The sequence below is a fragment of the Sminthopsis crassicaudata genome, chromosome 3 (assembly GCF_048593235.1).
Source record: "Sminthopsis crassicaudata isolate SCR6 chromosome 3, ASM4859323v1, whole genome shotgun sequence".
Taxonomy (NCBI): Eukaryota; Metazoa; Chordata; class Mammalia; order Dasyuromorphia; family Dasyuridae; genus Sminthopsis; species Sminthopsis crassicaudata.
The window spans coordinates 656223008-656295096 of NC_133619.1; the positions used below are offsets into that span (position 1 = coordinate 656223008).

General features: G+C 38.9%; 2 pseudogenes; both read left to right on the top strand.

Annotated features, from left to right (window-relative positions):
• Nucleotides 1-5308: 5308 nt before the first annotated feature.
• LOC141562684 (transcription elongation factor A protein 1 pseudogene) lies at nucleotides 5309-6197 on the top strand (annotated as a pseudogene).
• Nucleotides 6198-43926: 37729 nt separating this feature from the next.
• LOC141562685 (transcription elongation factor A protein 1 pseudogene) lies at nucleotides 43927-44815 on the top strand (annotated as a pseudogene).
• Nucleotides 44816-72089: the final 27274 nt, after the last annotated feature.

A 72089-nucleotide genomic window follows, 5' to 3' on the forward strand; every position in this document is an offset into this window, starting at 1 on the left:
TAGGACTATTATGACTATTTACTTCTTCCTCTGTTAATCTGGGCAAGTTGTATTTTTGAAGGTATTCTGCCATTTCATTTAAGTTATCGAATTTATTGGCAGAAAATTGGGCAAAGTAACTCCTAATTATTGTTATAATTTCCTCTTCATTATTGGCGAATTCTCCCTTTTCATTTTTAAGACTCACAATTTGTATTTCCTCTTTCCTTTTTTCATCAGATTTCCTAAGGGTTTGTCTATTTTGTTGGTTTTCTCATAGAACCAACTCAGGTTTATTAATTAATTCAATAGTTTTTTTTTTAACTTTCCATTTTATTAATCTCTCCTTTTATTTTTTAGAATTTGAAGTTTTGTGTTTGTCTGGGGGTTTTAAATTTGTTCCTTTTCTAGCATTTTTAGTTGTAAGCCCAATTCATTTACCTTCTCTTTCTCTGTTTGATGCAGGTAGGCCTGTAGAGATATAAAATTTCCCCTTATTACTGCTTTGGCTGTACCCCATACATTTTGGAACGATGTCTCATTATTGTCATTTTCTTGGGTGAAGTTATTAATTATGTCTATGATTTGCTGTTTCACCCAATCATTCTTTGGTATGAGATGATTTCGTTTCCCATTATTTTTTGTTCTATTTTCCCCTGGCTTTTTATTGAATGTAATTTTGATTGCATCGTGGTCTCCAAAGGATGCATTTACTATTTCTGCCTTATTGCTTTTGATTTTGAGGTTTTTATGTCCTAATATATGGTCAGTTTTTGTATAGGTTCCATGAACTGCTGAGAAGAAAGTGTAGTCCTTTCTGTCTCCATTTAGTTTTGCTTTTTTCTGTCTCCATTTCAGTTTGCTTGCTTTCTTGCCTATCTGCCCCTTCACTTGCTATCTATATTTCCCTTCTACTTTTTTCATCTCTTTTGTCTTCATTCACTTTTTGGTTGTCTCCCTTATCTGTGTGCCATTTGCAGATGCCTCTTTATAAGATTGCAGAGGCATTTCATTTTCAAACTGCTGGCAGAACTCATTGTTAGGAAGGCAGAGTTTGAAAGAGAGCCCAGCCCTGGAGTATTGCCTACTCCTTTAAGCCTTTAAGAAGAAAGAGGGATTAGAAATAATTCAGAGTTTTAGCAAAGTTGCAGGATACAAAATGAATCCACATAAATCCTCAGCATTTTTATACATTACCAACACAATCCAACAGCAAGAGATACAAAGAGAAATTCCATTCCAAATAATGGTCAATGGTATAAAATATTTGGGAATATATCTACCACATGAGAGTCAGGAATTATATGAGCAAAATTAGGAAAAAGCATTTCAATAAAATCTATTTTTTCAAATATTATTCTCTGAGGTTACTGCTTCAGCAGTATTTCTGACAGTATGCTAAATAGGCAGTCAATCCATGTTAATTTGGAAGTAATTCCAAATTATTGATACCATATTAACATTTCCTTCATTTGTGCATATAGCTTTTACTTACATGATTGTGATCCCATGTTGAGACCAGTTGACCATTCTCACATGGAGAATGAGAGTAGGACTAAGAGTCAAGGAAAGACTATCCTGAAACAGAGTTTACAAGTTTTATTTAACCCAATTTAGGTATGTCAGTGTTACACTCTGGAGGTTTGCTGCCACTTACTTCACTGAGATTAAGAAAGCATTCTTCAGGATGTGAGACATTTGCCAGTTCTGTGACCCTGGGGCATTCCCATGACTGTTTTCTGCCTTTCTCTGGTATAATTTTGAAGTCTACCTCCAAAGTTTTGTTTGTTTGTTTGTTTTTCCATCAAATACGTTAATACCGTTGAATGCTTAGCACAATGGAAGGCACTGGTAACTATTACTTTTTGCTTAATTAATGCTTCCTTCTTTCCTTTATTCTTTATTGCTAGATTTCCTCCCACATTCCCTCCTACCTTTCTTGTCAGAGTAAAATCAGGAATTACTTATTCAAAGGAAAAATCATTATTCGATTTCCCCCCAAATCTAGCCTATTTTGATAAAGAACCGTGTTGTTTTCATGCATAGTTTAAAATTTCAGCTCCTGACAATCCTAGAAAACTTGTGTGGACTCCAAATTTGACTGGAATTTCCAAGTGTAATTTCCAGTTTGGGGGGAAGTACGTTTTTATTAATCCATGCGAAAAATATTGTTTGTCTATGTGGATTATTTAAAAACTCATTATTTCAACCAATCGAATGACGGTTTCATTGCTGGTGCATTGGAAATCCTTATTACATACAATTCCAGGGGCTTCAAAGGGAACAGCATCTATTTAAGTTCTCCTTCTTTTGGACAATTTAAAATTTCTTCCTAAATCTCTTAGGGTTCTGTGTTTTGTTCTTAGCCCATAAATTAATGGTATCTAGGGCTCTTTCAATTTCCACATGAAAATATCCATCAAAAGAAATCACGATGTAAGGGGAGGGAGTAGGACTCCAATCAGCACATCTTGCCCCTCTCATGAACTTCAGAAAAGTAAAGGAGAATCAGGAGGAGCTATGTCTTGTAGGCCAGCACGGTAGGCCAGGGGAGATCCCCATTTTGTGGAGATCCGGCCGGCCAATCACAGCTACGGTGATCATAGCGAGGCTGTCTCCATTGTCTGCAGTGGTGAGTATGGGGGGAGCGGCGGGAGAACTGGAGGAGGCCTCCAAAGCTGGGGAAGTTTCGGGGAGGGAGGGAAGGGTTCAATGGGTGGGCTCTTTTTCAACTTTGGGGAAGTCATTGCCCAGGATCCCCAGGGACGTGGCCTTCATTTGCTTGGAAAAGACGATGGTCGCCCCGGGGGTTTGTTCCCCTCTTGAGATCTCAGCCTGTAAATCTGCTCACCTGCTTCATCCCCCCTTTTTCTCTTTCCCAGGCCAAGGGCAAGAACGGAGAATGCCCCTGGTGGCTGCCGCCTTCACAGGAGGCGTAGGATGCGGAGACACAGCGGCCACCTAGGTGCGGAGCCGAGGGAGCTGGGAGGGCAGCGGGAGTGGGAAGGGAGACCCGAAGGCCGAGACCCGCGAGCGTTCTTCCCCGGCTCCGAACTCGAAGACGGGGAGGCCGCGGCAGGATCCGGTCAAGTACAAAGCAGGGCCGCTGAAGGGCTTTCGTAGGGAGGAGTCCTTGCGCCTCCTTCCTCCCCCCGGTTCGTCCCAGCACAATGGCAAGATTTGGAATCGGCCTTTCGACGTCCCGAGCTCGCAGCCGAGCGCCAGAGGTGCCACAGGAGGCCTTGCCTCGGGGCTGTACGGGAGGAGCTGGAGCTGTGGCCCAGCTGCTCTTCCGATCCGGACCTTGGCCGGAGCTGGGGAAGGCCCGGCTCCACTTCCCGATGCCTGGGGCATTGCCCAGCCTGCCAATGAACGCACGGATTCTAGAGGCTTACAGACCTCCAAGGGCAGGGGGCAAGATGCTGAGGAAAACCGTCGTGCCCGCACAAGGCAGAAGGGAAGGCGGCCCTGCCCGGGAACTTGGCAGAAGGGCAAAGGCCTTGGCGATGGGCTTTTGCGAGTTGCCTTGAGAGCGGAGCCACATTTTCGGACTTTTCCCTTCCCCTTTCAGGCTTTGCTTTGCTTGCCATAAAAAGCCATTGTTTATCTGAGATGCCTCTGGGAGGGGAGAGGAGGGGGCACGGGTGGGGGAATGCTGGCAGAAATTGTGCTACACTTCAATAAAATGTCCTTGCAAAAACTCTCCTGGCTTTGTTCGTGTTTCTCTTTCGCGTATTCTTGGTTTCATTCTGGCTAGGGATGACATCTGTGTCACTTCCACATACTACAATGGGACAGCAGGTGGCACTGGCAACCAAGGGAAGACTATCCCGGGGAGGGGGGAGGTAGGATTTTTGAGTAGCTCCTGTCCCACGTGCCAGGCCCCAACTCCATGGAGATTTCAGAGCTTCGCAAAAAAGACAATGCATTCAGGGAGGACCCAGCCTTGACTGACCTCTTAACTGCCGTGCACCTCACTTTCCTCATCTGGCCAGTGCCGGGAAAGTAGCCCCTGCCTCAGAAGCTTGCTTTGAAGAGCAAATGGAACAATGGCAATCAGTAAGCCTCAGACTCTGGCAGCTGAGAAGGTGGTGCTTAGTGTTCCCAGATTTCCTCTGTTCTTTCCTCCCTCCCTCTCAGGGTCTCTCTCTGCCTCTCTTGGTGGCCCTCTTTGTCTCTCTTTCTGTCTCTGTTTAAGCGGAGGGCTGTGTGTCTAGTTTCCCAAAACAGGAGCCTACTCTAGGCCACAGGAAAAGTGACTGGGAAGGATATAGGACACAAGATGATTGGAATGGGCCAGAACTCTGGAGAAGTGTACTTGAAACAAAGATTCTTACAAAAGGAGTTAACATTCAGAAGAAGATGGGTATCTAGTTTAGCATGGTGATAAATAGTTCTCTGGTTCAGTATGATTGAATTAATCTTATAACATATAATGGTTTCCTGGTGATATGATAGGCTTATACTCAGTATGATGAATGGATTAAATTGTAATAGAGTATTTAAGAGGTCAGACAATGCAGTGGCCTCTCAGTCAGAGAGGTCAAAGAACAACTGCCTCTCAGTCTCCTTGTATCATCCTCTCACAAGAGATGTATTCCAGCAGCCACTGTCAGGTGACTCCAGTGTATTCCAACAAATGATGACTTGTGATTTATTTATTTTCCATGATTAGCAAGGTATGCATAAATGACTGACAGATTCACGAGCAACTATCCTTTCTTGATACCATGTTAGCCCATAAATTCAAAAGAATAATAAAATGAAAGAAATGTTTTGGGGCTACTTCCAAATCAGGATTCATCTATGTTGACTTTCCTTTTGCCCTTTAACTGATCCCAATCAAATCCCATAATACCCACAAAACTCTTCCATTGTTTATCAAAATTGAGGGCAACTCCTGATGCCCTCTACCCTTTACCTCACAGTCTAGTGGGCCTTCCCAGAGAGAAGACATCACCAGTATGGTTGATTCTAGAGAAAGACATGCAGGCTGGGGGCAGCAACCTCAGTCCCTTTCCAGGAAGGGAAGCAAGAAGACAGTACCTTCAAGTATACTTCTCCAAAGTCCAGCCCGCTCCATCCGCTGTCTGTGCCTGGGAGGAGCAGTCCCCCGCGCCTGAGAGGAGCAGTCCCCAAGCCCGGTCTTTATTTGTGGCTGAGAGGGCCCTGGGCCTTGGTTCTCGGTGGGTGTCTCTTCTTGACATTCTGGGACTGCTGCACCTCTCCCACGCTTTCTCTTTTGACATCACCCTCTTGCTCCCGCTTGTCCCGTGTCCCATCTCCTCGGGGTGTGGGCGAGAGTGGGGTTGGAAAAAGCACCCGAGCCATGGAGGTGGAGATCCTTCCCACAGCCAAGAAGATAGATAAGATGGTGCAGAACAAGAACACGGCCGGGTCACTGGATTTACTAAAGGAACTTCAAGACGTTCCCATGACTCTGGAATTATTGAGGTCCACAAAAATTGGAATATCGGTAAATACTGTGCGCAAGCAGAGCACAGATGAACAAGTCACATCATTAGCCAAGTCTCTGGTCTCACGCTGGAAGAAGTCGGTCTCTGGGCCCTCCAAGACTGAAGAAACCAAAAAAGGGACCTGCTCACTCTTCCCAATGCAGGCCTGAGGCAAAACCAGAAAGGAGCTGCAGGAGCAAAGCAAAGGAAGAGACAAAGGCTTCTGATTCCTTCATTAAAGCTTTCCCCCGGGCACCAAGCACTTCAGATTCGGTTCCCATCAAGTGCCGAGAGTTGCTTGCTGCAGCCCTCAGAACTGGAGGTGACTACTTCGCTATTGGCGCCGATGTAGAAGAACTGGGCGCTCAGATTGAGGAAGCTGTATATCAGGAGATACGGAACAGGGACATGAAGTATCAAAACAGGATACGAAGGAGAACACCAAATCTCAAGGATGCAAAGAAGCCAAACTTAAGGAAAAACGGACTGTGTGGGAACATACCTCCAGATTCCTTTGCTAGAATGACTGCAGTAGAAATGGCTAGTGAGGAACTTAAAGAGATGCGCAGAAACCTGACCAAAGAAGCTATTAGAATACATCAAATGGCCCGGACGGGTGGGACCCAAACGGAACTATTTCGATGTGGCAAATGTACCAAGAAGAACGGTACCTAGACCCAGTTTCACACCCTAAGTCCTTATGAACCTATGACAACACATGTTTTCTGTAACGAATGTGGAAATAGATGGAAGTTGGTTTAGAAGAAGAAATTCGCCAGATACCTGGACACTTACAAAGGAAGATTTTGAATTAGCTTTAAAAACTAAGTCAAGAATCTAGTTTCCCTGCAACTGAGATTTTGTAAAGCAGAAAAAATCCTCGGGGTTAGTTATTGTTTTTGTTTTTGTATTCTCTAGAGAGTCAGTGTTAGGTCAGATAGTGTATGGTGTATGTTTAATCCTTTTTTTTCCCATTTTAATAACGAAGTCAACATTAAAGTTTTATCAATTTCAACTGTTGGTAACATTTCTTTTTCTTCCAAATGGGAAATGAACTTTAACTTTTTTTTTTTTTAATCTGAAACATACACAAAAACTCTGTTCATGTGAAAGTGGAATTTGCATTTGTTTCTGTACTGACATGTTCCTACTTTATTAAAGGAGAAGAAAGATTAGTGTAATTTTGGGATTGCCAAATGTAGTGTGGTAAAGAAATCCTATTTGGACAGCTGATCTAGTTTGTAGATACCATTTTCAATGAGTCTCTCCCATTGATCATTAGGACTGTTAATAAGCCTTAGTGATTAGATATCCTTTTGCATCTGTGACTAGCTGTGACCAATTGCAATTCTTGTACTTCTTAACTCTAAATTGGTGCTCTTAATAGATCTTCCATGGGGGAAATTGATTTTAAATAAATTGTTGTTAAAAGTGATCAATTGTCCTTTTTTCTTTGTTTGGTAGCAGATTTTAAATTCAAATTTTAAATTTAAATTAAAAAATTTAAATTTAAACTTCAAAAATCCTTAATCTTGTTTTCTGTGTGATTTTGGGCAAGTCAATTAATTTCTCTTAGCTACAATTTTTTGAACAGTGAAAGGAAGAATAATAACGGCACTTACCTCCCAACATACTTCTAAAGGTCAAATGCTGTATTTTAAAGCTCTTAGAACACGTATAGCACATAGTCAGCACAAAATAAAAGTATGGTTTCTTCCCTTTATCTTGTTTGATTTTGGACATGTTTTCTTTAAAAAAGGGGGTACAAGTTGTCACAGACTCTTATCTGTGGGAATCTGTAGAGCTCCAGTAGTGTCCCTATCTGGACAGAAAGAGCAGACATGGCTCCTCCAATAATAGCTATTACCTTGTCCTGCCTCTCACAGCTAAAATTTGGAGTGGAGGTCAGGCCCTGACCTGACAGCCACTGCAGGGAGCTCTCCAATGTCCTGGAATCCTTATAGTAGGTGTTGTAGATGTGAAACAACTGGGTAATGTTAGGGAACAGCCGAGGGTCTCTGTAGATCTACTCCACACCAAACAACAGGGCCAGAACCTGCAGATAATTTTTGTACAGCCACCTGCAGGAGTGGGGAGCAGATCAGAAGCTAGCAACAAGTTCCATATAACTCATGAACTTCAAAGAGACTCATTCTAAGATTAGATTATAGGGTCCAGAGCTCAGGCAGCCTGATATGTATCACAAACACCTCCTTTTTACATCAATTACCCCCTCCATTATTAACACTCTTGAATGTTTGAGTGTAGATAAGTGGTGGGGGAATTCTTGGCAATGTCTCTGGCAGGTACTAAGTACATAACAAATGCTTATTGACTGACTGATCGCCTGGGAGATCTGAGGAACTGACCCAGAAATCAGCATGAGTAACAAGGAAACTTTCTTAAAGAGCTCAATTAGAATTTCAGCACAATGAGGCCCATTTTTAGAAAACAGTCTTCTGTTTCTGTTCAAGGAAACTGTTTAGAGAGCATTGACAAGGTTATGAAAAGCTTGTGATTTTAGGAGATCACTGAACTTTTAAAAACTGTGCAGGTCATATGTCCTTGTTTTTCTCTGGAAAAAGAACTGGATCTAGAGGAATGGGAATTAATAGGGAGAGGAATTAAGTGAACACTACAATTCCAAACCAAACTTAATTTCCAAAGATACACTTCATACCTACAATTTCATCCAAGTGCTTTAGTAATGTTAGATGAAAGAAAAAGAAGATGAGACTATTGTAGGATTTTAAAACTTGCAGGAATTTATTGGATTTCTGGCACATGAACTAATGGACAATGGGCTTATGGACATGTATAAATTCTCAATTGATGATTATTTCATCATGTTATTTGTTACATCACTTCTAGCATGTGTCATAATACTATGCCTTCATGTAATTTCTGTAATTATAGGTAATACCTCCCATATTGATGGATTTAGGTTTCAAAGTCATGACCACCCTATGCTCTAAATCAAAAGAAAAGGGGAGATGTTAGGTCCTTAGTAGGAGCTAAGTCAGTCCTTAACAATTCTCTAGCTCAGGGTTCACATCTTTAGTTCACACCTTGAAAAGGAGTTTACACCTTTAGTTTACACCTTTAGTCTCTCAGCCCTTAAATTCCCAATTCATAGCAACATCACCATGCTAAGTAATGAGGATATGTAAAGTAGAGAACTAATATCTCATCAATTCCACTAAATAAACATCTTGTTGTAAGTATCCTTATTTCAAGCCTCCTTCTCTAGAGTTGTGGCTCTACAGGTAGACTCCCAAATATTTTATATTTTCCACAATTATTTCAAATGAAATTTCTCTTTATATTTCTTGCTGCTGGATTTTGTTTGTTGGTAATATATTAAAATGCTGATGTTGGGTCATGCAATTTGGTTAAAATTGTGAATTATTACTAGTAGTTTTTAGTTGATTTTCTAAGTATATCTTCATATCATCTGCAAAGAGTGATAATTTGGTTTCCTCCTCACCTATTCTAATTCCTTTAATCTCTTTTTTTCTCTTATTGCAAAAACTAACATTTCTAATACAGTACTGAATAACTTTATTGCCAGTACAAATCTCACCTCTGTGTCTTTTTATTTCAAGTGAATCTTAAGAAAAAAACTTGTTGTCAGAATTTCTGTGGCAATTCAATCTGCTATACCCATTTAATGGGTGACTTCATTCAATTCACATCTACACTTATGATTATAAATGGTGTATTCCATTCCATCCCATTCTCTTCTATTATCTTTTTCCATTTTTTAATCTTACTCCTTACCTCAAAATCTGTTCCCTTTCTGATCACTGCCTCCCTTAATTTACCTTCTTTCTCAGTATTTCCCCCTTTCTCTTCTACCCTTCTTTTATGTTTCTGTTAGGCAGTATAATGCTTGTTCTTGGCTTCAGATAGATACTACTTATTAGTTTAAGAAAAGGTTCATTTTTCTTGTGCTTCCTAATAGTTTTAATAGAAATTGGTGTTGTATCTTGCAAGGACTTTTTTTTTGTCTATTTAGATAAATTACAAATTGTGTTGATTTGGTTAATGATGTGCTCAATTATATTTGTACAATTTTAAAAATATTGAAATAGCCTTGAATTTTTGTATAAAATACACTTTGTCATGATGTACGATCTTTGTGATATGTTGTAGTGACTTCCTTGCTAATATTTTCCTTTAAAATTTTGCATTAATATTGGTTGTGTCCAGACTAAAGGACCTTGGTACCAGCCTGAGGCTTTTTCATAAAAAAGAAGTAATGAGGCGAGACTCACGTGGATAGTCAAACATGAAGTCCGTTTATTCCAAATTCTTTCACCCATGTATACCCTAATACCCTTATATAAGCAAAGCAACACTGCATGTGCTAAGTATATACTGCTGAAATGGAACCATATAAACAATATTGTATATAGATGACTCTTCACCTCCTGGTATCATTCTGCTTCAATCACAACACAGGTTGTCATTGCCCCATGACTTCCCAGGAAGGCCAAGATCCCTTAGGGGAGATAGGGAGCCAAACCAGTTGTTGTCAGCAGGAGCCCTCTGGGCTTATACCTCACTCAGAGTTCAGAGTTTCCACTCAGGAAATAAAAGATACATAAAACCTTAACAATCACGAGTAGCAGAATTTAACTTTTTTTAAGAAAAGAAAGTAATCGTTGATTTCAAATAAAGTCAAAGCTAAAATAGTCTTAATTAAAAGAAAATAATAGGGAAAACACATTATAGGTCTGCTTTATTAATCAATATTGTTATAGACTATTTAAAAAACTAGAAAGATTAGGTTGGCATATTATTGTGGTAGAGGCGATGATGAATTGGTAGAATTAGAAAGACATGGAAAGACTTGTTCTTAGGAAACATGATGTTACCCACCTTCAGAAAAACAGAGAACAAACATGCATAGTATAATCTTACAGAAATGCATAGGAATGTATGATTCTAGATATCTATAAGTATATGTATATAGACATAGATATCTGTGCTTAATTGTAGTTTTCTTCAGGGAGTTGGAGGAGGAAGGAAAGAGAACAAAGTAAAAAGTACACAGCAGAAAACAAAAGGAAAGGTACAAGGAAGCAAACATGGACAGGTCTGAGCCCAGTGTGTAGAATTTATTATTTAGACTCTTGAAATGGAAATGGATGTCTCACATTTTGAATCCTCTTATGTTCCACTATGTACATAGCAACCTTTTCTTTTTCTTCTTAAAGTTTTTTTTTTTTTTTTTTTAAATTCAAAAGATTGTTAGCTCCTTGACGACAGGGCTATCTTTATTTTTCACATTTGTATCTCTAATACTTAGAACAGTACCTGGTACATTGTAGGGGTTTAATAAATGTTTATTGACTGACTGGCCCAAACCATTTATACTTTTTTATATGACCCTTAATGACATCATATTTCTGAGATTTTATTTGTTTTATCTCATCCTATTAACATATAAATCATGCTTCTCCAAATATGTCCTTCCTATTAAATAAATTTGTCTTTGCATCTTTCTTTTGATGTCTGTTTCTTATACAGAAATTTTTCTGATCATTATACTCACATAGTCTGATAAATCTTAAATTGACTTTTGTATATTTTCCATATCAGTTGTTTTTTATATTTCTTAAATTTTATTTTTTTTCTTTTTTCATTTTGTTTGGATATTTCTTGTTATCTTATCAAATTGCTATTCTCGGACCCATTCTAGCTATCAAGGCATTGAGTGAGGTTTTCCATGGTCAGTTATAAATTATCTGTTTTCCTTGCCACTTTTACCTTTCTAGACTTTTCATCCTGTATCTTATTTCATTTCCTTTATTTCATGTTACTAAAGTCCCTGCAATAGTTTTTTACTCTAAAGCTTGGAGAAAAGGCTTTATTTCTCTTGGACTTACTGTGATGTCACTATCCTCTTAAGGACTTTGGCTCCTGAACTTCTCCCAAAACAAAATATTTCCATGATGGCATTAAGAGATTTCTTTGGTTTGCCCAGCAGAAACTTTCTACGTTACATTGAGCTCTTCAGATCAATAGTGTGGGCAAGACTTTCTTGGATCTCAGTAGAATGGTCCAGATGTGATTCTTCTTTCAAGGGCTTATGGAACTGCTTTGATGTCAGTGCTTAGACCACCTTCTTGTCACAGGGCTCTAGGAACTCTCCATTCCATAGATTCTGCTTGGGTTCCCCTCACCTTGTTGCTGAGCTCATGGAATACTTCCAAACTAACCCGGACAAAACTCGTTCTTGCTTTTTGGGTAGTGAACTCTGTAGGATACAGAGTGTACATGGGGCACACTCAAAGCAGTTCTCAGGGCAAGTTTTATGTCTCTAAATAGCTATATGAATAAAATACAGGAAGAGTGCATCGATGAACAATGCATGCAATCAAAAAACTCGAAAAAGAACAAATTAAAAACCACAAGTTAAATACCAAATTAGAAATTCTGAAACTCAAGGAGAGGTTGATGAAATTGAAACTAAGTAAACTATTGAACTAATAACCAAAGCGGGTGGTTTTATGGAAAAAAAAACTAACAAAATGGATAAACCTCTTATTTTAAATTTCCTGAGATAAAGGAAATAAGAAAACCAAAGCACTAGCATCAAAAATGTAAAAGGTGAATTTACTACCAATGAAAACGAAATTAAAGCACTAATTAGGAGCTATTTTGCCCACCTGTATGGCAGAAAGTCTTACAATTGAGACTAAATGGATGAATATTTGCAAAAACATAAATTCCCCAGGTTAGCAGAAAGGAAATAAAGCATTTAAATAGCCTCGTTTTAGAATAAGAAATTGAACAAGTCATTAATGAAAAAGTCTCCAGAGCCAGATGGATTTACAAGTTAATTCTACCAAACATTTAAAGCCCAATTAATCCCAATACTATGTTAATTGGAAAAATAGGTAAAGAAAAAGGACTTCCAAATTACTTCTGTGATGCAAATATGCCTCTGATACCTAAATCAGGAAGGGTCAAAAGAGAGAAAGAAAATTACAGACCACTCTCCCTAATGAATAAGGATGCAAAAAATTTAAAGGCAACATTAGCAAAGTGATTACAGCAACTTATCACCAGAAGAATACACTATGACCAACTGGGGCTTTTACCAGGAATGTAGGGATGGTTCAATATCAGGAATATTAATACCATAATTGACTATAATCCATAACAACACCAAAAGAAATCATATTATTACTTCAATAGATAAAAAGTAAGCTTTAGACAAAAGACAGCATCATTGCTATTAAAGCACTACAGAATATAGGGATAAAGGAAGATTTCCTTAAAATAATAAGCAGTATCCTTCTAAAATCTACAGCAACAAATATTTGAAATGGAGAGAAGTCTGGCTGTTTTCCAATAAGATCACAAGTGAAACAAAGATGCCTATTATCATTACTATTATTCAGCACTGTACTACAAATCGCAGTTTTAGCAATAAGGAAAGAAAAAGAAATGCAAAAATTAAAATAGGCAATGAGGAAATAAATTGAGCACTGTGCAAATGATTATGATATTCTTAAAGAATCTTGTAAAACAATCCAGCAATCTTCTTGGAACGTTTAACAGCTTTAGCAAAGTTGCAGGACATAAAAAAAACCTACCCAAATTATCAGCATTTCTATATATTACTGACAAAGCCCACCAGCAAGAGATAAAAGGAGACATTGCATTTAAAATTACTACAGACAAAATAAAATACTTGGGCGTCTACCTGCCAAGATAAATCCAAGAACTTTATGAACACAACTACAAAACAATTCTCAAACAAATAATTGGAAAATATTAATTGTTCATAGCTAGGCTAAGCTAATATAATAAAATTGACAATTCCACCGAAATTTGTCTACTTGTTCAGAGCCATACCAATCAAACAGTCATAACACTAATTTATGGAACTTGTAAAAGATGACAAAATTCATCTGAAGAACAAAAGCTCAAAAACATTAAAAAAAATGAATGTGAAAACAAAAACAAAAGATGGTGGCTTATCAGTACCAAACCTAAATTTACATTATAAAACACTAGTCATCAAAACCATTGGGTACTAGCTAAGAAATAGAGTGGTAGTTCAGTGGAATAGATTAGATGCACATGACAGAAAAATCAAGGCCTATGGCAATATAATATTTGATAAATCCCCACAATCTCGCTTCTGTAATAAGAATTCAGTATTTGCTAAGGCTAGCATTTCTAATATAATAGGAACATTGGGAATTGAATGTAAACTGTTGACACTACTATCTAGCTAACCAGGTTGCTTATACCTTCGTAATCCAATACTTAACGTTTAACAAGAAAATTGGATTTACACACATATATTGTATCTAGGATATACTGTAACACATGTAAAAGGTATGGTTTTGCCTGTCATCTAGGAGACAGAATGGAGGGAGGGAGGGGAAACTTTGGAAAAATGAATGCAAGGGATAATGTTAATTAAAAAAATTACTCATGTATACATACTGTCAAAAATTTATAATTATAAAATTAATTTAAAAAAGAATTCAGTATTTGACAAAAAATGCTGGAAAGCAATATGTTAGAGCATCAACATAAATCCGCATCTTACACTCCATGCAGAAAAAGTCAAAATGGAGACATGATTTGGTTATAAAGGATGATACCATAAAATAATAGAATAACAAGGGATTGTTTACCTATTAAATCTTTGGAGAAGGGAGTAATTTATGACCAAAGAAGGACTAGAGAATATGATGAAAAGCAAAAATGGACAACTTTGATTACATTAAATTAAAAAGGTTGTGTATACACAAAAGCAATGGAAACAAAATTAAAAGGAAAATACAAAACTGGAGATAATCTTTATAGCCAATATTTCTTATAAATGTCTCATTTCTAAAATATATGAAGAACTGTGCCAAGTTTATAATAATACAAATCATTCCCCAGTTGATAAATGGTCAAAGAATATCAATAGACCCTTTTCAGATGACAAAATTGAAGCCATTTATACTCATATAAAAATGCTGAAAACCAATATTGATCAGAAAAATGTAAATTAAAACAATTCTGGGTGCCACCTCGCACCTGTCAGATTGGCTAAAATTACATGAAAAGATAGTAATAATACTAATATTTTATAGTATCATCCTCAATATTGTACCTCTCATGTACCCATTTTATTCTAATTGTGGTGTGATGTTAGGATTACTAAGTGAGAACTGAGGTTGTCTGGATAGTTACAAGGTGAGAACTCAGGTTGACTTGATAAGAGGGGGCAAGCTCATTGGCTGAGGTGGTTCTTCCCAGAAGCCCTTGCATTATCCCACGCCCATTCTCTGGGAGAATAAAAGAGAGGACAGCACTGGGCGCAGAGCAGATCGGCCTGGAGAAGGATAAGAGCTGGAGGAGATTCAGAGCCAGGATTCAAGAGAAAGACTCTGCATTGCATCAGGCTTGACGGGGCTCTCTGCAGGAAGGGAAGTCACTTCTTTGGACAAGAGTTAACAGCAACTACCTGGAGACAACGGTTCACTACAGGAAGAAGAATCTGTCTTAAAGATTTGAGTAGACACAGCAGATCTCTTCCCAGAGAGCGATCCAGCAGCTTCTAGAGACGACAGCTCGCTACAGTGTGAGGTGTGATATATGTTTATGTTGAGTTTCTGGCATATTATTTTCAAGTTTGCCCAGCAATTTTTTAAAATAGTAAGTTCTTCCAGAAGCTGAAGTGTGGTGGTTTATGAAATACCAGATTACTGTAGGCCTTGATGATTATGTTGGATGTTTTTAATTTATTCCACTGATCCACCACTCTGTTTCTTAGCCAGTATTAAATGGCTTTGAGGATGGCTGCTTTTTAATGTACTTTTGGTTTTGGTACTGCTAAGTAACATTCCCTTTATGTTTTTGGCATTTTGTCTTTCAGATTAATTTTGTTATTTTTTCCAGTTTTATAAAATATTTTTGGCAACTTGATTAGTATGGCATTGTATAAGTCGATCAATTTAGACAGAATTGTCATTTTTATTGAATTACCTTGGCCAAACCATGAACAATTGATATATTTTTCTTTTTTTTCTTGCCTAGCCTTCTTTTAGTATGAATTTTATAAATGTAACATTTTTTGAAAGTACATATGCATAGGTAATTTTTTTTACAACATTATCCCTTGCACTCCCTTCTGTTCCCAATTTTCCCCGCCTTCCCACCACCCCCTCAACTAGATGGCAGGCATTCCCATACATATTAAATATGTTATAGCATATTCTAGATACAATATATGTATGTGGAACTGAATTTTTTGTTGTTGTTACAATGGAAGAATTGGATTCAGAAAGTAAAAATAACCTAGGAAGAAAAACAAATATGCAAACAGTTTACACTCATTTCCCAGTGTTCCTTCTCTGGGTGTAGCTGATTCTGTCCATCATTGATCAATCATATCTGAGTTAAATCTTCTCTTTATTGAAAATATCCCTTTTCATCAGAATATATCCTCATGCAGTATTGTTGTTGAAGTGTATAATGATCTCCTGGTTCTGCTCATTTCACTCAGCATCAGTTCATGTAAGTCTCTCCAAGCCTCTCTGTATTCATCCTGCTGGTCATTTCTTACAGAACAATAATATTCCATAACATTCACATATCATAATTTACCCAACCATTCTCCAATTGATGGGCATCCATTCATTTTCCAATTTCTATCCACTACAAAAAGGGCTGCCACAAACATTTTAGCACATATGGGTCCCTTTCCCCTCTTTAGTATTTCTTTGGAATATAAGCCCTGTAGTAGCACTGCTGGATCAAAGGGTATGCACAGGTTGATAACTTTTGGGGCATAATTCCAGATTGCTCTCCAGAATGTTTCACATCTCCACCAACAACACATCAGTGTCCCAGTTTTCCCACATCCCTTCTAACATTCATCATTATTTTTTTCTGTCATCTTGGCCAATCTGACAGGTATGTAGTGGTATCTCAGAGTTGTTTTAATTTGCATTTCTCTGATCAGTAGTGATTTGAATCTTTCATATGAGTGGAAATAGTTTCAATTTCATCATCTGAAAATTGTCTGTTCATATCCTTTGACTATTTATTAATTGGAGAATGGCTAGATTTCTTATAGAGTCAATTCTCCGTATATGAGGCCTTTATCAGAATCTTTAACTCTAAAAAGGTTTTCCCAGTTTGTTACTTCCCTTTTTATCTTGTTTGCATTAGCTTTGTTTGCGCAAAAGCTTTTTAACTTGATGTAATCAAAATTTTCTATTTTGTGATCAGTAATGATCTCTAGTTCTCTTTTGGTCAGAATTTCCTTCCTCCTCCACAAGTCTTTGAGGTTAATTATCCTATATTCCTTCAATTTATTTAGGATCTCATTCTTTATGCCTAAATCATGGACCCATTTTGATCTTATCTTAGTATATGGTGTTAAGTGTGAGTCCATGCTTAGTTTCTGCCATACTAATTTCCAGTTTTCCCAGCAGTTTTTGTCAAATAGTGAATTCTTATCCCAAAAGTGAGGATTTGGGGGTTTGTCAAACACTTGATTGCTATATTTATTCACTATTTTGTCCAGTAAACCTCACCTATTCCACTGATCAACTAGCCAATACCAAATGGTTTTAGTGACTGCTGCTTTATAATATAGTTTTAGATTCCGTACAGCTAGGCCATCCTCATTTGATTTTTTTTTTTCATTAATTCCCTTGAAATTCTCAACCTCTTGTTCTTCCATATGAATTTTGCTGTTATATTTTCTAGGTCATTAAAATAGTTTCTTGGGAGTCTGATTGGTATAGCACTAAATAAATAGATTAGTTAGGGAATATTGTCATCTTTATTATATTCACTCAGCCTATCCAAGAGCACTTCATATTTTTCCAATTATTTAATTCTGACTTTATTTTTGTGGCAAGTGTTTTGTAATTTTGCCCATATAATTCCTGACTTTCCTTTGGTAGAAAGATTCCCAAATATTTTATATTATCGACCGTTATTTTGAATGGAATTTCTCTTTGTATCTCTTGCTGTTGGATTTTGTTGGTAATGCATAAAAATGCTGAGGATTTTTATGGATTTATTTTGTGTCCTGCCACTTTGCTAAAGTTATGAATTATTTCTAATAGCTTTTTAGCCAAATCTTTGGGGTTCTCTAAGGATACCATCATATCATTTGCAAAGAGTGATAGTTTGGTTTCCTCATTACTTACTCTACTTCCTTTAATCTCTTTCTCGACTCTTATTGCCCAGGCTAGAGTTTTTAATACAATATTGAATAGCAATGGTGATAGTGGGCAACCTTATTCCACTTTTGATCTTACTGGGAAACATTCCATTTTATCACCATTACTTATGCTGTTTACTGCCAGTTTTAAATATATGCTCCTGATTATTTTGAGGAACAGTCCATTTATTCTTATACTCTCAGGTGTTTTTAGTAGGAATGGATGTTGGATTTTATCAGATGTTTTTTCTGCATCTATTAAGATGATCATATGGTTTTTGTTAATTTGATTATTGATATAGTCAATTATGCTAATATTTTTCCTAATATTGAACCAGCCCTTAATTCCTGGTATAAGTCCGACTTGGTCATCGTGTATTATCCTAGCGATGATTTTCTGTAGTCTTTTGGCTAATATTTTATTTAAGATTTTAGCATCAATATTCATTAGGGAGATTGGTCTCTATTTTTCTTTCTCTGTTTTCAACCTCCCTGGTTTAGGGATCAGTACCATGTCTGTGTCACAAAAGGAATTTCGTAGGACTCCTTCAATCCCTATTTTTTCAAATAGTTTATATAGTGATGGAGTTAATTGTTCTTTAAATGTTTGCTAGAATTCACACGTAAATCCATCTGGTCCTGGGGATTTTTTCTGAGAGCTGTTAATAGCTTGTTCTATTTCTTTTTCTGAAATAGGACTATTAAGACTATTTACTTCTTCCTCTGTTAATCTGGGCAAGTTGTATTTTTGAAGGTATTCTGCCTTTTCATTTAAGTTATCAAATTTATTGGCAGACAATCGGGCAAAGTAACTCCTAATTATTGTTATAATTTCCTCTTCATTCGTGGCAAATTCTCCCCTTTCATTTTTAAGTCTAACAATTTGTTTTTCCTCTTTCCTTTTTTTATTCAGATTTCCTAAGGGTTTGTCTATTTTGTTGGTTTTCTCATAGAACCAACTCAGTTTTATTAATTAATTCAATAGTTTTTTTTAATTTTCCATTTTATTAATCTCTCCTTTTATTTTTAGAATTTGAAGTTTTGTGTTTGTCTGGGGGGGGGTATAATTTGTGCCTTTTCTAGCATTTTTAGTTGTAAGCCCAATTCATTTACCTTCTCTTTCTCTATTTGATGCAGGTAGGCCTCTAGAGATATGAAATTTCCCCTTATTACTGCTTTGGCTGTACCCCATACATTTTGGAATGATGTCTCATTATTGTCATATTCTTGGGTGAAGTTATTAATTATGTCCATGATTTGCTGTTTCACCCATTCATTCTTTAGTATGAGATGATTTCTTTTCCCATTATTTTTGGTCTATTTTCCCCTGGCTTTTTATTGAATGTAATTTTGATTGCATCGTGGTCTCCAAAGGATGCATTTACTATTTCTGCCTTACTGCATTTGATTTTGAGGTTTTTATGTCCTAATATATGGTCAGTTTTTGTATAGGTTCCATGAACTGCTGAGAAGAAAGTGTACTCCTTTCTGTCTCCATTTAGTTTTGCTTTTTTCTGTCTCCATTTTAGTTTGCTTGCTTTCTTGCCTATTTGCCCTTTCACTTGCTATCTATATTTCCCTTCTACTTTTTTCATCTCTTTTGTCTTCATGCACTTTTTGGTTGCCTTACTTATCTATGTGCCATTTTCAAATGACCCTTCATAAGATTCCAGAGGCATTTCATTTTCAAACTGCTGGCAGAACTCATTGTAAGGAAGGCAGAGTTTGAAAGAGAGCCCAGCTCTGAGTATTACCTAGGTTATATTAAAACCAAGCCTTTAAGAAGAAAGAGGGATTAGAAATAATTCAGAGTTTTAGCAAAGTTGCAGGATACAAAATGAATCCACATAAATCCTCAGCATTTTTATACATTAGGAACACAATCCAACAGCAAGAGATACAAAGAGAAATTCTATTCAAAATAACGGTTGATAGTACAAAATATTTGGGAATATATCTACCAAAGGAGAGTCAGGAATTATTTGAGCAAAATTACGAAACACTTGACACAAAAATAAAGTCAGATTTAAATAATTGGAAAGACATTCAGTGCTCTAGGATAGGCGGAGCAAATATAATAAAGGTGAGAATACTCCCTAAACTAACTTATTTATTTAATGCTATAACAATCAGACTCCCAAGAAACTATTTTAATGACCTAGAAAAAATAACAACAGAATTCATATGGAACAACAAAAGGTCGAGAATTTTAAGGGAAGTAATGGGAAAAAAATTAAATGAAGGTGGTCTAGCTGTACCTGATCTAGAACTATATTATAAAGCAACAGTCACCAAAACCATTTGGTATTGGCTAAGAAATATACCAGTTGATCAGTGGAATAGTTTAGGTTCACAGGGCAAGATAGTGAATAAAAACAGCAATCTAGTGTTTGATAAACCCAAACATCCCAACTTTTGGGATAAGAATTCATTATTTGACAAAAACTGCTGGGAAAACTGGAAATTAGTATGGCAGACACTAGGCATGGACCCACATTTAACACCACATACTAAGATAAGATCAAAATGGGTCCAAGATTTAGGCATAAAGAACGAAATCATAAATAAATTGGAGGAACATGGGATAGTCTACCTGTCAGACTTGTGTATTAGGAAGGAGTTTGTGTCCAAGGGAGAACTAGAGACCATTATTGATCATAAAATAGAACATTTTGATTACACCAAATTAAAAAGTTTCTGCACAAGCAAAACTAATGCAAACAAGATTAGAAGAGAAGTAACAAATTGGGAAAACATTTTTACAGGTAAAGGTTCTGATAAAGGCCTCATCTCCAAAATATACAGAGAATCGACTTTAATTTATAAGAAATCAAGCCATTCTCCAATTGATAAATGGTCAAAGGATATGAACAGACAATTTTCAGATGATGAAATTGAAACTATTTCCACTCATATGAAAGAGTGTTCAAAATCACTATTGATCAGAGAAATGCAAATTAAGACAACTCTGAGATATCATTACACACCTGTCAGATTGGCTAAGATGACAGGGAAAAATAATGATGAATGTTGGAGGGGATGTGGGAAAACTCGGACACTAATACATTGTTAGTGGAGTTGTGAAAGAATCCAACCATTCTGGAGGGCAATCTGGAATTATGCCCCAAAAGTTATCAACCTGTGCATACCCTTTGACCCAGCAGTGCTACTCCTGGGCTTATATCCCAAGGAAATACTAAAGAAGGGAAAGGGACCTGTATGTGCCAAAATGTTTGTGGCAGCCCTTTTTGTAGTGGCTAGAAACTGGAAAATGAATGGATGTCCATCCATTGGAGAATGGTTGGGTAAATTATGTTATATGAATGTTATGGAATATTATTGTTCTGTAAGAAATGACCAAGAGGAGGAATACAGAGAGGCTTGGAGAGACTTACATCAACTGATGCTGAGTGAAACGAGCAGAACCAGAAGATCATTATACACTTCAACAATGATACTGTATGAAGATGTATTCTGATGGAAGTGGATTTCTTCAACATAGAGAAGAGCTAATCCAATTCCAATTGATCAATGATGGACAGAATCAGCTACACCCAAAAAAGGGACACTGGGAAATGATTGTAAACTGAGAGCATTGTTTTGTTTTGTTTTGTTTTGTTTTGTTTTCCTTCCCAGATTATTTTTAGCTTCTGAATACCATTCTTCCTTTGCAACAACAACAACAAAATTCGGTTCTGCACATATATAGGATATATTATAAGATATTTAATATGTATGGGAATGCCTGCCATCTAGGGGAGGGGGTGGAGGGAAAGAGGGGAAAAATCCGGAACAGAAGGGAGTACAAGCGATAATGTAAAAAAAAAAAAATTACCTATGAATATGTACTGTCAAAGAAAATGTTATAATTATAAAAATTAAAAAAAAAAAAAAGAAAAAAGAAAGAAAGAAAGAGAAGGACTCGCCATCCCTGGCTGCAGATGGTCCAGCCCGCCCCTCCAGCCCCAGCTCAGCCACAGGTGCCGCCGCCAGGTCTGAGTCAAGGCGTGAAGAAATGAGAGCCAGGGGACAGAATGCGGAGGAAGAATTCCGTTCACTTCCTTCGGCTCCCGGTTTGTGGGGGGACATTTGAAAGACGTGGGAGATGCCCCTTGTGCCCGGAACGCCTACCCACCCCCCAAACCCAGGAGAAGAAAGGCAATGGCAGTGACCACGCGGATGCGGCCAGTTCTGAGCACAGCGACGGCCGGCACCCCAGCAGCGGGGATCCCAGGGCCGATCGCAGCCACGGGGATGGCAGCGAGGCTGTCTCCAGTGTTGTCCATGATGAGGATCGGGCGGGAGCGGCGGGAGAACTGCAGGAGGCCTCCAAAGCTGGGGAAGTTTCGGGGCTCTTTTTCAACTTTGGGAAAGTCATTCCCCAGGATCCACAGGGACGTGGCCTTCTTTGCTTTGAAAAGACGATGGTCGCCCCGGGGGGTTGTTCCCTTCTTGAGATCGCCAGCTTGTAAGTCTGCTCACCTGCTTAATCCCCCTCTTTTTCTCTTTCATAGACCAATCGCAAGAACGGAGAATGCCCCCTGGTGGCTGCCACCCTCACATTTTGGGGGAATACAGCGGCCAACTAGGTGCGGACCAGAGGGAGCTGGGAGGAAAGCGGGAGAGGGAAGTGAGACCCGAAGGCCGAGATCCGCGAGCATTCTTTCCCGGCTCCGAACTGGCAGACTGGGTGGCCGGGGCAGGATCCGGTCCGGCACGTAGCAGGGGCGCTGAAGGGCTTTCCGAGGGAGCGGTCCTTGCGCCTCCTTCCTCTCGGCGCTCTGTCCCAGCTCGCAGATCGCAAGATGGGGAAGCTGCCCTTCGACGTCCCGAGCTCGCAGCCGAGCGCCAGAGGTGCCACGGGAGCGGTTGCCGCAGGGCTGCATGGGAGGAGCGAGAGCGGGGTCCCAGCTGCTCTTCCTATCCGGACCTTGGCCCGTGTGACTGGAGCTGGGGAAGGCCCGGGGCCACTTCCCGATGCCGGGAGCATTGCCCAAGGTGCCGTGCTGGGCAGAGATCCTAGAGCCTGCCAGACATCCAAGAACATGGGGCAAAATGCTGCACAAAACCGTCGTGCCCATCCAAGGCAGAAGGGAAGACGAGCCAACCGCGGAACTTGGCAGAAGTGCAGAGTCCTTGTGAATGGGATTTTGCCAGTTGCCTTGAGAGCTGGACCATATTTTCAGGCTTTTCCCTTCCCCTTTCATGCTTTGCTTTGCTTGTCACAAGAAGCCATTGCTCATCAGAGATGCCTCTGGGAGGGGAGGGGAGGAGAAAGAAGGGGAGTAAAAGGCGGAATGCTAGGGGAAATTATGCTCATGGACAAAAGCTAAACTTCAATAAAATTTCCTTGCAAAAACCTTCCTCGCTTTGTTTCTTGTACTCTTTTGCGAATTCTTGGTTTTATTCTGGCTAGGGATGGCCTTTGCCATCTGTGTCACTTCCACATACTAGAATGGGAGGGCGGGTGGCATGGGCAACCAAGGGATGAGTATCCTGAAAGGATGGGGGAAGATAGGATTTTTGAGTAACTCTTTTCCCACGTGCCTGGCACAGGGAGTTCAGAGCTTCCCCAAAAGGACAATGCATTCAGTGAGGATCCAGCATTGACTGACCTCTTAACACAGTCCACCTACTTTCCTCATCTAGCCAGTGCTGAGAAAGTTGCCGCTACCTCAGAAGGTTGCTTTGAAAAGCAATTAAAGCAGGTCTGAACCTTCTCTACAACATCGACGTTTATAATTCCCTAGAGTCCTGTGAGTGAAGTGATTTACCTAAAGGAATGTTACCAGTCCAGTGAGCAGGCCGTGGACTCACTCTCCTGATCCCTTCTCGCTGGCTGGCCATATTCCCTGAAGACAACTGGATACTTCTCCACTGAGGGGTAATCATGGGAGATTGCACATGTCTTTAAATGGGATTGCTCATTAGTCCTCACCAGGTGTCTCACAACTCTGAATTATTACTTGATAGCAATTAGCCCCTTAAAGTTCATTGATATTTAAAATAGTTATTTAATGACATTTCTTAATAAGAATAGTTGGTACCAACATTCCTCCTGTGAGCTAATAACAACAAGCTCTAACATTAAAAGAGTTCATGTTTAAATTCTCTTAACATCAGTTTTTGTTTTCTTTCAATTTAGACACTCCAGTTTACATTATTTGCGAAAATTCTACCATGTATAATAAGTAAATGACTAAATCTGTTTCATAAGTACAGTCTTTTTGCCAATCTCTTGGTGTTATGATGCATAAAAAGACTTTAATTTTTGCAAGGACATCCCAGCAGAGATCAAGTTAAAAGACATGACCTAGGAAGAAGAGAACGAAGTGGACCAAAATGTTGGCCATCAAAGGAGGAATTTTCTTGACCATAATAACTTCTAAGCACCAGTGTCAGTGTAAACTTACACTGCCAGCCATTGGAGGATGGATTTCATTATTTTCTTGTCTCAGAATTTTGGACTCAAATAAGAAAGTTCTCAATTCAAATCCTCTTGGATTATGTAATAGCTATGTGCATCTAGTTGCACAATGGATAGACTTTTGGGCCTAGAGACATCAAAAAAACAAACAATAAAAACTCTAAATCTTATTTTCTGTGTGATCTTGGGCAAGTCAATTAATTTCTCTCAGCTACAATTTCTTAAATAGTAAAAGGAAGATTAATAACAACAATAAATCTCTCAACATACTTCTAAAGGTCAAATGCTGTATTTTAGAGTTCTTAGAACACGTGTGGCACATAGTAAGCACAAAAAAAAGTATCCTTTCTTCCCTTAATCTTGTTTGATTTTGAACATCAGTTTACTTTCAAAAAAGGGGTACGAGATGTCCAAGACTCCATACCTATGGGAATCTGAAGAGCTCTAGTAGTGTTCTTATCTGGACAGAAAGAGCAGACATGGCTCCTCTATTAACAGTTATTGCCTTGTCCTGCCTCTTACAGCTAAAATTTGGAGAGGAGATCAGGCCCTGACCTGACAGCTACTGCAGGGAGCTCTCCAATGTCCTGGAATCCTTACAGTAGGTGTTGTAGATGTGAAATAACAGAGTAGTGTTAGGGAACAGTCGAAGGTCTCTGTTGATTTCCTCCATGGCAAACATCAAGGCCGGAACCTGCTGGTAATTTTTAGGCAGCTACCTGCAAGAGTGGGGAGCAGATCAGAAGCTAGCAACAAGTGCCATAGAACTCATGGACTTTAAAGAGACTCATTCTAAGATGAGATTATAGGATCCAGAGGTCAGGCAGCCTGATATGTATCACATTGCCCCCCTTCATTATTAACCCTACTGAAAGTTTGAGTGTAGATAAGTGGTGGGGTAATTCTTGGCAATGTCCCTGGCATGTAGTGAGCACATAACAAATGCTTATTGACTGACTCATCTCCTGTAAGATCTGAGGAACTGACCCAGAAATCAGCATGAGTAACAAGGAGACTTTCTTAAAGAGCTCAAGTAGAATTTCAGCACAATGGGGCCCATTTTTAGAAAACAGCCTTCTGTTTCTGTTCAAGGAAACTGTTTAGAGAGCATTGACAAGGTTATGAAAAGCTTGTGATTTTAGGAGATCACTGAACTTTTAAAAACTGTGCAGGTCATATGTCCTTGTTTTTCTCTGGAAAAAGAATTGGATCTAGAGGAATGGGAATTAGTAGGGAGAGGAATTAAGTGAACACTACAATTCCAAACCAAACTTAATTTCCAAAGATACACTTCATACCTACAATTTCATCCAAGTGCTTTAGTAATGTTAGATGGAAGAAAAAGAAGATGAGACTATTGTAGGATTTTAAAACTTGCAGGAATTTATTGGATTTCTGGCACATGAACTAATGAACAATGGGCTTATGGACATGTATAAATTCTCAATTGATGATTATTTCATCATGTTATTTGTTACATCACTTCTAGCATGTGTCATAATACTATGCCTTCATGTAATTTCTGAAATTATAGGTAATACCTCCCATATTGATGGATTTAGGTTTCAAAGTCATGATCACCCTATGCTCTAAATCAAAAGAAAAGGGGAGATGTTAGGTCCTTAGTAGGAGCTAAGTCGGTCCTTAACAATTCTCTAGCTCAGGGTTCACATCTTTAGTTCACACCTTGAAAAGGAGTTTACACCTTTAGACTTGTGAAAAGGAGTTTAGCCCTTTAAAAGGAGCAAGCTCATTGGTTGTAGGAGTTCCCACAGGCCCCTGGGAGTACCCACAATCCCATTCTCTGGGAGGATAAAAGGAGAAGGCAGTTGGTAAGGAAGCAGTCTGGAGTGGGTTAAGGACAAGACTTCCCAGGAGAACTTCAGGGAAGCTCGAGGAGATTCAGAGCCAGGATTGAGGAAGAAGAGGATTCCAGATTCAAGCTCTGCTCTGGCTGGAGGCTCCAGAAGAAGCCTGCTCGGGGAGAAAAGGATTTCAAGAAAAGAAACCTCCTCCCAGAGAAGGATTTTAATTGACAGACAAGAGAACACTACAGACCGGCCCTAAGGAGGACGTGGCCAGTCCAGCAGCGATGCTCACTCCCTCAGCCCCTCTAGGCCCTCAGGCGGCCATGCCCTTGGCCGAGAAGGCCCCAGGCCCCAGTGCCGCCGGACAGGACCGCCCCTCCCGGGGGCCCCACAGGGAAGGCGTCGGAACTGAGAACCAGCCCCCGATGGGCTGTGCTCCTGACGCCCCGCAGGGCGCGGATCCCGACCCTTCTCCTGTCTGGGCCCATCCCTCCTCGCCAAAGCAGCCCTCGGCGGCGGGGCACCAGCAGCCTCCCCTGGAGAACTGCGGCGCCGCTTGCTCCGGAACGCTCCAGGTCGTCCTCTGCAACCATTCCCTGTGGCTCACGTTCCATCGGCAGCAGACCGAAATGCGCCTCAGCAGGCCGGGCCGGGCCATGTTCCCCTTCCTGGCTTACCACATCCGGGGCATGGAGCCCCGGGCCCGCTACCGCGTCTTTGTGGACATGGTGCGCGTCGACCAGCATCACTGGCGCTATGAGGAGGCCGGTTGGGCTCCGAGTGGAGTCGAAGAGAGCCACGTTCCCGGGAACCAGGTGTATGCGCACCCAGACTCCCCCAACACGGGCGCGCACTGGATGGGGCGCGAGATCGCCTTTAAAATGCTCAAGCTCAGCAACGAGGAGCCCGCTGGCCGGAGCGCGCCGCGCGCCCTCCGGCTCCGGTCTCAGCACCGGTACCGGCCCCGGCTCCACGTGGAAGAAGTCGCCTGTGGAGACCAGGGAGCGCCGGGCGCCCCCTCCCGGAGCCACGTCTTCAGCTTCCCCGAGACCGAGTTCATTGCCGTGACTGCTTATCGCAACCGGGAGCTCATCCGCCTCAAAATCGAGCACAATCCCTATGCCAGGGCCTTCCGCACAGACGCGCCCTCGGCAGGAGCCTTGAGCGCCGGGCAGCCGCCGGGACCAGCCGCCGCCGCCCCCTCCTCAGAGGCGGCTCCGGACCCCGCCGGCCAACGGCCAGTGCCCCAAGAGCGCCGGGCCCGGGACCGGGAAATCTGGCCTGGCGGCACCCTGACGGACTCGGAAGCTGCAGCCCCGGGGGAAAGGGCCCCCAAGAAGAGGCGTCTGTCTCCTGGGCCTTCAGGCAGCCCCGCCATGTCCTCAGCGAGGCCCCAGCGAGCAGCCCAGGCCCAGCGGCTGCCGGCTCCAGAAGCCGGCGCCAAAGCCTCCCCAGCAGCAGCTGCTGAGCGCCCTGGCGGCCTGCTGGGAACAGAAGAGGCCGCTGTGCAGGGGGGGAACAGCGCGATCCCCGCGGCCTGCTGGGCCATGCAGCAGCCCCAGCAGCCCCTGCACTGGGTCTTGGACTGCACTCCCAGCAGCCTGCAGACCTCCACTGCTCCACTTGCCGCGTCTTATGGCTTCGGTCTAGAGGGTCTGCTCGACCTCCTGCAGGAGCCCACATTGCCGGCAGAACCCTCCCAGGACAGCGGTGGGGACAGCCGCCCATCTCTACCTCTGCACCCTGTCCCTGGAGCCCACGGAGAGCCAAGTGTTGAAGAGCAAATCTGGCTCCTTCTGAGGCAAATAGAGCTGGAAGAGGCAGCCCTGGCTGAGGGAGCTCCCAAGAGGAGACGTTTATCTCCTGCTCCTTCAGGCAGCCAGGCAACGGATTCAGGGAGGTCCGATGGAGAAGCCCAGCACCCGCTTCTTACAGCTGCAGCGTGCAGCCCCTACACCTTCTCAGAAGCAGCTTCTGAGGGCCCTGGCCACCTGCTGGGTGTGCAAGAGGCTCCTATCCTGGAAAACAGGAGCGGGATCCCTGTCCTCTGGAGTGCCCCCCAGCAGCCCCAGCCATCCTTGCATTCTTTCTTTTACTCCCCTCCCAGCAGCAGCCACAGCAGGAGTCTGCCAAGCTTGGAAGATGTGGCCATGGGGCCCCCCACTTCTCCACTTGCCATGCCTCATGAGCCCAGTCCTGAGGAGGCTCTCTTCTCCCTACTGGAGGCATCCGGCTGCCTCTCAGAAAACTCCCAGGGGACCAGGAGCGACTGTCTCCCCTCTGGGCCCTCCCAGCCAATGCATCCTGCCCCTGGAGCCCAAGAAGCCCAAAGTCTGCAACAGGAAATCTGGATGTCTCTCACAGAGACAGTCTCGGAAGATTCGCCCCAGGATCCAAGAATTTTGGAGAAGACACCTTTGTCTCCCAAGAATGACAGTGGCCAGGACCCCTCTTTCCTCATCCCAGACTTTTCCTGGGATTCCCTCTTCTTGGAATGAGCAGCCCCTTGGAGACCTAGAACATTGAGAAGCTCACAGAAGCACACACAGACACATGCTGCCATGCATCCATGCTCAGACGCACACCCACTCACACTCACCCACTCACAGACACAAGGAGACACTCACACATGTCAAGGGCAGCCAGCAAAGAAGCATTCCTTTGGACTCCAACTGCAGGGGATGAGGGAGAGTGAGGAGGGCTTACCCAGTGCAATGGACAGTAGAGCAGATGGGCAAGTTCGGACTCAATCCGCCTTGGCTAATGATGTTCTGCTCTGAGGAGAGGACCATCTAGGGTCTAAAAGAATCTCTTTTCTCTTATTGGTCCTGCCTGTCAATGTTATGCTTTGGTCTGGTGGATAGGAGGCCCACAATGCCTCTATGCACAGACAATTTTGCCACACGAACCCTTGCAAAACCTTGTGTTTCAATTTCTTCCCTTTCCCCTCACTCCCTCCACATATGACCAGTTAAGCAATATATATGAAACATATTGTGAAATGGATGTTAAATCCAAGATATGCACACATATGCATTAAATCATCTCACTGCCCAAAAGAAATCAAATCAAAACCAACCAAACTGAGAAAGAAAATAAAATGCCACCATGCAACCACAAAAAGAAAGAAAATGCTATGCTGTGATCCACGATCATTTCTTACAGAATGACAATATCATATAATAATAGGATATAACATATATTATATGATATTTAACAATAATTTTATATAACATAATATATAATCTATCATAGAATTTCTTATACAATGATGATATTACATTTAATAAAATAGAATAATAGAATACAAATTAAAACAAAATAATGTCATGTAATATAATGTAACATAATATAACATAACTTATAACTTAACAGTATAATACAATATATTGCAATATAATATAACATGTCATAGGATGATAGGAAAATAAAATGCTAGCATGCAACCACAAAAAGAATGAAAATGCTATGCTGTGATCCACGATCATTTCTTACAGAATGGCAATATATCATATAATAATATATTATATCATATAATATTATATAACAATATAATTTTATATAACATAATATATCATATATCATATGATTTCTTATACAATGATGAAATAACATATAATAAAATAGAATAATAGAATATAAAATGACACAAAATAATGTAATGTAATGTTACCTAACATAACATAACATATAACATAGCAATATAATATAATATAATATGTCATAGGATGATAATATATCACATTCCTTTTTCCTACCTCAGATACCTCAATATATATTAAACAAAATTAACTGAAGAGATATATACTATCTTTTCATCAGGAGATTTTTCAAAATCCTAATTCAGGAAAAAATATTACACGCAAATAAATAAAAGTATAAATTTAACTTGCCCAGATGTCAATGCAAATCATTGAAACAATCCAACAACAATAAAGTGTGGATAAGACATGAAAAAAACCTAATGTTTTGTCTATATGAAACATACTTAAATAGCAAAGACATGAACAAAATGGAAATACGAGACGAGAAGAAAAATTGACCACAGATCAGTTGATTTTCCCAAAGTTGGAATTGAAAGTTAGCTATCAGACAGATCAAAAAATAATTATTCACACCATAAGAAGAAGGAAACAATTGCACTGTGCATAAAGGGAATAATAAACGACAAATAGATATCTATATAAAACATATACACTGAATTTAAAAAGAAAAATAGCTAAATTAAAACATGTAGATAGTATCTCAACAATAAGAAGGAACCTTAAGGTCCCTCTCTAAGTTCCAGATAAAATCAATACAAAATCAAGCAAAAGCAAAAAAGATTATTGAAAACATTGCTGGAGCAAGTGGAACCAAAAGACTTTTTGAAATCCTAACAACTTATACTGCCACAAAATATACCAACTCCTCACAACCACGTACAACTTTTATAAAAATTGGCAATGCATAAGAGCCTAAGATATGTTGCAAATAAAGGAAATAAATGCAAGAGTAGTAAACATTTCTTTTACTGCCCATAATTCAATAAAAATGGGAATCATTGTACAGAGCATAAATAAAAGCTGCAGATTGAAATAATGATTTACAATAAAATCCAAAATAAAGACTGTCTCAAAGAAATAAAGACATAAAAGAATAGCATTTTATAATAATATGAAATTTATGGAATGCACCTAAAGCAATCTTCAGGAAGCAAAAAAAAAAAAGCACAAATTATAACACACAAACACACAATAACAAAATAGAAAAAGGAAAGAGTGATAAAGCAGATATGAATTTCCTAAAAATTAAAAAAATACAAACCAACTTATAATAAGAATAATATGTGAGATGTTTTAAAATAGAGGAGAAATAGATAAGCTAAAAAACAAAAAATTTTGGAAAAGATACAAATCTAAGATGTTTCAAAAGATTAACAAAATAAATAAACATTTAGCCAAACTGGTAAAAGAGGACAGGAGAGGATTCAGGGAAGATTACAGATTATGTCAGAAAAATTTAACCTCTCCACACTTGCTCCTTAAGCAAGACATAATTGCATCTCAGGGAAAACATGGACCCATTAAAAAATAAATATGAGTTGGAATAGAACAGTAGTCTTCCAGAGACTAAGAGGGACTTCTGGCTCTTGAAAAGTATAAACTTCTCCAAGCTAACACCACTGAAAGAGCAAGAAGTGGGCCTTAGGGCTAGCTGGGTTAGAAGATAACATCAACCCAAGTACAGAAACTTTCACCTAGACAGTATGCAGAGTTGGACTTCTGAGTTGGGGAACATTAAGGAAATCTCAGCTGATAAGGGACACCAGGCCCAGCTGTGCTTCCTCCTTGCAGCCCTGCATGAGAAGGAGCTAGCACATTCCTGATCAATACAGAAGCAGTGGGGAGGGATTCTAGCTACACTCATTCACAGAAGAGTGAAGTTCTTGTTTTCAGGTTCCAGGTCAGAGGGGAGAACTGAGGGAGCACCTGAGGCCAGACACCCCATGTCCCATACTTCAGGATTAGGGGGGATTCCAGTACTACAAGCATCTCACACCATGTGCCAAAAGAAGGTCAAAATGGGTAAATAATTTAGACAAAGCATAACACCATGAACAAATTAGAAAAGCATGGGAAAAGGAAGAATTTATTACCAAACAAAGGATAGAGAAAATTATGAATGGTAAAAGAGATAATATTGATTTCATGGAATTAATTTTTTTTCCCCAAACAACATCAATGTATCCAAAATTAAAAGGGAAATAAGAAACTGGAGAAAACATTTTAGGGTAAATTTCTCTAATAAAGCCCTTATGTTTCCCAATTATTTAGGGAATTTAACTAAATTTATTAAGATAAGGGTCATTCCCTAATTGGGAAGTGCTTGAAGTTTATGAACAGGCAGTTTTTAGAATGAAAAATCAAAACTATTCATGATCATATAAAATGCTCTAAATTGCATATTTAGAGAAATGTAAATTAAAACAACTCTGAGGCATCACCTCCAAGGGGCATATGTGTAAATGGATGTATTTAGGCCCAACTCTGCCAAAAATAATCATTATATATAATAATAAACACAAGAGTAAAGAAAGGTACTTGTTCTCCCAAGTGAGGGAATTAGGACCTTGAATTGTTAACTGTAGAATTTGACACCTACTCACACTGACTCCATCTTATCACTCAATTGTGTAGCTAGCTTGGTTTCTATTCGATTATGAATACAATTTCTATCAAAACAAAAAAAAAATTTTTCATTGGTTGAATTCAGCCCTTCATGGCTAAGGAACTAGACCATCTATTCATTCTACTTAGAGGTTCTTACCCAATAACCTTGGTTACATTGACCTGAAATTGAGTCAGATTCAAAGACTGATACAAGAAATTTTCTCACAGTGGTGCACCTCAAGTAATCTGTTTTATGTGAAAACTGGCCCTGGACTAATCAATCAGTTTTCACATTTCATTTCCATGTTCCATTGATTCTTTTCAGACATTTTGGGCAAGGGAGCATCTCATTTTCTGAATTCAAGGAACTATTCCTGTTCACTCTACCTTTCTCAACTTGGAAAATGCCTAGCCTTTAATACTACTGGAATTCAGATTACCTGATGTTTTATTCTTTCTTTTTAATTAACATTTTAAATATTTAAAAACTTCTATCTCCCCTTGTATTCATGGTGAAGGCCTAAGCTAAGCAGATCTGATTTCAGTTTGTTAGACAATTGGAATACATTGGTTAATGAATCTCAGAAGATCAAATCAATGTTTTCTCAATCATCTATATTATGCTTTTGTAATTTCATGAAATCAAAATTATCACATAAATTTTTAAATAATTTACTAGAGCAGAGCTATTATTTAGTTAAACTCAAAAGTGTAAAGATAGATTTAATGCATTTACATAATGCTATCGTAAAAGTAGTCATGGTAAAGACATAAACAGAGGAAGTATATTATTCTTAAAATCATCATAAATACTTATAATCCTGAAAATTGTTTTCAGAGCCTCATCTAAGTGCTAATATTTTGCCTCATAATCATTTTCCTTAATGAAATTTTCTGCCACTCTTCTATGCTCCAGTCTTTTCAAATTGTGTTAGTCTTCAAGTGCTTTTTTATTCTGTCTTCAAGAATCTTTGTTCAATGTTCTTTTGATTACACTGTGAGAAATTTTAGGTTTGATATTTCTGTTTTCCAGTCCTTTGTGTGTAGAGGGGATTGTTTGTTATAAATCTGCCATATACAGTTAAGTGTGTAGATATCTTTATATTGCCATTCATTTATTTCCAAAGAGCTAGTATCTCTAATTTTCCTAAAGTTTTATTCAAATCATTATTTATAATTTTGTTAGACTTGTCTGGGTCTAAAAGTTGAGATTGAAGTCCCTAACTCTTACAATTCTCCATATATTTCTCCTTCCAATCTGATTATTTTCTCCTTTCCTCCAGTACTGGGGTAAGAATGGAAAATTGATATAGTGAATAAGATTATTTCAATCAAAGATTTTGAATTAAATAAGTAAACCTCTTTTAAGTGTCATTGACAATTACCATTTCAGTTGAACTTAGAGCAAGAGAGACCTGGAGAAGTGACTGGGACTGATTGGTGGGATGAAGAATTGCAGTACTCAAAACAACTCACAACTTGTGCTTAGGGTGAGGATATAATTTCTCCTGATTCTCTTCTCTTGGAATGAATGAGGAAAAGACTATATGGCATCATTTGTTCCAGTGACTTTTGAGTGTCCGTAAGCATGCAGCAGTTTTTAGAAAGCAATGTTAGGGGTTTCTAGGAACAGAAACTCAAATCCTGACCAAGTCAAAGCAAGTTGAGGGTCCTCTGGTCTCAAGGATTTTCCATACCAGGCTCCTTTCAAGCTCAGTCAAATGTGAGTAGCTCTGAAGCCCTCTGCTGGGTACTGGGAGCTTCTTTTACATTCTGACAAGAGGTTTCTGAATTTCATCTGACCCAGTATCAAATGGAGTTGCCAGTGTGGTTGTATGTCACCGATACTGGAGTAGTGAGCTTCACATCCACCTGGTCCTGTGGTCAGCCAGGGTAGGTCATAAACTTGTTTTGCCACAACACTGTGGTATGCTTGAGAGTCATGACCCTCCCAATAGGTAATCATCTGCCCAGGCTCCCACATCTGTGCTTTTGTGATTACACCTATCCTTCCTCCCAAGCCTTTCCTTTGCATAAAATAAAACAACTTGCTTAAAACCTCAATTGAATAATGAGAAAAAGATATAAAAAAGTGAGTATAGAAAATAATTCCTTAAACATCAGAATTGAACAAATGGAATTGAATGACTCGAGGAAACACCAAGAATCAGTCAAGCAAAACCAAAAAATTGAAACAATGGAAAAAAATATAAAATATCATCTTGGGAAAACAACGGACATAGAAAATAGATCTAGGAGAGAAAATCTGAGAATTATTGGACTTCATGAAAAATATGATGAAAAAAAGAGACTGGACATCAGGTTTTATCAAAGAGAACTGCCCAGATGTTATAGAAACAGAGGCTAAAAATATAAATTCAAAGAGTTCATCAATCACCTACTGAAAGGGACCCTAAAATCAAAACACCAAAAAATAATCGTGGCCAAATTCCAGAACCATCAGATGAAGGAAAAATTCTGCAAATTGCTAGGAAAAAAATCAATTACTGGGTCACCCAGGAGCTAGCAATGTCCATAGTAAAGGATCAAAGGTCCTGGAATATGATATTCTGAAAGGTAAGGAATTGGCTATACAGCCAAAAATAACTTAAACTGCCAAAATGAGCATTTGTTTTTTCCAGGGAATAAGATGGACATTCAATGAAATAAGTGAATTTCATCTATTTCTGATGAAAAAATTGGAACTAAACAAAACAATTGATCTACAAATATAGAACTCAAGAGAAACCTAAAAAGGTCAAAAAAATATTGGGAACTATACTTCTGCTAAAAAAATATATAAAGAACACATGTGTACTTTGTTCTAGAAACCAGAGGTGGAAAGGCAATTTGACCAGAAAAACGGTAATGGGGGGTTTCTACATCTCACGAAGAGGAACAGGAAACCTATTCTATCTGAAAGAAAGAAAGGAGGAGGATGAACATGGAGTGAACCCAGAATCCTACAATATGTTGTTCACAGGAAACACACTTGAAGCAGGGCGATACATAAAAAGTAAAGTAAAAGGTTGGAACAGAATCTACTATGCTTCAGGTGAAGTCAGAAAAGCAGTGGTAGCCATTCTGATCTCAGATCAAGCAAAAGCAAAAATTGATCTAATTAAAAGAGATAAGGAAGGGCACTATATCTTGCTAAAGAGTAGCATAGATAATGAACCAATATCAATATTAAACGTATGTGTAACAAGTGGTATAGCATCTAAATTCTTAAAAAAGGAATTAAGAGAGCTACAAGAAGGAATAGACAGCAATACTATAATAGTAGGAGATCTCAACCTTGCACTCTCAGAATTAGATCAATCAAACCACAAAATAAATAAGAAAGAAATTAAAGAAGTAAACAGAATACTAGAAAAGTTAGATATGATAGATCTTGGGGAAAAACGAAGTGGAGAGAGAAAGGAGTACATTTTCTTCTCAGCCATTTCTATTTTGTTCATGTTGATTGGTATAGCATCGAATAAGTAGATCAATTTAGGCAGCAAATTTTTATTATATTAACTTGGCCTAACCATGATCACTTGCTATTTTCCCCAGAGATTAGATATGACTTTATTTATGGGGAAAGTCTTTTGTAATTGTATTCATATACTTCATCACTTTTCCTTGGTAGATGTAATACCCGGGCTAACTTTCTGGAGGTCCTCCAGAAGGCCTTCATCTCAGCAGGATAATCACCATGAGGATGGACAGAAATAGACTCTAAAGTCTTTATTGAGTCCTTTACAGTCTGTGTCTGTCACAGTCTGACCCAGTTTCAGTTTGAGCCCGTCTCCTTGAGCAGTCTGCCAGTCTGCCAGTCTACACCAGTCTCAGTCCGAGTCTGACTTTGTCCCCAGGTCTCTCAGCCCTTAAATTCCCTATTCCAATTATAGCAACATCACCATGCTAAGTAATGAGGATATGTAAAGTAGAGAACTAATATCTCATCAATTCCACTAAATAAACATCTTGTTGTAAGTATCCTTATTTCAAGCCTCCTTCTCTAGAGTTGTGGCTCTACAGGTAGACTCCCAAATATTTTATATTTTCTACAATTATTTCAAATGAAATTTCTCTTTATATATCTTGCTACTGGATTTTGTTATTAAATGCTGATGTTGGGTCATGCAATTTTGTTAAAATTGTGAATTATTCCTAGTAGTTTTTAGTTGATTTTCTAAGTATATCTTCATATAATCTGCAAAGAGTGATAATTTGGTTTCCTCCTCACCTATTCTAATTCCTTTAATCTCTTTTTTTTCTCTTATTGCAAAAACTAACATTTCTAATACAGTACTGAATAACTTTATTGCCAGTACAAATCTCACCTCTGTGTCTTTTTATTTCAAGTGAATCTTAAGAAAAAAATTTGTTGTCAGAATTTCTGTGGCAATTCAATCTGCTATACCCATTTTATAGGTGACTTCATTCAATTCACATCTACACTTATGATTATAAATGGTGTATTCCATTCCATCCCATTCTCTTCTATTATCTTTTTCCATTTTTTAATCTTACTCCTTACCTCAAAATCTGTTCCCTTTCTGATCACTGCCTCCCTTAATTTACCTTCTTTCTCAGTATTTCCCCCTTTCTCTTCTACTCTTCTTTTATGTTTCTGTTAGGCAGTATAATGCTTGTTCTTGGCTTCAGATAGATACTACTTATTAGTTTAAGAAAAGGTTCATTTTTCTTGTGCTTCCTAATAGTTTTAATAGAAATTGGTGTTGTATCTTGCAAGGACTTTTTTTTTGTCTATTTAGATAAATTACAAATTGTGTTGATTTGTATATTGATGTGCTCAATTATTTTTGTACGATTTTTAAAATATTGAAATAGCCTTGAATTTTTGTATAAAATACACTTTGTCATGATGTACGATCTTTGTGATATGTTGTAGTGACTTCCTTGCTAATATTTTCCTTTAAAATTTTGCATTAATATTGGTTGTGTCCAGACTAAAAGACCTTGGTACCAGCCTGAGGCTTTTTCATAAAAAAGAAGTAATGCGGCGAGACTCACGTGGATAGTCAAACATGAAGTCCGTTTATTCCAAATTCTTTCAGCCTTGTATACCCTAATACCCTTATATAAGCAAAGCAACACTGCCTGTGCTAAGTATATACTGCTCAAAATGGAACCATATAAACAATATTATATAGATGACTCTTCACCTCCTGGTATCATTCTGCTTCAATCACAACACAGGTTGTCATTGCCCCCTGACTTCCCAGGCAGGCCAAGATCCCTTAGGGGAGATAGGGAGCCAAACCAGTTGTTGTCAGCAGGAGCCCTCTGGGCTTATACCTCCCTCAGAGTTCTGAGTTTCCCCTCAGGAAAAAAAGATACATAAAACCTTAACAATCACAAGCAGCAGAATTTAATTTTTTTTAAGAAAAGAAAGTAATCATTGATTTCAAATAAAGTCAAAGCTAAAATAGTCTTAATTAAAAGAGAATAATAGGGAAAACACATTATAGGTCTGCTTTATTAATCAATATTGTTATAGACTATTTAAAAAACTAGAAAGATAAGGTTGGGATATTATTGTGGTAGAGGCGATGATGAATTGGTAGATTTAGAATGACATGGAAAGACTTGGTCTTATGAAAGATGATGTTATCCACCTTCAGAAAAAAGGAGGACAAACAAACATAGTATAATCTTACAGAGATGCATATGAATCTATGATTCTAGATATCTATATGTATGTGTATATAGACATCGATATCTGTGCTTAATTGTAGTTTTTTTGAGGGAGTGGGAGGCTGAAGGAAAATGTACAAAGTAAAAAGTACATAGCAGCAAATAAAAGGAAAGCTACAAAGAAGCAAAAATGGCCAAGTCTGAACCCAGTGTGTAGAATTTATTATTTAGACTCTTGAAATGGAAATGGATGTCTCACATTTTGAATCCCTTATGTTCCACTATGTACATAGCAACTTTTTCTTCTTAATTTTTTTTTAGAAAATTCAAATGATTGTAAGCTCCTTGAGGGCAGGGCTATCTTTATTTTTCACATTTGTATCTCTAATACTTAGAACAGTACTTGGTACATTGTAGTGGTTTAATAAATGATTATTGACTGACTGACCCTCACCATTTATACTTTTTTATATGACCCTTAATGACATCAGATTTCTGAGATCTTATTTGTTTTATCTCATCCTATTAACATATAAATCATGATTCTCCAAATATGTCCTTCCTATTAAATAAATGTGTCTTTGCATCTTTCTTTTGATGTCTGTTTCTTATCCAGAAATTTTTCTGATCATAAAACTCACATAGTCTGAAAAATCTTAAATTGACTTTTGTATATTTTCCATATCAGTTGTTTTTTATATTTCTTAAATTTTATTTTTTTTCTTTTTTGATTTTGTTTGGATCTTGTTATCTTATCAAATTGCTATTCTCGGACCCATTCTAGCTATCAGGACATTGAGTGAGGTTTTCCACTGTCAGTTATAAGTTATCTGTTTTCCTTGCCACTTTTACCTCTCTAGTCTTTTCATCCTGTATCTTATTTCATTTCCTTTATTTCATTTTACTAAAGTCTCTGTAATAGTTTTTTTTTCTCCAAAGCTTGGAGAAAAGGCTTTATTTCTCTTGGACTTACTGTGATGTCACTATCCTCTTAAAGATTTTGGCTCCTGAACTTCTCCCAAAACAAAATATTTCCATTCTGGCATTAAGAGATTTCTTTGGTTTGCCCAGCAGAAACTTTCTACGTTACATTGAGCTCTTCAGATCAATAGTGTGGGCAAGATTTTTTTGGATCTCAGTAGAATGGTCCAGATGTGATTCTTCTTTCAAGGGCTTATGGAACTGCTTTGATGTCAGTGCTTAGACCACCTTCTTGTCACAGGGCTCTAGGAACTCTCCATTCCGTAGATTCTGCTCGGGTTCCCCTCACCTTGTTGCTGAGCTCATGGAATACTTCCAAACTAACCCGGACAAAACTCGTTCTTGCTTTTTGGGTAGTGAACTCTGTAGGATACAGAGTGTACATGGGGCACACTCAAAGTAGTTCTCAGGAGAAGTTTTATATCTCTAAATAGCTATATGAATAAAATACAAGAAGAGTGCATAGATGAACAATGCATGCAATTAAAAAGCTCGAAAAAGAACAAATTAAAAACCACGAGTTAAATACCAAGTTAGAAATTCTGAAACGCAAGGAGACTGATGAAATTGAAACTAAGTAAACTATTGAACTAATAACCAAAGCTGAGAGTTTTATGAAAAAAAAATACTAACAAAATATAAAAAAACCTTTTATTTTTAATTTCATGAGATAAAGGAAATAAGAAAACAAAACCACTAGCATTAAACATGTAAAGGGTGAATTTACCACCAATGAAAAAGAAATTAAAGCACTAATGAGGAGCTCTTTTGCCCACCAGTATGGCAGAAAGTCTTACAATCGAGACTAAATGGATGAATATTTGCAAAAACATAAATTCCCCAGGTTAGCAGAAAGGAAATAAAGCATTTAAATAGCCTCGTTTTAGAATAAGAAAGTGAACAAGTCATTAATGAAAATGTCTCCAGAGCCAGATGAATTTACAAGTTAATTCTGCCAAACATTTAAAGCACAATTAATTCCAATACTATGTTAATTGGAAAAATAGGTAAAGAAAAAGGACTTCCAAATTACTTCTGTGATGCAAATATGGCTCTGATACACAAATCAGGAAGGGCCAAAAGAGAGAAAGAAAATTACAGACCACTCTCCCTAATGAATAAGGATGCAAAAAATTTAAAGGCAACATTAGCAAAGTGATTACAGCAACTTATCACCAGAAGAATACACTATGACCAACTGGGGCTTTTACCAGGAATGTAGGGATGGTTCAATATCAGGAATATTAATACCGTAATTGACCATAATCCATAACAAGATCAACAGAAATTATAGTATAATCTCAATAGATAGAAAGTAAGCTTTTGACAAAATACAGCATCATTCCTATTAAAGCACTACAGAATATAGGGATAAAGGAAGATTTCCTTAAAATAATAAGCAGTATCCTTCTAAAATCTACAGCAACAAATATTTGAAATGGAGAGAAGTGTGGCTATTTCCCAATAAGATCACAAGTGAAACAAAGATGCCTATTAGCATTACTATTATTCAGCATTGTACTGCAAATTGCAGTTTTAGCAATAAGGAAAGAAAAAGAAATGCAAAAATTAAAATGGGCAATGAGGAAATAAAATTAGCACTGTGCAAATGATTATAATATTCTTAAAGAATCTTGTAAAACAATCCAGCAATCTACTTGGAACGTTTAACAGCTTTAGCAAAGTTGCAGGATATAAAAGAAACCTACCCAAATTATCAGCATTTCTATATATTACTGACAAAGCCCATCAGCAAGAGATAAAAGGAGACATTGCATTTAAAATCACTACAGACAAAATAAAATACTTGGGCTTCTACCTTCCAATATAAATCCAAGAACTTGATGAACACAACTACAAAACAATTCTCACACTAATAATTGGAAAATATTAATTGTTCATAGCTAGGCCAAGCTAATATAATAAAATTGACAATTCTACCTAAATTTGTCTACTTGTTCTGGGCCACACCAATCAAAAAGTCAAAACACTGATTTATGGAACTTGAAAAAGATGACAAAATTCATCTGAAGAACAAAAGCTCAAGAACATTTGAAAAATGAATGGGAAAACAAAAACAGAAGATGGTGGCTTATCAGTACCATACCTAAATTTATATTATAAAGCACTAGTCATCAAAACCATTTGGTACTAGCTAAGAACTAGAGTGGAAGTTCAGTGGAGTAGATTAGATGCACATGACAGAAAAATCAAGGCCTATGACAATATAATATTTGATAAATCCCTACAGTCTAGCTTCTGTAATAAGAATTCAGTATTTGCAAAGGCTAGCATTTCTAATACAATAGGAACATTGGGAATTGAATGTAAACTGTTGACAATACTATCTAGCTAAACAGGTTGCTTATACCTTCGGAATCCAATGCTTAACGTGCAACAAGAAAACTGGATTTGCACACATATATTGTATCCAGGTTATACTGTAACACGTGTAAAATGTATGGGATTGCCTGTCATCTAGGAGACGGAATGGAGGGAGGGAGGGGAAAATTTGGAAAAATGAATACAAGGGATAATATTGTAAAAAATTACTCATGCATACATACTGTCAAAAAAGTTATAAATATAAAAGTAATAAAAAGTAGGAGAGAAAAAAAGAATTCAGTATTTGACCAAAAATGCTGGAAAGCAATATGTTAGAACATTAACATAGATCCGCATCTTATACTCCATGCAGAAAAAGTCAAAATGGATACATGATTTGGTCATAAAGGAGGATACCATAAACTAATAGAATAACAAGGTATTGTTTACCTATTAAATCTTTGGAGAAGGGAGTAATTTATGACAGAAGAAGGACTGGAGAATATGATGAAAGGCAAAACTGGACAACTTTGATTACATTAAATTAAAAAGGTTGTGCATACACAAAAGCAATGGAAACAAAATTAAAAGGAAAATACAAAACTGGAGATAATCTTTATAGGCAATATTTCTGATAAATGTCTCATTTCTAAAATATATGAAGAACTGTGCCAAGTTTATAAGAATACAAATCATCCCCCAGTTGATAAATGGTCAAAGAATATCAATAGACACTTTTCAGATGACAAAATTGAACCCATTTATCATATAAAAATGCTCAAAATCATTATTGATCAGAAAAATGTAAATTAAAACAATTCTGGGTACCACCTCGCAGCTGTCAGATTGGCTAAAATGACATGAAAAGACTGTAATAATCCTAATATTTTATAGTATATCCTCAATATTGTACCTCTCATGTACCCATTTTATTCTAATTTTGGTATGAGGTGTGAAATATGTCTATGCTGAGTTTCTGGCATATTATTTTCCAGTTTTCCCAGCAATTTTTTAAAATAGTAAGTTCTTCCAGAAGCTGGAGTGTGGTGGTTTATGAAATACCAGATTACTGTAGGCCTTGATGATTATGTTGGATGTTTCTAATTTATTCCACTGATCCACCACTCTATTTCTTAGCCAGTATTAAATGGCTTTGAGGATGGCTGCTTTTTAATATAGTTTTGGTTTTGGTACTGCTAAGTAACATTCCCTTTATGTTTTTGGCATTTTGTCTTTCAGATTAATTTTGTTATTTTTTCCAGTTTTATAAAATATTTTTGGCAACTTGATTGGTATGGCACTGTATAAGTAGATCAATTTAGACAGAATATTGTCATTTTTATTGAATTAGCTTGGCCAAACCATGAACAATTGATATTTTTTTTCTTTTTTTTCCCTGCCTAGCCTTCTTTTAGTATGAATTTTATAAATGTAACATTTTTTGAAAGTACATATGCATAGGTAATTCTTTTTACAACATTGTCCCTTGCACTCCCTTCTGTTCCCAATTTTCCCTGCCTTCCCTCCACCCCCTCAACTAGATGCCAGGCATTCCCATACATATTAAATATGTTATAGCATATCCTAGATACAATATATGGATGCGGAACTGAATTTTTTGTTGTTCTTACAAAGGAAGAATTGGATTCAGAAGGTAAAAATACCCTGGGGAGAAAAACAAAAATTGTTAACAGTTTACACTCATTTCCCAGTGTTCCTTCTCTGGGTGTAGCTGATTCTGTCCATCATTGATCAGTTGGAATTGGATTAGCTCTTGTCTCTGTTGAAGATATCCACTTCCATCAGAATACATCCTCATCCAGTATCATTGTTGAAGTGTATAATGATATCCTGGTTCTGCTCATTTCACTCAGCATCGGTTGATGTAAGTAAGTCTCTCCAAGCCTCTGTGTATTCATCATGCTGGTCATTTCTTACAGGTTTGGCAATTTTCAATGCTGTAAAATACCCATGCATCTATCTGGGAAATAAAAACTATTAAAAAAAAAGAATAAAATACTTGCTGATTTGAACTGCATCCCAACGTAGAAGAATTTAAGTTTGAGTAGCCTGACTTGGGACTGGATAGAGAGATTAGAATCAGGTTGATAAGGACCTTAAATGTTTTATCAAAAGCAGAGAATCACAGGGGTGGAATTTGCTGAAACTCTAGAAACAAGTTATTGTTTATTTCAGTCCATGAATCAAAGCCACTGCTTATTTTAGAATTGTCAGTATCTAGACCAAGTTTATGGTCACTTCAAGAAAAGGACTGGAAAGACTGAATAAGCACAAGATATGACTAATGTTAGTCACCCAAGTACATGGAGCAAATAGATATTCGTAATGGGCAGAACTCTGTGTGATTGATTCAGTCCTACAAGATGTCATCTCAGTGGAATTGGGATAATGATTCCCTACTTTCCAGGTACTTAGTGTAGTTCTGAGGGTTAGCACCTATCCTACAAGATCCACATCTCTGATGGTGTACTTAGAAGAGAGTATATAAGAGTTAAGAGATCTGGGAGGGAGACAGACTCAGAGAGAGACTGAGGAGTGGAGGCTGGAGTTCAAGCTCTCCAACTCAGACTCGATGCCAAGACCCTGGTGGTGGCTGTCCCGTCTCCTATCGCTCTGAGTTAAATCCTCGTTTCAAGTATACTACCTTCAAGTATACTTCTCCAAAGTCCAGCCCGCTCCATCCGCTGTCTGTGCCTGGGAGGAGCAGTCCCCCGCGCCTGAGAGGAGCAGTCCCCAAGCCCGGTCTTTATTTGTGGCTGAGAGGGCCCTGGGCCTTGGTTCTCGGTGGGTGTCTCTTCTTGACATCCTGGGACTGCTGCACCTCTCCCACGCTTTCTCTTCTGACATCACCCTCTTGCTCCCGCTTGTCCCGTGTCCCATCTCCTCGGGGTGTGGGCGAGAGTGGGGTTGGAAAAGCACCCGAGCCATGGAGGTGGAGATCCTTCCCACAGCCAAGAAGATAGATAAGATGGTGCAGAACAAGAACGCGGCCGGGGCACTGGATTTACTAAAGGAACTTCAAGACGTTCCCATGACTCTGGAATTATTGAGGTCCACAAAAATTGGAATATCGGTAAATACTGTACACAAGCAGAGCACAGATGAAGAAGTCACATCATTAGCCAAGTCTCTCGTCTCACGCTGGAAGAAGTCGGTCTCTGGGCCCTCCAAGACTGAAGAAACCAAAAAAGGGACCTGCTCACTCTTCCCAATGCAGGCCTGAGGGAAAACGAGAAAGGAGCTGCAGGAGCAAAGCAAAGGAAGAGACAAAGGCTTCTGATTCCTTCATTAAAGCTTTCCCCCGGGCACCAAGCACTTCAGGTTCGGTTCCAATCAAGTGCCGAGAGTTGCTTGCTGCAGCCCTCAGAACTGGAGGTGACTACTTCGCTATTGGCGCCGATGTAGAAGAACTGGGCGCTCAGATTGAGGAAGCTGTATATCAGGAGTTACGGAACAGGGACATGAAGTATCAAAACAGGATACGAAGGACAACAGCAAATCTCAAGGATGCAAAGAATCCAAACTTAAGGAAAAACGTACTGTGTGGGAACATATCTCCAGATTCCTTTGCTAGAATGACTGCAGTAGAAATGGCTAGTGAGGAACTTAAAGAGATGCGCAGAAACCTGACCAAAGAAGCTATTAGAATACATCAAATGGCCCGGACGGGTGGGACCCAAACGGACCTATTTCGATGTGGCAAATGTAACAAGAAGAACGGTACCTAGATCCAGTTTCACACCCTAAGTCCTTATGAACCTATGACAACATATGTTTTCTGTAACGAATGTGGCAATAGATGGAAGTTGGTTTAGAAGAAGAAATTCGCCAGATACCTGGACACTTACAAAGGAAGATTTTGAATTAGCTTTAAAAACTAAGTCAAGAATCTAGTTTCCCTGCAACTGAGATTTTGTAAAGCAGAAAAAATCCTCCGGGTTAGTTTTTGTTTTTGTTTTTGTATTCTCTTGAAAACATTCTTAGAGAGTCAGTGTTAGGTCAGATAGTGTATGGTGTATGGTGTATGTTTAAACCTTTTTTTTTTCCCATTTTGATAACGAAGTCAACATTAAAGTTTTATCAATTTCAACTGTTGGTAACTTGTTTCTTTTTCTTCCAAATGGGAAATGAACTTTAACTTTTTTTTTTAATCTGAAACATACACAAAAACTCTGTTCATGTGAAAGTGGAATTTGCATTTGTTTCTGTACTGCCATGTTCCTACTTTATTAAAGGAGAAGAAAGATTAGTGTAATTTTGGGATTGCCAAATGTAGTGTGGTAAAGAAATCATATTTGGACAGCTGATCTAGTTTGTAGATACCATTTTCAATGAGTCTCTCCCATTGATCATAAGGACTGTTAATAAGCCTTAGTGATTAGATATCCTTTTGCATATGTGACTAGCTGTGACCAATTGCAATTCTTGTACTTCTTAACTCTAAATTACTGCTCTTAATAGATCTTCCATGGGGGAAATTGATTTTAAATAAATTGTTGTTAAAAGTGATCAATTGTCCTTTTTTCTTTGTTTCGTAGCAGATTTTAAATTCAAATTTTAAATTTAAATTAAAAAAATTTAAATTTGAACTTCAAAAAATCCTTAATCTTGTTTTCTGTGTGATTTTGGGCAAGTCAATTAATTTCTCTCGGCTACAATTTCTTGAACAGTGAAAGGAAGAATAATAACGGCACTTACCTCCTAACATACTTCTAAAGGTCAAATGCTGTATTTTAAAGCTCTTAGAACACGTATAGCACATAGTCAGCACAAAATAAAAGTATGGTTTCTTCCCTTTATCTTGTTTGATTTGGGACATGTTTCCTTTAAAAAAAGGGGTACAAGTTGTCACAGACTCTTATCTGTGGGAATCTGTAGAGCTCCAGTAGTGTCCCTATCTGGACAGAAAGAGCAGACATGGCTCCTCCAATAATAGCTATTACCTTGTCCTGCCTCTCACAGCTAAAATTTGGAGTGGAGGTCAGGCCCTGACCTGACAGCCACTGCAGGGAGCTCTCCAATGTCCTGGAATCCTTATAGTAGGTGTTGTAGATGTGAAACAACTGGGTAATGTTAGGGAACAGCCGAGGGTCTCTGTAGATCTACTCCACACCAAACATCAGGGCCAGAACCTGCAGGTAATTTTTGTACAGCCACCTGCAGGAGTGGGGAGCAGATCAGAAGCTAGCAACAAGTTCCATAGAACTCATGAACTTCAAAGAGACTCATTCTAAGATTAGATTATAGGGTCCAGAGCTCAGGCAGCCTGATATGTATCACAAACACCTCCTTTTTACATCAATTACACCCTTCATTATTAACCCTCTTGAAAGTTTGAGTGTAGATAATTGGTGGGGGAATTCTTGGCAATGTCCCTGGCAGGTACTAAGCACATAACAAATGCTTTTTGACTGACTGATCGCCTGGGAGATCTGAGGAACTGACCCAGAAATCAGCATGAGTAACAAGGAAACTTTCTTAAAGAGCTCAATTAGAATTTCAGCACAATGGGGCCCATTTTTAGAAAACAGCCTTCTGTTTCCGTTCAAGGAAACTGTTTAGAGAGCATTGACAAGGTTATGAAAAGCTTGTGATTTTAGGAGATCACTGAACTTTTAAAAACTGTGCAGATCATATGTCCTTGTTTTTCTCTGGAAAAAGAATTGGATCTAGAGCAATGGGAATTAGTAGGGAGAGGAATTAAGGGAACACTACAATTCCAAACCAAACTTAATTTCCAAAGATACACTTCATACCTACAATTTCATCCAAGTGGCTTTAGTAATTTTAGATGAAAGAAAAAGATGAGACTATTGTAGGAGTTTAAAACTTGCAGGAATTTATTGGATTTCTGGCACATGAACTAATGGACAATGGGCTTATGGACATGTATAAATTCTCAATTGATGATTATTTCATCATGTTATTTGTTACATCACTTCTAGCATGTGTCATAATACTATGCCTTCATGTAAATTCTGTAATTATAGGTAATACCTCCCATATTGATGGATTTAGGTTTCAAAGTCATGACCACCCTATGCTCTAAATCAAAAGAAAAGGGGAGATGTTAGGTCCTTAGTAGGAGCTAAGTCGGTCCTTAACAATTCTCTAGCTCAGGGTTCACATCTTTAGTTCACACCTTGAAAAGGAGTTTACACCTTTAGACTTGTGAAAAGGAGTTTACCCCTTTAAAAGGAGCAAGCTCATTGGTTGTAGGAGTTCCCACAGGCCCCTGGGAGTACCCACAATCCCATTCTCTGGGAGGATAAAAGGAGAAGGCAGTTGGTAAGGAAGCAGTCTGGAGTGGGTTAAGGACAAGACTTCCCAGGAGAACTTCAGGGAAGCTCGAGGAGATTCAGAGCCAGGATTGAGGAAGAAGAGGATTCCAGATTCAACCTCTGCTCTGGCTGGAGGCTCCAGAAGAAGCCTGCTCGGGGAGAAAAGGATTTCAAGAAAAGAAACCTCCTCCCAGAGAAGGATTTTAATTGACAGACAAGAGAACACTACAGACCGGCCCTAAGGAGGACGTGGCCAGTCCAGCAGCGATGCTCACTCCCGCAGCCCCACTAGGCCCTCAGGCGGCCATGCCCTTGGCCAAGAAGGCCCCAGGCCCCAGTGCCGCCGGGCAGGACCGCCCCTCCCGGGGGCCCCACAGGGAAGGCGTCGGAGCTGAGAACCAGCCCCCGATGGGCTGTGCTCCTGACGCCCCGCAGGGCGCGGATCCCGGCCCTTCTCCTGTCTGGGCCCATCCTTCCTCGCCGAAGCAGCCCTCGGCGGCGGGGCACCAGCAGCCTCCCCTGGAGAACTGCGGCGCCGCTTGCTCCGGAACGCTCCAGGTCGTCCTCTGCAACCATTCCCTGTGGCTCACGTTCCATCGGCAGCAGAACGAAATGCGCCTCAGCAGGCCGGGCCGGGCCATGTTCCCCTTCCTGGCTTACCACATCCGGGGCATGGACCCCCGGGCCCGCTACCGCGTCTTTGTGGACATGGTGCGCGTCGACCAGCATCACTGGCGCTATGAGGAGGCCGGGTGGGCTCCGAGTGGAGTCGAAGACAGCCACGTTCCCGGGAACCAGGTGTATGCGCACCCAGACTCCCCCAACACGGGCGCGCACTGGATGGGGCGCGAGATCGCCTTTAAAATGCTCAAGCTCAGCAACGAGGAGCCCGCTGGCGGGAGCGCGCCGCGCGCCCTCCGGCTCCGGTCTCAGCACCGGTACCGGCCCCGGCTCCACGTGGAAGAAGTCGCCTGTGGAGACCAGGAAGCGCCGGGCGCCCCCTCCCGGAGCCACGTCTTCAGCTTCCCCGAGACCGAGTTCATTGCCGTGACTGCTTATCGCAACCGGGAGCTCATCCGCCTCAAAATCGAGCACAATCCCTATGCCAGGGCCTTCCGCACAGACGCGCCCTCGGCAGGAGCCTTGAGCGCCGGGCAGCCGCCGGGACCAGCCGCCGCCGCCCCCTCCTCAGAGGCGGCTCCGGACCCCGCCGGCCAACGGCCATTGCCCCAAGAGCGCCAGTCCCGGGACCGGGAAATCCTGCCTCGCGGCACCCTGACGGACTCGGAAGCTGCAGCCCCGGGGGAAAGGGCCCCCAAGAAGAGGCGTCTGTCTCCTGGGCCTGCAGGAAGCCCCGCCATGTCCTCAGCGAGGCCCCAGCGAGCAGCCCAGGCCCAGCGGCTGCCAGCTCCAGAAGCCAGCGCCAAAGCCTCCCCAGCAGCAGCTGCTGAGCGCCCTGGCGGCCTGCTGGGAGCAGAAGAGGCCGCTGTGCAGGGGGGGAACAGCGCGATCCCCGCGGCCTGCTGGGCCATGCAGCAGCCCCAGCAGCCCCTGCACTGGGGCTTGGACTGCACTCCCAGCAGCCTGCAGACCTCCACTGCTCCACTTGCCGCGTCTTATGGCTTCGGTCTAGAGGGTCTGCTCGACCTCCTGCAGGAGCCCACATTGCCGGCAGAACCCTCCCAGGACAGCGTTGGGGACAGCCGCCCATCTCTACCTCTGCACCCTGTCCCTGGAGCCCACGGAGAGCCAAGTGTTGAAGAGCAAATCTGGCTCCTTCTGAGGCAAATAGAGCTGGAAGAGGCAGCCCTGGCTGAGGGAGTTCCCAAGAGGAGACGTTTATCTCCTGCTCCTGCAGGCAGCCAGGCAACGGGTTCAGGGAGGTCCGATGGAGAAGCCCAGGACCCGCTTCTGACAGCTGCAGCGGGCAGCCTCTCCACCTTCTCACAAGCAGCTTCTGAGGGCCCTGGCCACCTGCTGGGTGTGCAAGAGGCTCCTATCCTGGAAAACAGGAGCGGGATCCCTGTCCTCTGGAGTGCCCCCCAGCAGCCCCAGCCATCCTTGCATTCTTTCTTTTACTCCCCTCCCAGCAGCAGCCACAGCAGGAGTCTGCCAAGCTTGGAAGATGTGGCCATGGGGGCCTCCACTTTTCCACTTGCCATGCCTCATGAGCCCAGTCCCGAGGAGGCTCTCTTCTCCCTACCGGAGGCATCCGGCTGCCTCTCAGAAAACTCCCAGGGGACCAGAAGCGACTGTCTCCCCTCTGGGCCCTCCCAGCCAATGCATCCTGCCCCTGGAGCCCAAGAAGCCCAAAGTCTGCAACAGGAAATCTGGACGTCTCTCACAGAGACAGTCTCGGAAGATTCGCCCCAGGATCCAAGAATTTTGGAGAAGACACCTTTGTCTCCCAAGAATGACAGTGGCCAGGACCCCTCTTTCCTCATCCCAGACTTTTCCTGGGATTCCCTCTTCTTGGAATGAGCAGCCCCTTGGAGACCTAGAACATTGAGAAGCTCACAGAAGCACACACAGACACATCCTGCCATGCATCCATGCTCAGATGCACACCCACTCAAAAACACAAGGAGACACACAGGTCAACTGGCAGCCAACAAAGAAGCAATCCTTTGGACTCCAACTGCAGGGGATGAGGGACAGTGAGGAGGGCTTACCCAGTGCAATGGATAGTAGAGCAGATGGGCAAGTTCGGACTCAATCCGCCTTGGCTAATGATGTTCTGCCCAGAGGAGAGGACCATCTAGGGTCTAAAAGAATCTCTTTTCTCTTATTGGTTCTTCCTGTCAATGTTATGCTTTGGTCTGGTGGATAGGAGGCCCACAATGCCTCTATGCACAGACAATTTTGCCACACGAACCCTTGCAAAACCTTGTGTTTCAATTTCTTCCCTTTCCCCTCACTCCCTCCACATATGACCAGTTAAGCAATATATATGAAACATATTGTTAAATGGATGTTAAATCCAAGATATGCACACATATGGATTAAATCATCTCACTGCCCAAGAGAAATCAAATCAAAACCAATCAAACTGAGAAAGAAAATAAAATGCCACCATGCAACCACAAAAAGAATGAAAATGCTATGCTGTGATCCACGATCATTTCTTACAGAATGGCAATATCATATAAATATATAATAAAACATATAATATTATATAATAATATAATTATATGTAACATAATATATCATATATCATAGAATTTCTTATGCAATGATGATATTACAGATAATAAAATAGAATAATAGAATACAAAATAAAACAAAATAATGTCATGTAATGTAATGTAACATAATATGACATAACTTATAACATAACAGTATAATATAATATAATGCAATATAGTATAACATGTCATAGGATGATAATATATCACATTCATATTTACTACCTCCAATACCTCAAAATATATTAAACAAAAATAACTGAAGAGATATATACTATCGTTACATACGGAAATAAAAAAAATTCTAATTCAGGAAAAAATATTACAGGCAAATAAAGAAATGTATAAATTAAACTTGCACAGATGTCTATGCAAATCAGTGAAACAATCCAACAACAATAAAGTGTGGATAAGAGGTGAAAAAACCTCATTTTTTTGTCTACAAGAAACATACTGAAATAGCAAAAACATGAACAAAATAGAATTGAGAGACAAGAAGAAAAATTGACCAGAGATCAGATGATCTTCCCAAAGTTGGAATTGAAAGTTAGCTATCAGACTGATTAAAAAAATAAATATTCACAACATAAGGACAATAAACAACTGCACTGTGCATAAAGGGAATAATATACAACAAATAGATGTCAATATAAAACATATACACTCAATTTAAAAAGAAAAATAGCTAAATTGAAACATGTAGATAGTAACACAACAATATTTTTCCCTCTCTAAGTTCCAGATAAAATCAATACAAAATCAAGCAAAAGCAAAAAAGATCATTGAAAACATTGCTGGAGAAAGTGGAACTAAAAGACTTTTTGACATCCTTACAAGTTATACTGGCACAAAATATACCAACTCCTCACAACCACGGGCAACTTTTATAAAAATTGGCAATGCATAAGAGCCTAAGGTATTTTGCAAATCAAGGAAATAAATGCAAGAGTAGTAAAGATTTCTTTTACTGCCTATAATGCAATAAAAATAGGAATCATTGTACAGAGCAGAAATAAAAGCTGCATATTGAAATAATTATTTACAATAAAATCCAAAATAAAGACTGTCTCAAAGAAATAAAGAAATAAAACAATAGCATTTTATAGTAATATGAAATTTATGGAATGCAACTAAAGCAATCTTCAGGAAGCAAAAAAAAAAGCACACATTATAACACACACATAAGGAAAGAGTAATACAGCAGATATGAATTTCCTAAAAATTAGAAAAATACAAACCAAGCTAAAATAAGAATGACATGGGAGATGTTTTAAAATAGAGGAGAAATAGATAAACTAAAAAACAAAAAATTTTGGAAAAGATACAAATCTAAGATGTCTCAAAAGATTAACAAAATAAATTAACACTTAGCCAAACTGGTAAAAGAGGACAGGAGAGGATTCAGGGAAGATTACAGATTTTGCCAGAAAAATTTAACCTCTCCACACTTCCTCCTCAAGCAAGACATAATTGCATCTCAGGGAAAACATGGACCCATTAAAAAATAAATGTGAGTTGGAATAGAACAGTAGTCTTCCAGAGACCAGGAGGGAGGTTTGGCTATTGAAAAGTATAAACTTCTCCAAGCTAACACTACTGAAAGAACAAGGAGTGAGCCTTAGGGCTAGCTGGGTTACAAGATAACATCAACCCAAGTACAGAAACTTTCACCTAGACAGTATGCAGAGTTGGGCTTCTGAGTTGGGGAACATTAAGGAAATCTCAGCTGAGAAGGGACACCAGGCCCAGCTGTGCTTCCTCCTTGCAGCCCTGCATGAGAAGGAGCTAGCACATTCCTGATCAATACAGAAGCAGTAGGGAAGGATTCTGGCTACACTCATTCACAGAAGAGTGAAGTTCTTGGTTTCAGGTTCCAGTTCAGAGGGGAGAACTGAGGGAGCACCTGAGGCCAGAGACCCCATGTCCCATACCTCAGGATTAGGGGGGATTCCAGTACTACAAGCATCTCACACCATGTGCCAAGAGAAGGTCAAGATGGGTAAATAATTTAGACAAAGGATAACACCATAAACAAATTAGAAAAGCATGGAAAAAGGAAGAATTTATCACCAAACAAAGGATAGAGAAAATTATGAATGGTAAAAGAGATAATATTGATTTCATGGAATTAATTTTTTTTCCCCAAACAACATCAATGTATCCAAAATTGAAAGGGAAATAAGAAACTGGAGAAAACATCTTAGGGTAAATTTCTCTAATAAAGCCCTTATGTTTCCCAATTATTTAGGGAATTTAACTAAATTTATTAAGATAACGGTCATTGCCCAATTGGGAAGTGGTTGAAGTTAATGAACAGGCAGTTTTTAGAATGAAAAATCAAAACTATTCATGATCATATAAAAATGCTCTAAATCGTATATTTAGAGAAATGTAAATTAAAAAAACTCTGAGGTATCACCTCCAAGGGGCATATGTGTAAATGGATTTATTTAAGCCCACCTCTGCCAAAAAAATCATTATATATAATAATAAACACAAGAGTAAAGAAAGGTACTTGTTCTCCCAAGTGAGGGAATTAAGACAGTGAACTGTTAACTGTAGAATTTTTTTTTTTTAAATTTTTTTTATTATATATATATATATATTTTATAATATTATCCCTTCTTTTCATTTTTCCAAATTACCCTCCCTCCCTTATTCCCTCCCCCCGACGACAGGCAATACCATACATTTTACATGTGTTACAATATAGTCTAAGTACAATACATGTGTGTGAATATCATTTTCTTGTTGCACAATAAACATTAGAATCCGAAGGTACATGCAACCTGGGCAGACAGATATTAGTGCTAACAATTTACATTCCCCTCCCAGTGTTTCTTCTCTGGGTGTATCTACCTCTGTCCATCATTGATCAACTGGAAGTGAGTTGGATCTTCTTTATGTTGAAGATTTCCACTTCCATCAGAATACATCCTCATACAGTATCGTTGTTGAAGTATACAGTGATCTTCTGGTTCTGCTCATTTCACTCAGCATCAGTTGATTTAAGTCTCTCCAACCCTCTCTGTATTCCTCCTGCTGGTCATTTCTTACTGAGCAATAATATTCCATAACTTTCATATACCACAATTTACCCAACCATTCTCCAACTGATGGACATCCATTCATCTTCCAGTTTCTAGCTACAACAAAAAGAGCTGCCACAAACATTTTGGAACATATATGTCTCTTTCCGCTCTTTAGTATTTCTTTGGGATATAATCCCAGTAGTAGCGCTGCTGGGTCAAAGGGTATGCACAGTTTGATAACTTTTTGGGCATAATTCCAGATTGCTCTCCAGAATGGCTGGATTCTTTCACAACTCCACCAGCAATGTATTAGTGTCCCAATTTCCCCACATCCCCTCCAACATTTGTCATTATTTGTTCCTGTCATCTTAGCCAATCTGACAGGTGTGTAGTGGTATCTCAGAGTGGTCTTAATTTGCATTTCTCTGATCAGTAGTGATTTGGAACACTCTTTCATGTGAGTGGATATAGTTTCAATTTCTTCCTCTGAGAATTGTCTGTTCATATCCTTTGACCATTTATCAATTGGAGAATGGTTTGGTTTCTTATAAATTATGGTCAGTTCTCTATATATTTTGGAAATGAGACCTTTGTCAGAACCTTTGTTTTTAAAAATATTTTCCCAATTTGTTACTTCCCTTCTAATCTTGTTTGCATTAGTATTATTTGTACAGAAACTTTTTAGTTTGATGTAATCAAAATCTTCTATTTTGTGATCAATAATGATCTCTAGTTCTCCTCTGGTCATAAATTCCTTCCTCCTCCACAAGTCTGAGAGGTAGATTATCCTCTGTTCCTCTAATCTATTTATTATCTCCCTCTTTATGCCTAAATCATGGACCCATTTTGATCTTATCTTGGTATATGGTGTTAAGTGTGGATCCATATCTAATTTCTGCCATACTAATTTCCAGTTTTCCAAACTAACTGTAGAATTTGACACTGACTCACACTGACTCCATCTTATGACTCAGTTCTGTAGCTAGCTTGGTTTCTATTCGATTATGAATCCCATTTCTATCAAAACAAAAAAAAATTTTTTTGCATTGTTTGAATCCAGCCCTGCATGGCTAAGCAACTAGACCATCTATTTATTCTACTTAGAGACTCTTATCCAATAACCTTGGATACATTGACCTAAAATTGATTCAAATTCAAAGACTGACATAAGAAATTTGCTCACAGTTGTGCAACTCCAGTAATCTGTTTTATGTGAAAACTAGCCCTGGACTGATAAATTAGTTTTCATATTTCATTTCCATGTGCCTTTGATTGCTTTCAGACATTTTGGAGAAGGGAGCATCTCATTTTCTAATTTCAAGGAACTATTCCTGTTCACTCTACCTTTCTCAACTTGTAAACTGCCTAGCCTTTAATGGTAGCAGAATTCAGTAGTATTACCTGATATTTTATTCTTTCTTTTTCATTAATATTTTTTAATATTTAAAAATATCTGTCTCCCCTTGTATTCATGGTGAAGGCATAAGCTAAGCAGATCTGATTTCAGTTTGTTAGACAATGGGAATGCATTGGTTAATGAATCTCAGAAGATCAAATCAATGTTTTCTCAATCACCTATTTATATTATGCTTTATTAATTTAATGAAATCAAAATTATCACATAAAATTTCAAATAATTTACTAGAGCAGAGCTATTATTTAGTTAAACTCAAAAGAGGAAAGATAGATTTCATGACTTTACAAAATGCTATCATAAAAATAGTCATGATAAAGAGATAAACAGAGAAAGTATATTATTCTTAAAATCATCATAAATACTTATATTCCTGAAAATTGTTTTCAGAGCCTCATATAGGTGCTAATATTTTGCCTCAAAATCATTTTCCTTAATGAAATTTCCTGCCACTCTTCTCTGCTCCAGTCTTTTCAAACTGTGTTATTTAGTCTTCAACTGCTGTTTTATTCTGTCTTCAAGAATCTTTGTTCAATGTTCTTTTGATTACACTGTGAGAAATTTTATGTTTCATATTTCTGTTTTACAGTCCTTTGTGTGTCGAGGAGATCGTTTGTTATAAATCTGCCATATACAGTTAAGTGTGTAGATATCTTTATATTGCCATTCATTTATTTCCAAAGAGCTAGTATCTCTAATTTTCCTAAAGTTTTATTCAAATCCTTATTTATAATTTTGTTTGACTTGTCTGGGTCTAAATGGTTAATTTGAAGTCCCTACATGTTACAATTTTCCATATATTCCATATATATTTCTATATATATGAAGAAAATAATTCATTAAACATTGATGTTGGGATTACTAGGTGAGAACTCGGGTTGTCTGGATAGTGACAAGGTGAGAATTCAGGTTGGACAATTACAAGGTGAGAATATCATCAGGCTGCTCGAGCTTTACGTTTACAATTTGGAATCACAAGAGAGGAAGCTAGGAGCATAGTAAAAAGCTGTACAGCTTGTCTTCCTTTCCATGCTCCTACACTCCCTCCAGGGAAGAATCCTCATGGTTTGAGACCCAATGAAATCTGGCAAATGGATGCGACCCATTATAAATCTTTTGGTCGTCTATCTTTTATTCATGTCGTGGTAGACACCTTTTCAGGATTCACATTTGCAATGCCAGCAGCAAAAGAGAAAGCCCGAGTGGTCACTGAATTCCTTATACAAGCTTTTGCAATTATGGGTGTGCCACAAGCAATAAAAACAGACAATGGACCTGCATATACGTCCAAACATTTTACACACTTTTGTGCACAGTATAAGATTTTACATACCACGGGCATACCCTTTAATCCTCAAGGGCAGGCAATAGTAGAGAGAAGAAACAGAGATATTAAGACACTCCTCCAAAAACAAAAGAAAGGGGGAGCCACAGGTAGCCCTAGGGAACTTCTAAATTTAGTTCTCTATACCATTAATTTTCTAATTTTTGACAAAGATGCACTGTCCTTAGATAATCGCCAGGTGATGTGGAGAGATCCAGAAAGTGGTGAATGGAAGGGACCAGATAGGTTAACTGCCTGGGGGAGAGGGTTTGCTTGTATTTCTTCAGCAGGAAAAGGAATCAGATGGGTGCCAACGAGTCATATTCGCCTTGTCCATCAGAGAGAGTCAGAAAAAGAGAAAGACCTCAAAATAAAGGAGAAGATCTAAGAAACATCTGACACTGAAAGAGCATGGATAATAAAAAGACTGTTAAAGAACTTTAAAAACCAGCAGGAATCATTGGACTTCCTCACACAAGATGAGACTAATGGACAATGGACTTATGGACATTTATAAATTTTCAATTTATGATTATTTGATTATGTTATTTGTCATATACTTCTAGCATGTATTATGTTACTATGTTACTATGTGCTTATGTAATTTATGTAATTATGTGTAATACTTCCCATATTGATGGATTTATGTTTCAAGATCATGACTGTCCTATGTTCTAAATCAAAAGAAATGGGGAGATGTTGGGATTACTAGGTGAGAACTCGGGTTGTCTGGATAGTGACAAGGTGAGAATTCAGGTTGGACAATTACAAGGTGAGTCTGCCCTTCTGGTGGGTTATAAAACCTGTCTGCCGGAGCCAATCTCATAATCTGAAGGTCCTGAGTTCTCACCTTGTAATTGTCACTTTCCAGACAACCCGAGTTCTCACCTAGTAATCCCATCACATCAGAATTGAACAAATGGAATTGAATGACTCTAGGAAACACCAAGAATCAGTCAAGCAAAAAAAAAAAAAAATATATATATATATATATATATGGAAATATATATCCTATATATATTTCCATATATATGAAGAAAATAATTCATTAAACATCAGAATTGAACAAATGGAATTGAATGACTCGAGGAAACACCAAGAATCAGTCGAGCAAAACCAAAAAATTGAAACAATGGACAAAAATATCAAATACCATCTTGGGAAAACAACAGACATAGAAAATAGATCTAGGAGAGAAAATTTGAGAATTATTGGACTTCCTGAAAAATATGATGAAAGAAATAGCCTGGATAGCAGGAAATTATCAAGGAGAACTGCCCAGATGTTATAGAAACAGAGGGTAAAAATATAAATTCAAAGAGTTCATCAATCACCTACTGAAAGGGACCCTAAAATCAAAACACCAAGAAATACAGTGGCCAAATTCCAGAACCATGAGATGAAGGAAAAAATGCTGCAAATTGCTAAAAAAAATCACTTAAAATATAGAGGAGTCACAATAAGGATTACCCAGGAGCTAGCAATGTACACATTAAAGTTTTGAAGGGCCTGGAATATGATATTCTGAAAGGCTAAGGAGCTGGGTATACAGTCAAAAATAACTTAACCTGCCAAAATGAGCATTTTTTCCAGGGAATGAGATGGACATTCAATGAATAAGTGAATTTCATGTATTTCTGATGAAAAAATTGGAACTAAACAAACGTTTGATCTACAAATATAGAACTCAAGAGAAATTTAAAAATGTAAAAAAAAATCTTAGGAACTATACTTCTGCTATAAAAATATATAAAGAACACATGTATACTTTGTTCTAGAAACCAGACATGAAAAGGCAATTGTACCAGAAAAACGGTAAAGTGGTGTTTCTACATCTCACGAAGAGGAAAAGGAAACCTATTCTATCTGTAAGAAAGAAAGGAGGAGGATGAACATGGAGTGTAACCTACTCTCATCAGAATTGGCCTAAAGAGGAAAATATTAGACATATTTGATTTATGGCGAAACTTCTCCCACCTCATTGAAAGTAGGAGGGGAAAAGTGAAAAGGGAAGGAGTAATCAAAGTGGAAGGGAATACAAAAATTGTGAGGAAAAGGGGTAAGATAGGGGGAGGAACTCTAAGTTGGGGAGAGGGATATTAAAAAGGGAGGCCTGTGAGAAGGAAATAGTGCTCACAAGTTTAATACTGGGGAAGGGAATAAGGGGAAAGAAAGGAGAAAAGCATAAGCAGGGGATAACAAGATGGTAAGTAATACAGAATTGGTCATTTTAACCATAAATGTGAATGGGGTAAACTTCCCCATAAAGAGGAAGCAGCTAGCAGACCGGATTAAAAGCCAGAATCCTACAATATGTTGTTCACATGAAACACACTTGAAGCAGGGTGATACATAAAAAGTAAAAGTAAAAGATTGGAAGAGAATCTACTATGCTTCAGGTGAAGTCAAAAAGGCAGTGGTAGCCATTCTGATCTCAGATCAAGCAAAAGCAAAATTTGCTAATTAAAAGAGATAAAGAAGGGCACTATATCTTGCTAAAGGGTAACATAGATAATGAACCAATATCAATATTAAACATATGTGTAACAAGTGGTGTAGCATCTAAATTCTTAAAAAAGTAATTAAGAGAGATGAAAGAAGGAATAGACGGCAATATTATAATAGTAGGAGATCTCAACCCTGCACTCTCTCAATTAGATCAATCAAATCACAAAATAATTAAGAAAGAAATTAAAGAAGTAAACAGAATACTAGAAAAGTTAGATATTATAGATCTTGGGGAAAAATGGAATGGAGACAGAAAGGAGTACATTTTCTTCTCAGCCATTTCTATTTTGTTCATGTTGATTGGTATAGCATCGAACAAATAGATTAATTTAGGCAGTAAATTTTTATTATATTAACTTGGCCTAACCATGAACACTTGCTATTTTCCCAAGAGATTAGATATGACTTTATTTATGGGGAAAGTCTTTTATAATTGTATTCATATAGTTCATCACTTTTCCTTGGTAGATTTAATACCCGGGCTAGCTTTCTGGAGATCCTCCAGAAGGCCTTCATTTCAGCAGGATAATCACCATGAGGATGGACAGAAATAGATTCTAAAGTCTTTACTGAGTCCTTTAGAAGTCTGTGTCTGTCACAGTCTGACCCAATTTCAGATTGAGCCTGTCTCCTTGAGCAGTCTGCCAGTCTGCCAGTCTACACCAGTCTCAGTCTGAGTCTGACTTTGTGCCCAGGTCTCTCAGCCCTTAAATACCCTATTACAATTATATCAACATACCATGCTAAGTATTGAGGATATGTAAAATAGAGAACCAATATCTCATCAATTCCACTAAATAAACATCTTGTTGTAAGTATCCTTATTTCAAGCCTCCTTCTCTAGAGTTGTGACTCTACAGGTAGACTCCCAAATATGTTATATTTTCTACAGTTAGTTCAAATGAAATTTCTCTTTATATTTCTTGCGCTGGATTTTGTTTGTTGGTAATGTATTAAAATGCTGATGATTTGTATGGATTTATTTTGTGTCATGAAATTTTGCTATAATTGTGAATTATTACTAGTAGTTTTTAGTTAATTCTCTAAGTATATCTTCATATCATCTGCAAAGAGTGATAATTTGGTTTCCTCCTCACCTATTCTAATTGCTTTATTCTCTTTTTCTTCTCTTATTGCAAAAGCTAACATTTCTAATACAATACTGAATACCTTTATTGACAGTACAAATCCCACCTCTGTGTCTTTATTTCAAGTCAATCTTATGAAAAAAACCTTATTGTCAGATTTTGTTTGGCAATTCAATCTGCTATATCCATTTTATAGGTGACTTCATTGAATTCAGATTTACACTTATGATTATTAATGGTGTGTTCCATTCCATCCCATTCTCTTCTATTATCTTTTTCCATTTTAAAATCTTACTCCCTCCTTCAAAATCTGTTCCCCTTCTGATCACTGCCTCCCTTAATTTACCTTCTTTCTCAGTATTTCCCCCTTTCTCTTCTACCCTTCTTTTATGTTTCTGTTAGGCAGCATAATGCTTGTTCTTGGCTTTAGATAGATACTACTTATTAGTTTAAGAAAAGCTTCGTTTTTCTTGTGCTTTCTAATAGTTTTAATAGAAACTGGTGTTGTGTCTTGCAAGGAGTTTTTTGTATCTATTTAGATAAATTAAAAATTGTGTTGATTTGGTTATTGATATGCTCACTTATATTTGTACAGTTTTAAAAATATTGAAATAGCCTTGAATTTTTGTATAAAATGCACCTTGTCATTATGTATGATCTTTATGATATGTTTTGGTGACTTCCTTGCCAATATTTTCCTTAAAATTTTTGCATTAATATTCGTTGTGTCCAGACTAGCTTTCTGGAGGACCTTGGTACCAGCCCGAGGTCTTGGTCATAAAAAAGAAGTGATGAGGTGAGACTCACGAGGATAGTCAAACATGGAGTCCGTTTATTCCAAATTCTTTCAGCCTTGTATACCCTAATACCCTTATATAAGCAAAGCAACACTGCATGTGCTAAGTATATACTGCTCATATGGAACCATATAAACAATATTGTATGTAGATGACTCTTCACCTCCTGGTATCCTTCTGCTTCAATCACAACACAGTTGGTCACTGCCCCCTGTCTTCCCAGGAAGGCCAAAAGCCCTTAGGGGAAATGGGGAGCCAAAGGAGATGTTGTCTGCAGGAGCCCTCTGGGGTAATACCTCACTCAGAGTTCAGAGTTTCCACTCAGGAAATAAAAGATACATAAAACCTTAACAATCACGAGTAGCAGAATTTAATTTTTTAAGAAAAGAAAGTAATCATTGATTTCAAATAAAGTCAAAGCTAAAATAGTCTTAATTAAAAGAGAATAATAGGGAAAACACATTATAGGTCTGCTTTATTAATCAATATTAAAAAACTAGAAAGATAAGGTTGGGATATTATTGTGGTAGAGGAGATGATGAATTTTTAGATTTAGAAAGACATGGAAAGACTTGGTCTTATGAAAGATGATGTTACCCACCTTCAGAAAAACAGAGAACAAACAAGCATAGTATAATCTTACAGAGATGCATATGAATGTATGATTCTAGATATCTATAAGTATATGTATATAGACATAGATATCTGTGCTTAATTGTAGTTTTCTTGAGGGAGTGGGAGGAGGAAGGGAAAAGAACAAAGTAAAAAGTACACAGCAGAAAACAAATGGAAAGCTACAAGTAAGCAAAGATGGACAAGTCTGAACCCAGTGTGTAGAATTTATTATACAGACTCTCTTGAAATGGAAATGGATGTCTCACATTTTGAATCCTCTTATGTTCCACTATGTATATAGCAACCTTTTCTTTTTCTTCTTAAAGTTTTTTTTAATAATTCAAAAGATTGTTAGCTCCTTGAGGACAGGGCTATCTCTACTTTTAACATTTGTATCTCTAATACTTAGAACAGTACCTGGTACATTGTTGGGGTTTAATAAATGTTTATTGACTGACTGACCCTCACCATTTATACTTTTTTATATGACCCTTAATGACATCAGATTTCTGAGATCTTATTTGTTTTATCTCATCCTATTAACATATAAATCATGCTCCTCCAAATATGTCCTTCCTATTAAATAAGTGTGTCTTTGCATCTTTCTTTTGATGTCTGTTTCTTATCCAGAAATTTTTCTGATCATAATACTCACATAGTCTGATAAATCTTAAATTGAATTTTGTATATTTTCCATATCAGTTGTTTTTTATATTTCTTAAATTTTATTTTTTTTCTTTTTTCATTTTGTTTGGATATTTCTTGTTATCTTATCAAACTGTTATTCTCAGACCCATTCTAGCTATCAGGACATTGAGTGAGGTTTTCCAATGTCAGTTATAAATTATCTGTTTTTCTTGCCACTTTTACCTCTCTAGACTTTTCATCCTGTATCTTATTTCATTTCCTTTATTTCATGTTACTAAAGTCCCTGCAATAGTTTTTTTCTCTAAAGCTTGGAGAAAAGGCTTTATTTCTCTTGGACTTATGTGATGTCACTATCCTCTTAAGGACTTTGGCTCCTGAACTTCTCCCAAAACAAAATATTTCCATTCTGGCATTAAGAGATTTCTTTGGTTTGCCCAGTAGAAACTTTCTACATTAGATCAAGCTCTTCAGATCAATAGTGTGGGCAAGACTAGCTGGGCTCTCAGTAGAATGGTCCAGATGTGATTCTTCCTTCAAGGGCTTTTGGGACTGCTTTGATGTCAGTGCTTAGAGCACCTTCTTGTCACAAGGCTCTAGGAACTCTCCATTCCATAGATTCTGTACGGGTTCCCCTCACCTTGTTGATGAGCTCAGGGAATACTTCCAAACTAACCTGGACAAAACTCGTTCTTGCTTTTGGGGTAGTGAACTATGTAGGATACAGAGTGTATATGGAGCACACTCAAAGCAGTTCTCAGGAGAAGTTTTATATTTCTAAATAGCTATATGAATAAAATACAGGAAGAGTGCATCGATGAACAATGCATGCAATCAAAAAGCTCGAAAAAGAACAAATTAAAAACCACGAGTTAAATACCATATTAGAAATTCTGAAACTCAAGGAGAGATTAATGAAATTGAAACTAAGTAAACTATTGAACTAATAACCAAAGCTGAGAGTTTTATGGAAAAAAAATTAACAAAATAGATAAATCTTTTATTTTCAATTTCCTGAGATAAAGGAAATAAGAAAACCAAAGCACTAGCATCAAAAATGTAAAAGGTGAATTTACTACCAATGAAAAAGAAATTAAAGCACTAATTAGGAGCTATTTTGCCCAACTTTATGGCAGAAAGTCTTACAAGGTAGACTAAATGGATGAATATTTGCAAAAATATAAATCCCCCAGGTTAGCAGAAAGGAAATAAAGTATTTAAATAACCTCGTTTTAGAATAAGAAATTGAACAAGTCATTAATGAAAAAGTCTCCGGAGCCAGATGGATTTACAAGTTAATTCTACCAAACATTTAAAGCCCAATTAATCCCAATACTATGTTAATTGGAAAAATAGGTAAAGAAAAAGGACTTCCAAATTACTTCTGTGATGCAAATATGGCTCTGATACCTAAACCAGGAAGGGCCAAAAGAGAGAAAGAAAATTACAGACCACTCTCCCTAATGAATAATGATGCAAAAAATTTAAAGGCAATATTAGCAAAGTGATTACAGCAACTTATCAGAAGAATAATAAACTATGACCAACTGGGGCTTTTACCAGGAATGTAGGGATGGTTCAATATCAGGAATATTAATACCATAATTGACCATAATCCATAACAACACCAAAAGAAATCATATTATTACTTCAATAGATAAAAAGTAAGCTTTAGACAAAAGGCAGCATCATTCCTATTAAAGCACTACAGAATATAGGGATAAAGGAAGATTTCCTTAAAATAATAAGCAGTATCCTTCTAAAATCTACAGCAACAAATATTTGAAATGGAGAGAAATGTGGCTATTTCCCAATAAGATCACAAGTGAAACAAAAATGCCTATTATCATGACTGTTATTCAGCACTGTACTACAAATCGCAGTTTTAGCAATAAGGAAAGAAAAAGAAATGCAAAAATTAAAATAGGCAATGAGGAAATAAATTTAGCACTGTGCAAATGATTATGATATTCTTAAAGAATCTTGTAAAACAATCCAGCAATCTTCTTGGAACGTTTAACAGCTTTAGCAAAGTTGCAGGACATAAAAGAAACCTACCCAAATGATCAGCATTCCTATATATTACTGACAAAGCCCAACAACAAGTGATAAAAGGAGACATTGCATTTAAAATTACTACAGACAAAATAAAATACTTGGGGGTCTACCTGCCAAGATAAATCCAAGAACTTTATGAACACAATTACAAAACAATTCTCACACAAATAATTGGAAAATATTAATTGTTCATAGCTAGGCCCAGCTAATATAATAAAATTGACAATTCGACCTAAATTTGTCTACTTGTTCAGGGCCATACCAATCAAACAGTCATAACACTAATTTATGGAACATGAAAAAGATGACAAAATTCATCTGAAGAACAAAAGCTCAAGAAGATTAAAAAAAAATGAATGCGAAAACAAAAACAAAAGATGGTGGCTTATCAGTACCAAACCTAAATTTACATTACAAAGCACTAGTCATCAAAACCATTGGGTACTAGCTAAGAACTAGAGTGGAAGTTCAGTGGAATAGATTAGATGCACATGACAGAAAAAGCAAGGCCTATGGCAATATAATATTTGATAAATTCCCACAATCTCGCTTCTGTAATAAGAATTCAGTATTTGCCAAGGCTAGCATTTCTAATACAATAGGAAAATTGGGAATTGAATGTAAACTGTTGACACTACTATCTAGCTAAACAGGTTGCTTATACCTTCGGAATCCAATGCTTAACGTGCAACAAGAAAATTGGATTTACACACATATATTGCATCTAGGTTATACTGTAACACATGTAAAATGTATGGGATTGCCTGTCATCTAGGAGACGGAATGGAGGGAGGGAGGGGGAAATTTGGAAAAATTAATACAAGGGATAATGTTATTTTAAAAAATTACTCATGCATACATACTGTCAAAAAATTTATAATTATAAAATTAATTAAAAAAAAGAATTCAGTATTTGACCAAAAATGCTGGAAAACAATATGTTAGAACATCAACATAGATCCGCATCCTACACACCATGCAGAAAAAGTCAAAATGGAGACATGATTTGGTGATAAAGGATGATACCATAAAATAATAGAATAACAAGGGATTGTTTACCTATTAAATCTTTGGAGAAGGGAGTAATTTATGACCAAAGAAGGACTAGAGAATATGATGAAAGGCAAAAATGGACAACTTTGATTACATTAAATTAAAAAGGTTGTGCATACACAAAACCAGTGGAAACAAAATTAAAAAGAAAATGCAAAACTGGAGATAATCTTTATAGCCATTATTTCTGATACATGTCTCATTTCTAAAATATATGAAGAACTGTGCCAAGTTTTTAAGAATACAAATCATTCCCCAGTTGATAAATGGTCAAAGAATATCAATAGACACTTTTCAGATGACAAAATTGAAGCCATTTATACTCATATAAAAATGCTCAAAATCATTATTGATCAGAAAAATGTAAATTAAAACAATTCTGGGTGCCACTTCGAACCTGTCAGATTGGCTAAAATGACATGAAAAGATAGTAATAATCCTAATATTTTATAGTATCATCCTCAATATTGTACTTATCATGTACCCATTTTATTCTAATTTTGGTATGAGGTGTGAAATATGTCTATGCATATTTAGATACAATAGATGTATGTGGAACTGAATTTTTTGTTGTTGTTACAAAGGAAGATTTGGATTCAGAAAGTAAAAATAACCTAGGAAGAAAAACAAATATGCAAACAGTTTACACTCATTTCCCAGTGTTCCTTCTCTGGGTATAACTGATTCTGGCCATCATTGATTAATGAGATCTGAGTTAAATCTTCTCTTTATTGAAAATATCCACTTTCATCAGAATATATTCTCATGCAGTGTTTTTGTTGAACGGTATAATAATCTCCTGGTTCTGCTCATTTCACTCAGCATCAGTTCATGTAAGTCTCTCCAAGCCTCTCTGTATTCATCCTGTTGGTCATTTCTTACAGAACAATAATGTTCCATAACATTCACATACCATAATTTAGCCAACCATTCTCCAATTGATGGGCATCCATTCATTTTCCAGTTTCTATCCACTACAAAAAGGGCTGCCACAAACATTTTGGCACATATGGGTCCCTTTCCCTTCTTTAGCATTTCTTTGGGTTATAAGCCCAGTAGTAGCACTGTTGGATCAAATGGTATGCACAGTTTGATAACTTTTGGGGCATCATTCCAGATTGCTCTCCAGAATGGTTGGATTGTTTCACATCTCCACCAACAACGCATCAGTGTCCTAGTTTTCCCACATCCCCTCTAACATTCATCAGTATTTTCCCCTGTCATCTTGACCCATCTAGCAGGTATATAGTGGTATCTAAGAGTTGTCTTAATTTGCATTTCTCTGATCAGTAGTGATTTGGATCTTTCAGATGAGTGGAAATAATTTCAATTCCATCATCTGAAAATGGTCTCTTCATGTGCTTTGACCATTTATTAATTGGAGAATGGCTTGATTTCTTATAAATTAAAGTCAATTCTCTGTATATTTTGGAGATGAGGCCTTTTTCAGAACCTTTACCTGTAAAAATGTTTTCCCAATTTGTTACTTCCCTTCTAATCTTCTTTACATTAGTTTTGTTTGTGCAGAAACTTTTTAATTTCGTGTAATCAAAATGTTCTATTTTGTGATCAGTAATGGTCTCTAGTTCTCCCTTGGACACAAACTCCTTCCTAATACCCAAGTCCGAGAGGTAAACCATCCCATGTTCCTCCAATTTATTTATGATTTCGTTCTTTATGCCTAAATCTTGGACCCATTTTGATCTTATCTTAGTATGTGGTGTTAAATGTGGGTCCATGCCTAGTGTCTGCCATACTAATTTCCAGTTTTCCCAGCAGTTTTTGTCAAATAATGAATTCTTATCCCAAAATTTGGAATCTTTGGGTTTATCAAACACTAGATTGCTATTTTTATTCACTATCTTGCTCTGTGAAACTAACCTATGCCACTGATCACCTAGTCTATTTCTTAGCCAATACCAAATGGTTTTGGTGACTGTTGCTTTATAATATAGTTCTAGATCCGGTACAGCTAGACCACCTTCATTTAATTTTTTTTCCATTACTTCCCTTGTAATTCTCGACCTTTTGTTGTTCCATATGAATTCTGTTGTTATTTTTTCTAAGTCATTAAAATAGTTTCTTGGGAGTCTGATTGGTATAGCACTAAATAGATAGATTACTTTGGGGAGTATTGTCATCTTTATTATATTCGCTCGGCCTATCCAAGAGCACTGAATGTCTTTCCAATTATTTAATTCTGACTTTATTTTTGTGGCAAGTGTTTTGTAACTTTGCTCATATAATTCCTGACTCTCCTTTGGTAGATATATTCCCAAATATTTTATACTATCGCCCGTTATTTTGAATGGAATTTCTCTTTGTATCTCTTGCTTTTGGATTTTGTTGGTAATGTATAAAAATGCTGAAGATTTATGTGGATTTATTTTGTATCCTGCAAAGAATCCAAACTTAAGGAAAAACGTACTGTGTGGGAACATACCTCCAGATTTCTTTGCTAGAATGACTGCAGACAAAATGGCTAGTGAGGAACTTGAAGAGATGGGCAGAAACCTGACCAAAGAAGCTATAAGAATACATCAAATGGCCCGGACGGGTGGTACCCAAACGGACCTATTTCAATGTGGCAAATGTAACAAGAAGAACGGTACCTATACCCAGTTTCACACCCTAAGTGCTTATGAACCTATGACAACATATGTTTTCTGTAATGAATGTGGCAATAGATGGAAGTTGGTTCAGAAGAAGAAATTCATGAGGTACCTGGACACTTACAAAGGAAGATTTTTGAATTAGCTTTAAAAATTAAGTCAAGGATCTAGTTTCCCTGCAAATGAGATTTTGTAAAGCAGAAAAAATCCTCAGGGTTAGTTTTTGTTTTTGTTTTTGTATTCTCTTTAAAACATTCTTACATAGTTAGTGTGAGATCAGATAGTTGTATGGTGTATGTTTAAAACTTTTTTTTTTTTTTTTTTTTACATTTTGATAATGAAGTCAACATTAAACATTTATCAATCTCAATTGTTGGTAACTTGTTTCTTTTCTTCCAAAGGGGAAATGAGCTTTAACTTTTTTTTTTAAATCTGAAACATACTCAAAAACGATTTTGCTTCTCTGTTCATATGAAAGTGGAATTTGCATTTGTTTCTGTATTGACATGTGCCTACTTTATTAAAGGAGAAGAAAGATTACTGTAATTTTGGGATTGCCAAATGTACTGTGGTAAAGAATAATATTTGGACAGCTTATCTAGTTTGTAGATATAAAAATAATATTTGGACAGCTTATCTAGTTTGTAGATACCATTTTTCAATGAGTATCTCCCTTTGATCATAAGGATTGTTAAAAAGCCGTAGTGATTGGATATCATTTTGTATCTGTGACTAGCTGTGACCAATTGCATTTCTTGTACTTCTTAACTCTAAATTACTGCTCTTAATAGATCTTCCTTTGGGGAAATTGACTTTAAAGAAATTGTTTCTTAAAACTGATCAATTTTAAATTTAAATTTTAAAAATTTATATTTAAATTTTAAAAAATCCTTAATCTTGTTTTCTGTGTGATCTTGGGCAAGTCAATTAATTTCTCTCAGCTACAATTTCTTGAACAGTGAAAGGAAGAATAATAACGGCACTTACCTCCCAACATACTTTTAAAGGTCAAATGCTGTATTTTAAAGCTCTTAGAACACGTATAGCACATAGTCAGCACAAAATAAAAGTATGGTTTCTTCCCTTTATCTTGTTTGATTTTGGACATGTTTCCTTTAAAAAAAGGGGTACAAGTTGTCACAGACTCTTATCTGTGGGAATCTGTAGAGCTCCAGTAGTGTCCCTATCTGGACAGAAAGAGCAGATATGGCTCCTCCAATAATAGCTATTACCTTGTCCTGCCTCCCACAGCTAAAATTTGGAGTGGAGGTCAGGCCCTGACCTGACAGCCACTGCAGGGAGCTCTCCAATGTCCTGGAATCCTTATAGTAGGTGTTGTAGATGTGAAACAACTGGGTAATGTTAGGGAAGAGTCAAGGGTCTCTGTTGATCTCCTCCACACCAAACATCAGGGCCAGAACCTGCAGGTAATTTTTGTACAGCCACCTGCAGGAGTGGGGAGCAGATCAGAAGTTAGCAACAAATTCCATAGAACTCATGAACTTCAAAGAGACTCATTCTAAGATTAGATTATAGGGTCCAGAGCTCAGGCAGCCTGATATGTATCACAAACACCTCCTTTTTACATCAATTAACCCCTTCAATATTAACCCTCTTGAAAGTTTGAGTGTAGATAAGTGGTGGGGGAATTCTTGGCAATGTCTCTGGCATGTACTAAGCACATAACAAATGCTTATTGATCGCCTGTGAGATCTGAGGAACTGACCCAGAAATCAGCATGAGTAACAAGGAAACTTTCTTAAAGAGCTCAATTAGAATTTCAGCACAATGGGGCCCATTTTTAGAAAACAGCCTTCTGTTTCTGTTCAAGGAAACTGTTTAGAGAGCATTGACAAGGTTATGAAAAGCTTGTGATTTTAGGAGATCACTGAACTTTTAAAAACTGTGCAGGTCATATGTCCTTGTTTTTCTCTGGAAAAAGAATTGGATCTAGAGGAATGGGAATTAGTAGGGAGAGGAATTAAGTGAACACTACAATTCCAAACCAAACTTAATTTCCAAAGATATACTTCATACCTACAATTTCATCCAAGTGGCTTTAGTAATGTTAGATGAAAGAAAAAGAAGATAAGACTATTGTAGGAGTTTAAAACTTGCAGGAATTTATTGGATTTCTGGCACATGAACTAATGGACAATGGGCTTATGGACATGTATAAATTCTCAATTGATGATTATTTCATCATGTTATTTGTTACATCACTTCTAGCATGTGTCATAATACTATGCCTTCATGTAAATTCTGTAATTATAGGTAATACCTCCCATATTGATGGATTTAGGTTTCAAAGTCATGACCACCCTATGCTCTAAATCAAAAGAAAAGGGGAGATGTTAGGTCCTTAGTAGGAGCTAAGTCGGTCCTTAACAATTCTCTAGCTCAGGGTTCACATCTTTAGTTCACACCTTGAAAAGGAGTTTACACCTTTAGACTTCTGAAAAGGAGTTTAGCCCTTTAAAAGGAGCAAGCTCATTGGTTGTAGGAGTTCCCACAGGCCCCTGGGAGTACCCACAATCCCATTCTCTGGGAGGATAAAAGGAGAAGGCAGTTGGTAAGGAAGCAGTCTGGAGTGGGTTAAGGACAAGACTTCCCAGGAGAACTTCAGGGAAGCTCGAGGAGATTCAGAGCCAGGATTGAGGAAGAAGAGGATTCCAGATTCAACCTCTGCTCTGGCTGGAGGCTCCAGAAGAAGCCTGCTCGGGGAGAAAAGGATTTCAAGAAAAGAAACCTCCTCCCAGAGAAGGATTTTAATTGACAGACAAGAGAACACTACAGACCGGCCCTAAGGAGGACGTGGCCAGTCCAGCAGCGATGCTCACTCCCGCAGCCCCTCTAGGCCCTCAGGCGGCCATGCCCTTGGCCAAGAAGGCCCCAGGCCCCAGTGCCGCCGGGCAGGACCGCCCCTCCCAGGGGCCCCACAGGGAAGGCGTCGGACCTGAGAACCAGCCCCCGATGGGCTGTGCTCCTGACGCCCCGCAGGGCGCGGATCCCGGCCCTTCTCCTGTCTGGGCCCATCCTTCCTCGCCGAAGCAGCCCTCGGCGGCGGGGCACCAGCAGCCTCCCCTGGAGAACTGCGGCGCCGCTTGCTCCGGAACGCTCCAGGTCGTCCTCTGCAACCATTCCCTGTGGCTCACGTTCCATCGGCAGCAGAACGAAATGCGCCTCAGCAGGCCGGGCCGGGCCATGTTCCCCTTCCTAGCTTACCACATCCGGGGCATGGAGCCCCGGGCCCGCTACCGCGTCTCTGTGGACATGGTGCGCGTCGACCAGCATCACTGGCGCTATGAGGAGGCCGGGTGGGCTCCGGGTGGAGTCGAAGAGAGCCACGTTCCCGGGAACCAGGTGTATGCGCACCCAGACTCCCCCAACACGGGCGCGCACTGGATGGGGCGCGAGATCGCCTTTAAAATGCTCAAGCTCAGCAACGAGGAGCCCGCTGGCGGGAGCGCGCCGCGCGCCCTCCGGCTCCGGTCTCAGCACCGGTACCGGCCCCGGCTCCACGTGGAAGAAGTCGCCTGTGGAGACCAGGAAGCGCCGGGCGCCCCCTCCCGGAGCCACGTCTTCAGCTTCCCCGAGACCGAGTTCATTGCCGTGACTGCTTATCGCAACCGGGAGCTCATCCGCCTCAAAATCGAGCACAATCCCTATGCCAGGGCCTTCCGCACAGACGCGCCCTCGGCAGGAGCCTTGAGCGCCGGGCAGCCGCCGGGACCAGCCGCCGCCGCCCCCTCCTCAGAGGCGGCTCCGGACCCCGCCGGCCAACGGCCATTGCCCCAAGAGCGCCAGGCCCGGGACCGGGAAATCTGGCCTGGCGGCACCCTGACGGACTCGGAAGCTGCAGCCCCGGGGGAAAGGGCCCCCAAGAAGAGGCGTCTGTCTCCTGGGCCTTCAGGCAGCCCCGCCATGTCCTCAGCGAGGCCCCAGCCAGCAGCCCAGGCCCAGCGGCTGCCGGCTCCAGAAGCCAGCGCCAAAGCCTCCCCAGCAGCAGCTGCTGAGCGCCCTGGCGGCCTGCTGGGAACAGAAGAGGCCGCTGTGCAGGGGGGGAACAGCGCGATCCCCGCGGCCTGCTGGGCCATGCAGCAGCCCCAGCAGCCCCTGCACTGGGGCTTGGACTGCACTCCCAGCAGCCTGCAGACCTCCACTGCTCCACTCCCCGGGTCTTATGGCTTCAGTCTAGAGGGTCTGCTCGACCTCCTGCAGGAGCCCACATTGCCGGCAGAACCCTCCCAGGACAGCGGTGGGGACAGCCGCCCATCTCTACCTCTGCACCCTGTCCCGGGAGCCCACGGAGAGCCAAGTGTTGAAGAGCAAATCTGGCTCCTTCTGAGGCAAATAGAGCTGGAAGAGGCAGCCCTGGCTGAGGGAGCTCCCAAGAGGAGACGTTTATCTCCTGCTCCTGCAGGCAGCCAGGCAACGGGTTCAGGGAGGTCCGATGGAGAAGCCCAGGACCTACTTC